Below are 72089 nucleotides of genomic sequence, written 5' to 3' on the forward strand. Positions count from 1 at the left end.
ATTCACAAGGAACGTACCATTGACCACGTTGTTATCAGCTTGAGCCTGGCGTGCGTTGATGTTGAAGGTTCTGGCGTGAGCTGCTTGCTGTTGAGGCTGTTGTTGTTGAGCTTCTTGTTTGACTACCCTGTTCGGGCACCGGTTTGCAAAGTGGTTAGGGTCACCACATGCAAAGCAGGTCCGAACATTGTTTGCCGGGGCCTGTGCAGCTTGAGGAGCTTGAGGAGCAGGTAGCAGGGCTTGGTTAACAGCAGCTTGAGCTTGCGTTTGACGAGGACCATAGCGGCAACTCGCAGTGAAATGCCCGTAAACGTTGCAGTGGGCACAGAATCGGCAGGCCACACCCACCGGGTGATGATCGGAACATGTAGCACAGAGTGGGTGGGGGCCGGTGTACGCACGCTTCGCTGGCGGCGCATTGATCACTGGCGCTGAACGCTGTGGCTGTTGCTGCTGGGCTGGTACAGACTGTAGTGGAGCAGCAGTGGTTGCGGCAGCGCAACTTTTGTTCTTCTTTCTTCTTCTCGAAGACTTGGAGGCTTGAGTGGTAGGGTTGTCGGTTGATGCGGTGGTGACTTGATGCAACGACTTGGATGGCTTATCCCAGACACCAGCCTTAACTCGCTTGTCATTAATCTCGGCAGCGAGTAGGTAGGTTTCCTCGATCGTTGCGGGTTTGGCGGCGTGAACAAAATCTGCGACACAATCCGGAAGAGCACGGATGTATTTCTTGATGGTCATGTCCGAAGTCTTGACCTGGTCGGGACATATGATACTCAATTGCTTGAAACGGGCGGTGAGACCAGCATTGTCTCCCTCCTTTTGCTTGATACTCCAGAACTCATCCTCCAACTTTTGGCGTTCGTGGGGAGGACAGAACTCGTCCATCATGATCGCTTTCAATTCTTTCCACGTCAGCTCGTATGCAGCGTCGTTCCCGCGCTTGTTCCTTTCTGCGGTCCACCAGTCCAAAGCTCGCGACTGGAAGACACCGGTAGCATTGAGAGTACGGAGGTGATCTGGGCATCCGCTTTGACGAAGGGTGACTTCTACCGAGTCAAACCAATGAAACAGAGCCGTAGGGCCATCTTCACCGGTAAACTCTTTTGGCCCACATGCCTTGAATTGTTTGAAGCTAAAAGTAGCTTTGTTGGAGTCTTTGGGCGTGAGGGTTCGGGATTCCTCAGATGACTTGCTTGCGTTCTCGAACACATCACTGACGGCTTTCGCCACGGTTTTAGAGATGATAGCAGCCAGACGTCGATCTCTTTTCTCCTGGCGGGTAAGACGCGAGTGTGATCTAGGTTGTCCAGATGACGACATGGTCTGCAATAGACATCGTCACAGGCTCAACACAACGAATTCGAGTCTCACACGTTCTTAGATCTCTAAAGCTTAGAATCACGTCGCATCTCTCGTCACGTAACACATATAATCACATAAGCACATAATCATAGAGGCACATAAGCACAGAAGCAATTAGGGCACATAAGCACAGAAGCAATTTGGGCACATAAGCAATTAAGCAAATAGAGCACTTAATTTCCTAACACGTACGCATTTTATCACAGAGGCTGTCAGAAAACAGAAACCTATAACCACAAGTCGGGTGTCGTTCGTTTTGCGTATCGGATAGCACCACATTGTATCGTCTAACTTAGTCGTATAGCGTAGCATAGTACACTGGTTTCGTTTAGATCACATCAACAGGGATTGAATCGAGATAGGATAGCAACAAGTCACGCGGATTGATAACATATGGAGTAACCAACAAATCTTTAAAACACGTAAACAGGTAAATCACGTAAAATCAACGAAGCAACACTTAAAATCGGAAAATGGATTGTCTGCGGCTACTAGACTTTGACTAACCATGGCAATTTAACTATTCACAGTTGACTTGTCGTCACTTTCGACTCTAGGGGACATGTTTCTGCCTCGATTCTTGGGCATTATGCATGCGCATTCTAGGCCATACTCGTGAGTTCAGGTCGTTGGAGTCCGTCAATTGCCTTGGCGAGATAAAATAAAGTTGGAATAACTGCCAAGGTTAGGGTTTCACCCCTAGCTCAGCAATTTCTTCCTTGTTTTAAGAAAATTTAGAGGAAAGTTTTCATCAAATTACGGGTTTCAGCCCTAATTTGGTATAATTCTCCCCTGTTTGTTGATAGAAATTCGCACAAAATAATTGGCAAAATTTGTAATTTAGGCAGGAATTTGCGGGTTTCACTCCTAATCCCGTCCAAATTACAAAATTTGGCTCGGAGTTCGGATGTAATGATAGAATAGAAGGGAACAACATAAAATAAGCACATAAACTTGGTCTCTTGGTTCCTAACTATAGTCTAGGTCTCTAAGACAGCGATCCGGACTAGATCGTGTCTAACCTAATTCCCTATAGTTATGGCTCTGATACCAATCTGTCACACCCCAACCGATGGCGGAATCATCGGGGCGCGGCACTGAGCGAAACAGATTGTTCAGAAGTCTCCATAACAACTAACATACAATTCAGTTATACAACACGTCCCATACCGTGTCCCAAATAATATCAAGTTATCATAGAAATCAACTAAACAATATGGGAACTGTTCCGACAACTCAGATTCTTAATTATTACAGACCGAATTAAATATTGTTTTAAGACTTCTAGACGGCTATCCGTAAATCTTACTGACTACAGGTGCCAGTACAAGATCTACAGATAATTATGGCCCTGGAGCAGGTACGTGGACACTGTCCTAAGGTCACAGGCTCCTAGAAGCTTATTATTGCTTCGCTTCCCTAGCAAGCTAGTAGCTTAAACACCTGTCACATACGTTAAAATAAAAGTCAATACATATAATGTAAAGGTGAGTACACAAGTTTGATATAGCATATAGAGTTCGAATAGTTTACGCATAACCAAGCACGTACACAAGGGCAAACGATGCATGTAAATTATCAACATGGGACCATCGATACCAATGACTTCGAGTTGACTGTCCGAGACAGTTCGCAATACATGATTACCACCGTAATCCATGCAAGTAATTGTCCTTAGCAACCCCCGTGGGAACGGGTGCTGAGTCCAAACTATAGTACTACGTTGCTAAAGCAGGTAGATAGCGCTCCACGTGTAAACATAATAAACAGCAATCATTTAGACAAGTAATACATGCAAGTAGGTTAGCGTTCAAATAGTTTGTGTTGTTTGTGAATTTGATAGATTACGTATGTAACACCCAAAAGTGCTGAAAGCAAAAAGGGATCGAGTATACTCACAGTGATTGGTTGTGGATTGAAGGGAGCACTGAGAATAGGTTAGCCTGAATAGTTCGATAACACAGCGATGAGTAACGCGGAAAAGTAAACAATGTACTTGGATCGAGTAGGCCATTCGATCGGACAGCAGTTCGATCGAGTGGGCTGTTCGATTGGTTTGAAAGTCCGTTCGAACATCCATTCGATCGGCCGGCTGGCTCGATCGGTTGGTTCCTTCAAGTGGATTGTTTCTTCCTTTGATGTGAAGGATGTGTTTGTGTATGATGGTTTGTACTACCTTTCAAGTTGGCCGATCGAACAGCTGTTCGATCGGTTAGCCCAACCGATCGGTTAGCATGGTATTGTTTTCAAATATGTCACTCGATCGGTTGACATGTTCGATCGGGTGACATTCCAATGTTTCGAAAAGTCTAAGTGTTTTGAAGTATAGTATCTCATGATTCGAGCAGTAATGATTACAATCGAGTGGCGTAGTCGATCGAACAGTACCTCGTCAATACTACACTTTGTGAGTTGGTGGGTCTAAGTGCTAGTCGATCGGTTAGCCTAGTCGATCGGCTGGCTTAGTCGTTCGGTTGGGCTGTTCGATCGAACAGCCTAGCCGTTCGGCCAGCTTCTCGATTCGGTTAACCTATCACTTAACACTTGTTTATTCCCGTGAATTGTTGATGTTTTAGAGGTATTTTGACTACGAGTTGAACCACAAAACTGAAGTCCCCACTTAGCCTACTGACTCGAGCAGGATTCACCCAAACCCGGTCAGAGACGGTTTGGAACCCAAGTTTAACGTTTAACCCGGAATCGGTATATCTCTCGGTAGAACCCGAATCTTGAACCATGTGTTTGTTTAGATTGATTTGTAAATCGGTTCAAGTCTCGTTTTCACCCTTTTTGAGTGTAAAAGAGTTGAAAGATAGATGAAAACCCATCTTCCAATCCTTTTCCACCGTGAAATGTTAAGATCTTTGGAAGATTTTAGGTTATTTATGTGGAAATCGGTTAGATCTAGCTTATTCATGGTTGAATGAAGTCAAGAACATGAAGTTCTTGATGAACACCAAGAACACCATGATGACATCACTCAAGAACACCTAGATCTTGGTGATTTTATGGATGAAATTCAGATTTTGAAAGATAGAAAGATGGAGAATCGATTAATGAACAAAAACGTACAAAGATTAGAGCGAAATACTTACCGGTTTGAGAGAAATCTGAGATTTAGTGAGAAGAAGAGGCTGGTCGGTCAGAGCTTTTCCAAAAGTGGAAAGTTTGACAAAGACAGCCCTATTTATAGGCTTCCAAAAGAGGAAAGGTTCAGCTGATCGAACAGCATCCCTGATCGAGCAGCTGCTCGATCGAACAGTCTGTTCGATCGGCTAGCCTGTTCGATCAGGTTGCCCTGTTCGATCGGCTAGCCTGTTCGATCAGGTTGCCCTGTTCGAACGGCTTGCCTAGTTTTGAGTGTTTCGCGACGATTTGTGATATTTCGAGTTCGATGAACGATGATTTGAGAATGATAGAATTCCTAATCAAATTACTTTTAGTTCCAACTACTATATCTAACATACAAGCATCCTTACACCACGATTTAGATTCGATTTCGATTGAGTTTGATTCACCTTCGATTCTTGATTGATTTGATTGATTCACCACACACTTTAACATAAAAGTAAACATGCACAAGTAACACATAAGGCACACACACACACGTATAAAAGTACTAAAATCCCCACACTTGAGTTCGATGATTGATTTGATTAGCTTGATTATTGATTGACTAGCTTTATTGCATTGTTACTTCCTATCATTCACAGTCGGTCGTTGATTCACAGTTCGATTATTGGTCGATTAGTTTGATTATACAACACTTACTCCAAATAATACGAAAGTCAAAATGAAACTAAAATGAAATTAATCTTTATTAATCTTTAATTCCAATAACAGTCAACACTTGACTTTGACTTTGACATTTGGAAAACACGGGGTGTTACATGTATAGATTATGCACGAAAATCACAATGAGTATTTTCTATAATACTAATGGGTTTACCTGAGCCCAATACTCGATAAATACTCCATGGGAAATGGATTGAATATGGGATAATATTTTACAACCAATTATAGGTATGAAATTAGTCATACCCAATCTATACCTGACCCATGGTAATCCTATTAAAACTGAGTTATTTGGAGGATTCATTTGCTATTTTGTAGTACATTTAAAGACGGTAAAGATACATGACAAGAAGAGAAGCAAACTAGACAAGGAAGCATAAGAGCCTCTTTTAATGGAGTTGTGACAAAATCATAAAAGAGATGGCATTGATTGAGAAACTAGCTTGCCATGTGTGTTTGTTTTAATTAGTGAGGGACCATAAAGAAATGTCTTTTAATTAGTGAGGGACCATAAAATAAACTAATATATGGGTTTTGGGAAACCTTTTAAGGGGACATCATACCCTAAAGTTCAAGATGACCTCTATTTCTCTCACTATAGATCCATCAATTAACAATTTTTTGTCAATAACAGAGGACAAATTGTGTGGACATGACTTGATAATATTACAAAAGTTTAAAAGCCATTTACAGAAATTGAAAAACAGTGTAGCAACTCAATGATCAGCATTCAGCAACAACTTGAGGTGGGTCCCCTAGCTACCTCATTTGTGTGTATATATAAATAGGTTGGATAACCATACTTTATACACATTCACAATTTCTCTCTTGGGTACACAAAATCTGTTAACCAGCTTAACCTTGCCATTTTTGCAGCCTTTCACCTTCATAAAAATACTCCACAAAGTATGAAGTTTTATCTTATGAACCTTCTGGTTTTGTTAGTTTTCCTAACATATAAAGCTCAAGGTATTTTCAATGCACCAAATATGTTCCTCATCTTTTTTTATCTTGATAACAAAACATCAGATTTCTTTGTAGATTTAATAGAAGACGACTCTCATAATTGTGATAATACAAATTAGAGTAAACCTCAATTTTCATCCCTGTGGTTTGCTGATTTTAACACTTTCAGTCCAATAACATATAAATTACATTTATCATCCATTAGTTTCCTGATTTTAATAGTTTCAGTCCATTAGTTTCCTGATTTTAATAGTTTCAGTCCACACCAGTGTCAGTGATGTGGACTCAAACTGTTAAAATCAGGAAACTAATGGACTGAAACTGTTAAAATCAGGAAACTAATGGATGATAAATCCAATGTTTAAACTATTGGACTGGAAGTGTTAAAATTAGCAAACCACAAGGATGAAAATTGAAGTTTACTCTACAAATTAATACCTGTTTTTTTTCTTATTTTATGAAGGTGTAAGGCTGGGAAAACTTGCTTTATCATCTACAAACCATCAAGACATCTTTAAGGTAGGTAACTTATTCATTACATTTTGGAAAAAAAAAACAGTTCTTGCAATTTTTTATTAGTTAGCTGATGATATATATATTTTGGTTATTTGTTACAGATTTCATTAGTAAAAGGAAGCATTGAAGATGATCAATTGCTGGCAAAGAGTGCTCAATTTTCATCAGGTGCCACAATAAAGAATAGAATATTTTCTTGAAATTCTTGTAGAGTAGCAACAAGGAAATCTCCTCTAGTCATCCTGACCACTGCTTGCCTAAGGTTCATGATGACCATATATAATATGGTCCATGACACTACTCACCTAGACACCATTTAATCCTCCACCTGCTTAACCTAAACTTTGGTTTCAAAATTGTTTAAAATGCTAAATAAACTATAATCCACCATTTTTTTATCACTTTTCTTAATTATCTTGTAAAAGATATCTTCTTAATCCAGATTATGACGAGATCGAAAGAAATAGTTATTGAAACAATGATAACTTTTGTGTAGCTTCCAAATTTCTCTAGTTAGTTTAGTGAATATAGTGACTCAAGTTTATTTTATCATCTAAAATTGTTCATTATTGGTATACACTAATACACTTCCTTTGTTATAATATTGCTTGTTTTTCAACTTTTTTTCCTTTCTAATTTTGCAGGAATAAATAGAAAGCTTATGACAAAATCGACATCTTCTAGTAATGGCGCCACGATTTCGGAGGTTGGTCTTTTAAATCATTATTATTCATAAACAAATATAGTTTAAGTATAACAATAAAACAAACAGATTTCTTGTTTTTAACATTTTGAATGTATTTCATGCACAGAATCAGAAGGATAAACATGATCTTAAACCCGAGGCTAAACACTGGAAGAAGGATGTCATCACTGATCAGCAATACCCGGAAAACATAGCCGATATGGATTATACTCCAGCTAGGAAAAAGTCTCCGATACACAACTGAGTTTGAAACAAATTATAAGAGTAAATACTCAAAGCATATGACAGTTAGTTTTGGAAAATAGATTGGAATGGCTATAAACGTTTAAAAAATATTGAAAAAATGTTAAATGTATTATAGGGTTAAGGAAGATATATGATTCTGTACACAAGGACTACATCTTAGTTAGATCACTTTGTTAGAGATGATGATTTTGATAATCATAGTTCCATGTCAGCATTGTAGGGTTTTTTTTTTTTTGTTGTATAAATAGGGTGCTACTTTCTACACCCCCTATTTACTTTTTTCACCCCCTCCTCTCACATACTTACAGGTGGGGCCTGCGTGGGACCGACAGTTTTCCTCTCACAAGGGGGGTATAATCAGGAAAGAGGGGGGTGCGTATAGAATGAGCCTATAAATATACCACAAGTTGCCATTTAGTTCAAATCATGGAGTTGAATAATACTCTGAATATACAAAAAGAATATTACAAACAATTGATTATGTAAATGAGATTTACATCACATCTTTCGTCGAAATATATTAATCAACTCGGTGATAATATGTTTATTTACGAACCAAATAACAATATTACTACACACCGCTTAGTATAACCCGGTTATAATATCCAATATAACATTGGAGGGAAATTGATTAGAAGCCATATATAACTTGGTTTTACAAGCTTTCCCTCATTCACTAATTAATATATCGTGGTTTCTATAGTGCATAACTGGACAATGTTATTCTTGACCATCCATAATGATTAATACTCCTCAAGGGGTATTTTCTGTCATATTAGCATTATAATGCCCTTTAAAAATTGTGTAATAGTTAACGCCCCTTTAATGCCCTTTCAATTATTAAGTTCCGTTGTGTTTTCTCTCCGTTGGGCGTCATACTATAAATGTCCCTATCTCTTTAGGCCTCTATAATGCACAAGGGTGGTGTTTGTGGGGGGGGGGGGGGGGGGGTTATCGATTTTGAGCGACAAAACCAGATTTCTTGCGTAACTTATATACCCAAGCAAAATAACAAATAATGTAACATATAATGTCACTAATATTAGACACGTGAGATATTTGAAAATCGGAATGGATACTATCGAAAGTTGACTCACGTTTTGAATTGAATGATGAACGGATTTTTTGATTTGTTTAACTAACTAACATGCATGGCAAAGCATGGAAGAATAGAGTGACCTAAACATTGATACTAGTTAGCATGTAGTGCATGAGATATTACCATTAGATAGTAAACACTTAAAAGTAAATTGACCTAAACATTGATACCCATTAGACGGGAAAGCAGAAGCAAGAAACGAACAAACTTGATAAAGGTCACTAGTACCGTCACAACAGAGGAGAACTTGTTGAGTTTGTGAGTCTTTTACAAAGAAACTACACAGTTCAAATTTGAAAGAAAAGTTATCATTAGTCATTATGATGTAGGGGTGACAACAATGTTTCTATGGTAAAGAGGGTGGTACCGGCCAGGTTCCTAGCTATTACCCATGTGTGTACAAGGTAAGGAAGATCCATTGTTGTCAAGAATAGAGTGAGGGGTGCTAGTATTAGAAATAATAATTTAGGTTATCCGCTCTAAAGTTAGACATGTGGTAGCTCAGTATCCATAAGATACCAATACCATGAGGTGACATATTAGATAATGCATGTGGATTATAAGGTTTTAAGATGTTTGGGGGCCATTATGCCGTGGTGAAAGTGAATGGAAATATGTCTTGTTGTCTAGCCTTCTTATATTTAGTTGCGTGATTATGCGTAGCGTCGTGCACCAATCATAGCCGGAAATAAAATTTATCAAAAAAATTAAAAGAGTAAAATATTTTTTTGTTTATAACAAATTATGATAATTTAGTGGAAAATACGAAGCGTTGAGTCAACTCGGTGAGTCGAAGCTTGGGTTGCACGTTGGTGATGCATGGGGTTGCCGTTTTATTCAAATTTGTTTCTGAAGAAAGAAAGTGGTGGGTGTATCTTGTATGTAGGGCTGACAATTCCGATCTGTTTAAGACACGATAAGATCTATTTAAGAAAAAAGTAAGTACACTATGTTATTTTTTAAATAATTAAAATTAGGAGGTTATAGTACTCTATAATTTCTCATTATTTGGTACATAAAACATGTTATAATAATATTGAGATGACGCTAAATATTTTAACACTAGCTCAACATCTAATGGTTGAGAGAAAACCCTAACTAGATGAAATTTCCATACACTTACCCTCATAAAGAAAGCCATCTATCTATCTTATTCAGTTTGCCTTATACATGACAGAACATGTCTTCAATCAGTGAATAATAAAATCTATCCATTCTGGTCTGGCGGGGTCATACGACCAACCCACGAGTCCCCATGGTCTCTTGATACAAGACCACAGTAGTTTAACCTTTACAATATCACAATCGAGATCATGCATGCTAATAAATGACAATGCCAAATGGTAACATGCCATGTGAATAACAACTCAAGAATGGGACAGCTTCGACAAGTGCCTATCAAGGTTTTAGATGCTTGGCTTGTTATAAACTTCAACATTATGATTAGGTTTATTACAAGTGTGTGTAGCTTATTTAAAAGATGATTAAAAGTATACATGTATCGCTTTTCAACGAGTTGTGAGTCACGAGTCTATGAATACAGTATTAAAAATCATGGTTAAGTAGCAAGGGCGGAACTAGCATTCAACGAGCCGTAGCACAGGCTACGACTCAACTTCATATCAATAGTGTATTTTTTGTAGGTTTTATACAGAGGATACCCCTAAACAACTACGAGATACCTCTGACAAAAAAAAAAAAAAAAAAAAAAAAAAAAAAAAAAAAAGATACTTTAGCCCAAAAGAAATAATAAACCTTTGAATGTAAGCCCAAGTCCCAACCCAACTAATATTTTAGCCCAAAACAAATAATAACCCTTTGAATATGGGGCAGGGGAGCGACAACAAATTTGTGGAAACCAAATGTCGTACAAGGCACAAACATCTGAACTCCATAACATCAGCAACGATAAAGTGTAGAAATTGATCAAAACTCAATAAAGTGTAACCTGTGTGAGACTGATAAAAAAATCAAACACACAGTCAAGTAGAACTGATCATAATTTCGATTTTCAAACAAGTAGAAGCAGCAGTGCAATCGCAGATCAGATCAAAATTCGAACCAACATCTACTAATCAAAATTCGCATATTGTTTGTGAGTATTCTTTTCTTCTTGTGCTTTGATAGTTTAATTTCTTGGTTAGTTTGTGCTTTGATATTTTGAATTTTATTAGGTTATTCAGAATTTTGGTGATGATGATACAATTCTGAAGGAAACAACTCCAGATGATGATACAATTTTATTAGGTTATTCAGAATTTTGGTGATGATGCAAGTCCGATCTAAAAATTAAAAATAAACCTAGTCCAATTTGAAACTTAAAAACTTATTGCCGATAATTCATAAAGGCTAGCCCAAATGTGAAATGTGAAATGTGAAATTTTTAATATTGATTCGTTAACCTAAATACTAATAACATTAAATTAAAAAAACTAGTTTATAAAATTTAATTCGGCCTAAGGGCCATTTTTGGCTCGCCCAAAGCACTTGAATTTTCAGGATCGGCCCCGCCCCGTACCATAGGTAAAAAAAATTCCGTTTTATAAATGTACAGTAAAAAAATTGGGTTACCCTCTGGATATTTCTTCTTTTCTTGCCACTGTTAAGTAGCCTGTGTTGTTCGTTAAGAAAGTAGATGGATGATTACTGGTTCTTTAGCTTGTACGTTATTTTGTGGAGTAAGTGGTTACTTTTTACGTAAAATACTGTTATGTAGGAATTTAAAATCACTTCTGGATTCGTCAGTTATCTAAATTTATCGTTAAAAAAATACACTTTCAGAGGTGTGTATAAATATCCGTAAAACTCTATGTATGAATTAAGTTTTGATTATTATTTTGAGAGAACAATAATAGAAAGATGTATGCTTTTGAAATGAATGGAGCAATATTAAACATAATATATACACACCCATGTCAACAATGATGTGGATAGTTGTTAGTTTAACTAGAGAATTTCATATGTTGCTCATTAGAACTTTATTAATATTATATATATATATATATATATATATATATATATATAGGGTAAGGATAGTGTAAAAAGGGCCTAAAGTGTAAGAAGTGTGAGAAGTGTATTATAACACTATATATAATACTATATAACACCATATAAACACCGTATAACAATATGTAAACCATATAATACCATATAACACTATGTAACACTATATATCATTATATAACAAATATAACACTATACATCTATCATAGACATGCTATCAGACAACCTATAGTGTTATATTTGTTATATAATGATATATAGTGTTACATGGTGTTATATGGTATTATATGGTGTTATATATTGTTATACGGTGTTTATATGGTATTATATAGTATTATATATAGTGTTATAATACACTTCTCACACTTCTTACACTTTGATCACTTTTTACAGGATCCTCTACCTATATATATATATATATATATATATATATATATATATCTAGTTAAACCTTAAAGATATCAAGATATAGTTTTTTAATAATTATGTAGGTTCGGTGTTGTTTGGGCCCTCGGTTTGAGGGTGTCGTTTTTGTTTTAATGAAGTTTACCTTTAAAAAAATAGTTTTTTAATAATTAAAATAGCATATTAAACTAGTTTTAATGTATTTAATTAGTGAATAAATTAAACTATTGTTGTGAATCTAAAAGCAGTTTATTTAAAAGCCTCTTTTTCTATAACATGTATATTTTTAGGCAAAAGATCAAATACACATAAATCTAACATACTAAACATACAAATTGAAGGAAAACCCAAAAAGACAAGGTGGCATTTTTGTAATTACCACCAACTATCAAAGTTACAACCAAAAATACCTAAAAAAACACAATTTTTTTTTACATTTTTTATTAAAAAATCGCTACATTTCGTTAGCAAAAAAAAAAAAAATTTTTTTTTTAGGTTTTTGGGGGTGGGGGGTGGGGGGGGGGGGGGGGTTAGGTTTTTTTTTAGGTTTTTTTTTGGGGGGGGGGGGGTGAGGGGAGGGGGGGTAGGTTTTTTTTAGGTTTTTGGGGGTGGGGGGGGGGGGTGGGGGGTTTAGGTTTTTTTTGGGGGTGGGGGGAGTGGTTAGGTTTTTTTAGGTATATTTGTAGAGTAACTTTGATAGTTATTGATAATTACAAAAATGCCACCTTGTCTTTTTGAGTTTTCCTTCAATTTGTATGTTTAGTATGTTAAGATTATTTGTACAAGAACTTTTTTTTTAAAAAGAAATTTGTACAAGAACTTTACCCATATTTTTATAGCACCAGAGTTGTCCAAGACGTGACATGTTGACTTTCTAAAAAATCTAACAGTGAGAATATATCGTTCTCCTTTGGAACAATTGGACTACATTACTAGTTTGGTTAATTTATAATCATTACTAGAAAACTGGCTAATAATGATCCAAATTTGCAACCGAAATCAAACTATCTAAAAACTAGCGACGGACCAAGATATAGTCGCAAAAGTTACCACCGTATTTTTTGGTCGCAAATCCCTCACGAATATTATTAACAGTCGCAAACCTGGTCTATTCATTTTAGACTGAAATTCCAGTCACAAAATGTCCAGAAGTCAAAAGAAGTCACAAATTTGATTTATCCAAGAAGGTCTTGCGACGGAAAAATCAGTCGCAATATGTGACAATTTTGCGACCAAAATTGTGGTCACAATACCCTTTTTTGTAGCAAAGGTTAATGAATCCAAATGAACAAGTTATTTTTGAACCTTAATAGACTTATCAACCTTTACATATGATACAGGTCACAACCACCTAAATCCTCGAGGATGTCATTAATTATGGAGTAAATTACAAAAATCATCCTTTATGTATGTCACTTATTGCAAACTCTGTTCTTTGTCTTCAATAATTACAGAAAACGTACTTGATGTTTGCAAACCCTTTCAAGTTATGTCCTTTAGCCCTAACTCAATTAATTTTTGTGGTTAAATCTGACCAAATGAACCACACATGAGGGCATTTTGGTCATTGTACTCTCATGTGAGGTTCATTTGTTCAGATTTAACCACAAAAATACCCTCATGTGGGGTCCATTTAGTCAGATTTAACCACAAAAATTAACTGAGTTAGGGCTAAAGGACATAACTTGCAAGGCTTTGCAAACATCGAGTACGTTTTCTGTAATTATTGAAGACAAAGGACACAGTTTGCAATAAGTGACATACATAAAGGACGATTTTTGTGATTTACTCTTAATTATGTCCAATAAACTAGTTGGTGTGAAACTGTGGATGACGACTTAAGTAATGAATAAAAACAGTCTTTTGGAAATCTCATGTTGAATTTGCCAAAAGGTGTGACAATCACCGAATGCAAGCGGGTTTTGATCAAGACCAAGCGCGACCTAAGTTGAAACATCGAGTGATATGAAGCTTGTTTGGTGAAAGCTGACAAATGTTTATCGGCCTTAAAATTGACAAGTTTAATAATTTTTTGAGTAAAATGCACGGATAGCCCTTGTGGTTTTGCAAAATAACATCGGTGCTCCCTATGGTTTGACAGTTTGTTACTCGGATATTCCCTGGAGTGGATGTCGATTAGTTTTCTCCGCTAAGTGGATGTGAAATGACAAATTTACCCTTCATCTTCTCCACTCTAATCATTTTTAGCAAATTAGATGTTAATGGGCTATGATCGTACGGGCAAGTTAAAGAATGTTTTTAATCATCTATACTATTTTAGATTACAGGGATAAAAAAATAATTTTATCATGATTTTATGATATTTAATTAAGGGAGTTTAGTGTCTTAAAATGATGTTGGAATTATTCTTCCGCCCTTCAACTTAAAGTTGGAACTCTTGATACTTTTACACATTTGTTCATCCCAAATCAGGTGAGGAAGAAAGTATTATTGTTCTAAATAATTAATCTATTCCATTGTTTTTGTCCCACATTAATAAAGAAACAAAAGTAGAGGGATCACCTACTATGTAAAGGTAAGTTAAGCCCTTAAAAGAGTTAAATAATCGTGTAACTTACATAATTGGTCATTTGGCTAAGTAAAATTTTAATTTTAGTCGTTTGACAGGAATAAGTTATATTGTTTGATCGAATGAGCCAACTCGATTTTCAATTGAGTAGAGCTCGAGTTTAAGATTTCAGCTCGATTTTATTATCAAACCGACTCTAGCCAGCTCGGTATGAAGATCAAGTCAAGTTCGAGCTAGCCTTGTCTTGACTCAGCCTTTAAGTGCTTTGTTCACCGTCGCATCGCACGAACACCTCTCTAGTTTTGAATAATTTGTCATCGATTGGTATATATTTTTTTATTTATACCTTTAGTTTTGCCTCAATGACATGATGTACCCTAAAATAAATACACGCAATATTTGATGGGAAAAATGTCAATCAACTATCTCATACATTGTGGTGTTGTCTATTTGTCGGGAGATGTCACACGAGCAAGAAAATTCTCGAACTTAGTTGACTAATGGGTCTAATCTATTAATTAATTAACTTACTAATAATAAGTTCATAAGTTGTGTGTAACATGTAACTATCATTTGTCAAGTTCAACGGTTGCAACATTTGGCTTTATATTTGGTTGTCAAAAGTTCTAACGTCTTAATAATACGTTTGTCCTAATCTAGTAGATTTTTAAATTATTAAAAATTATGGTTTGGACTATAAAAAAACTTTTGCGTTAAAGAATTAATGTCCAAATTGAAGTGATCTCTAAATATATGTTCTAAAAGCATCACTTCACCCGACATGATCACAAGACTCACAAAATATGTGTCCATTTTTTATATTTTATTAGAGATGTGGTGTGCAATGTCTACTTTATAATTCCCAAGATAACAAAATTATTTTCACGTCGTAATTAAAATTTTCCGACATTTAATTTTCAAAATGTCTTAATTGATAAATGGAAATGTTAAGGGGCCCTTTAATATCTTCTATTATTTTTCTAAGATGTCTTAATTGATAAATGGAAATGTTAAGGGGCCATTTAATATCTTCTATTATCTTTCTATTAGAGTAGCCTTTAACTACTTTTCCATTTACATAAGTGTATGCACATGATAGAAGAAACTTATGAATTAGTGACTTGTTGAATTACCAAGTGGAGGACCTGTGAGTATGTAAGTTGTGATTCATTTATAGTTTTATGAATTAATTAGTGACTTAATAAAACGTTTAGTATTATGACACACAATTAAGAAAGAGAATTGCCCAAATCAATCTTTATGTTATAAAAGTTTGTAACATTTTTAGGCACTTACAAATATCTATATCTATATTATTATAAAAAGGAGAAGTGATGTACAAGATGGTAATTTTACCATGTGTATCAATTTTAAAGCAACATGTACAAGGTGCTTAAAGCCATAAAATTTGGAATTTCCACTCAAGTTTAAGACGCCAAAGGGGGTAATGTTGGTATTTCAACACATACGCTTCTCTTCCACATTATTGCAGGTGATTGAATGCTGAAACTAAAGCATTCGTGCGTTTCCATCCCACCCAACCAAGCGTCGTTCCCTCATGTTCATATAGAACCCCAGTCAAGCGCAGATTAGGGTCTTTCTTGCTTTCGAATTGCCCTCGTTGCTTCAACAAACCCTAATTTTCAGATCTCATGGATTTCCACAGCCTTACCAGAACAGAGCTTCAATCTCTCTGCAAACTGAACAAGATCCCTGATAACATCACCAATGTCGCCATGGCTGATACTCTCCAATCTCTCGATGTCGTAAGTTGTTTTGTTTTTGTTTTAATTTGATTTGTTGATTTTTAATTCCTCATTGCAGCTGATTGTTGATTTGTCTTTTTTATTGTAACTGGTTTCATTCATTTAGAAATTGCTCATTTGAAAGTTAGAACACAAGCATGTTTTGTAGTTAAACCTCACATTCAGTTCATCGCATCTAAGCTAAAACCCTTTGTTAAATGTGGTTTAAACAGGATTATGTCCCAACGGTATTTGATAATTTCAGTGCCAATGTGGTTGTCAATGGCGACACGGTTAATCTAGGTTTGTGGGACACTGCTGTAGGTCCCTCTCGGAGGATGAGGTTCAACCTTAACCTTGTTATACTAACCCACTAGCAAGTGCGGAATCCAAGCTAGTGAGCAAACCGGGATGAAACAAGCACAAACACAAACACACAAAGATTCACCGATTAACACCACTTGTATTAATGCGAATGAAAGGTTCCGGTTACAAGCACAATGTTCACAAATGTGTTTTGCAAACTCTCAAAGTGTGTGTGTGTGTGTGTTTCGGACAGAATGCTCTTAAGTGTCTCTCTATCCTTCTGTGTGCATCTGACTCTGACTATCTAACACACTGCATGGGTATATATATACCCAGCACAGGTTGCCTTGTCCGAAGGATCCGATAGATGGTCGAAGGATCATCTATCGATCACAAAGCCTTCGAAGGATTCACAGAGACCTCGAAGGATGATCTTTCGAGGTCCATCAATCGAAGCATATCTTTCGAGGAGATCGAAGGATCCACATCATCCTTCGATCTCTTATCCTTCGAGACAGACAACCATATACAAACATCTTCTAACTGTTTGGCCAAGTCAAACCAGGAGGACGGTTGACTTGGTCAACTTACAGGACTAACAAGGACATCGTTTACATCGTGACTGAATACAGACAAAGTACAGACACAAGTGCACCAACAAACTCCCCCTTGGCTGTAGCTTTGTCTCGATCTACAATGTTTGCAAATTTGTCTCGATCTTGATCATCTTCGATCTTCATGTCTTCAAGACTCTGATGTCCTTTCAAGTCTTCAATGCCGGAGGATCTTCAAGGTCTTCACGTCTTGAAAGCAGAGAGTGTATCAACAAACTACCCGTATCATGTAGGAAGTGTGTCGACAAACTCCCCCTTAACATAAGCTCCCCCTTGAGTTATGCTCGTGAAATACTTGATCTTTATGAAGTGAGATCCTTGTGGTGTTGATGATGGCTAGCGGCAACTCGATCATTTTCATCTTTTGAGTGCCTTCACGTCGTGTCTTCATTCCGAAGCTTGTCATCGACTATTGTCACGACCCCCGACCCACCCTGGACGGAATCGGGTGCCGTGAGCAGTCCCGTGGTACCGGTGGTTATTTTAAAAAAAAAAAAAAAACATTGCAGCGGAAATTTCATCAGGACCGTGAGTTAGGAAAAATATCAGAGTTTAGAAAACACCGGATTTTATTTAAATAGATGGAATAAATTCAATGTTTTACAAAGGTAGCTTTTAATAAAAACAATATTTCTTAAGTTGATTTAATTAATAGAATAAGCCACTTCTTGATGCCTTCGGTGCCGGATCCAATTCTTACTCCAACATACTCTGATTACCTGAAACACGTTTTAAAAAGGTTTTGTCAGCGGGAAATACTGAGTGAGTTCATTCAGGCTTTATAAAACGATCCTTAGTTATAAATTACAGTATAAGAGCGATTACTATGGCAGTATCTTAATTAATATCTGGTCTTGCCACCCGTGTGACGATGGTCATACCACTATTGGGTCCAGTCACCCAATTAGTGACGTTTTGTCACTGCTAGGTCTTATTAGCCTAACCCATGTTAGGGCTTATTGCCTAACCGTGAGAAATTAGTAATGTGCACAATACCCCACTAACCAGCGGTCAAGATAACCACGACTTAATCCCTGTAATTATAACACTTTGAAAATAATTTGGAGTATTGTAAAACAGTTGGCTCACAAACTGTGAGAAAAGAGTTTATAAAAGAGGAATGACTCACATTATAATCATGCAGTTTTATACGGCCAAAGCTTAGTCTACAGATAAGCCTTGATATATTGCAGATTTATACAGGTAGAGCTTAGCCTATTGATTTATCCTTGTAACCTAGTGCACACAACTAGGTAGGTAACTTAATAGCAGTTACGTCAATTCACGAGATTAAACCTTCACAGCGATTAATCAGTGCAATACTCGATAATTCAATCGGATTCACAACGAATAACAGAGCATAGTCCGAATTCGAACAGCACTCTAATATTCAAGTCGAAATCACGACGAATAATCAAAGTACAAGCTCAATTGAGCAGCACCTAGACTATCGTTGGATAGTTATAATCGATCGGACGTTGAATCGTAATAGCGATCGAGTTATTACCCTGATTGCGGCAGCGTTTCGAGATTAGTGTGTGTTTGTGTAGTATTTTGGCTATAACTCAGCGTGTACAACGAATTTCTTCGTCGTTTTTGTGCCAGAAATCAAGTCCCAGACTCCTCTATTTATACCTGAAATTTGACACCGTCGCGTAGCGCGAGGGGTATCACTATAGGCGTCGCGCTACGCGAGTGGTAACCTATGTTACGCGAAATTTGTCCCTGTAGCGTAGCGCGAGGGGTACCCCCATGGGCGTCGCGCTACGCGAGTGGTAACCTATTTTCTATAGGTAGCTTCGTGTCTAAGTAGCTTAGCTGAGTTGATAAAATTGTAAAATTCAAAACGGTCGGCAAGTTATTTAGATAATCGTAACTAGGGTTTTGCCCCCCCTGAGTTTTAGGGGCCCTGATCCTGATTCTGATTGTTCTGGAAATTTTAGGGTTAGTGTAGATTTACTTGGGTTTCTTAATTAGGGTTTCCTTAATAGCTAATTACCATCCTAATTATGGATTTTAGTGTCAGTTGTTACATCCTCCCCACCTTAAGAAAAATCTCGTCCTCGAGATTTACTGGAATAGATGAGGGTACTTTCTCTTCATTTCCGATTCCAGTTCCCAAGTGTATTCTGGTCCTCTCTTGGATTCCCATTTGACTTTTACCAACACTAGTCGTTTGTGTTTGAAAAATTTGACTTTTCTATCTTCGATAGCCAATGGTTTCTCTATGAATTTTAATTTTTTTTTCATTTACCGCTATATCTTGAAGAGGTATTACCAGGGATTTGTCTGATAGACATTTCTTGAGATTGGATACATGAAATACATCATGTACTCCAGCCAATTTCTTCTGGTAGTTGTAACTGATAAGCTACTGGTCCTATTCGTTGAATCACAGGGAATGGTCCAACGTATCTCGGACTTAGCTTTCTTTTCTTACCGAATCATACTATACCTTTCCAAGGAGAAACTTTTTTTTTTTTTTTAAAGTACCTTATCTCCTACATGAAATTCTAAAGGTTTACGACGATTATCTGCATAGCTCTTCTGATGATCTTGAGCTGTTTTCAGTCTTTTCTTGATTTGAGTTATTTCGTCAGGGGTTTCTTGTAAAATTTTAGGATCTGATAATTAACTTTCCCCTATTTCTGCTTAACAAACTGGAGTTTTGCACTTGTGTCTGTACAGTGCTTCAAATGGGACAGTTTTGATACTTGAATGATAATTATTGTTATAGGAGAATTTAATTAATGGCAAATGGTTATCCCAATTACCACCAAAATCAATTACACATGCTCGGAGCATGTCTTCTAGAGTTTGTATTGTTCTTTTACTCTGTCCGTCTGTTTATGGATGATATGCAGTATTTAGTCGAGTTCCCATTGCTTTCTGAAAACTTTTCCAGAAATGAGAAGTAAATCGACTATCTCTATCCGATACTATGGAGAGTGGGACTCCATGTAGGGATACTGTTTCATCTACGTATAACTTGGTTAACCTTTCCATGCTAAGGGTTTCTTTCATAGTTTAGAAGATAAGCTGATTTGGGTAAATCAATCCATGATTACTCAAATCGCATTATTACCTTTTCTGGTTTTGGGTAACTTAGTAACAAAATCTATTGTTAAGAGTTCCTATTTCCATATAGGCATTTCTAATTGTTGGAGTAATCCTGAAGGTTTCTAGTGCTCTGCCTTAACTTGTGAACAAGTGAGACACTTAGATACATGTCTGGCTATGTCCATTTTTTTTTCCTATCCCCCAAAAGTTATTTCTTAAATCTTGGTATATCTAATTGTTACCTGGGTACATGGTATACCTAGATCTATCTAGAATCTTATTTCTTAATTTTCCCTGCTTAGTATCCAATTGTTTTCTCAGGGAATCTCCAAATTCTATCACTTTCTTGTTTTAATTCTTTGGCTTGTCCTTTCATTCCTTCAGCATCGTCTTCGATTGTAAGCATCACAATATACTTCAAAATCAGTAGTTTCTTCTGGTAATGCTAAAAGTGAAACACTTGTTAACCTTTGATTTACTATCTTAAGAGCTTCTTCTTGTCTAGGTCCCCACTCAAACTTAACTTTTTTACAGGTTAGCTTAGTTAAGGGTTTAGTTATCTTAGAAAAATCTTTAATAATTTGTCTATAGTATCCAGCTAAATTTAGAAAACTTCGAACTTTTATGGCTGTTTGCGGAACCCTCTATTTAGTAATTGTTTCTAGTTTAGAAGGATTCACATGGATACCTTTGTGATTTTTCACATGACCTAAGAATTGTACTTCCTGTAGCCAGAATTCATACTTCGAGATTTTGGCGTACAATTTCTCTTTTCTTAACAAGGTTAAGAGTGCATGCAAATGCTCACAATATTCTTTTTGACTGTTGGAATAAATAAGTATGATAACTTAATTTATATACATTAAATGGTTATTATTATGATTGGATATTGGTTAGTGCTGCCTTGTTTAAGCATAGGTGACCAGTCCATGCCTAACTAAGGCTAGGCTACTCAATATCTGCTCTTGATAATAACCAGAGTATTTAAAATACTGATATATTATTACAAATAATGAAACTAACATAAACTTAAATGGGAGTATATCAGAATAGGAGGTGAATTTGTGTATCATTATCTGAGTATATGTTTGCTTATATAGAATAAATTAATAAGGCAAATTTAATATAAATAATTTTAAATAAATGAATAATTAGATCCGAGATTAGCGCAATCTTCAGATTTTGTGGACATATAATTTAATAAGTTTCATGTGTTTTCTTGTGTGTTAGCACAACTTTATTTGCATAAATCGTATATGGTAATTTTTTAGAATTTCTTTTACTCTTAATGATGTCCCAACTTAATGGGTTTCCATTGTTTTGTCAAACGAGCTACGGGACAATTGATTAATCGGAATAATGTTTGATATCGGAAAAGAGATTCCTGATAAAGAAATCTAGACACAGATACTAGTGATTTATTTCAAATTGTCAATCCTTATGGTTTTTGGATTTCCTTATAGATATACCTATCTATATAATCACATATTTCACATGTTGAAATAAACATACCATTTATCAGGTCAACGTATTCACAAAGTCATATTTCCAAAAACCCAATCAAATATCTAATCATAATACTATTTAGGGAAATCTTGTCACTTGTTTGACATATTATATACCTGCTTACCCGGTTCACGCCGGAGAGGTATTCTCAGTATATCCGGGCAAACTGGAGAGTCTGCTACACCATACCCAGTCTTGCCGGAGAAAATTTTCTATTTCCCATAAATAGTATCTTTTCAATGTTTTAAAAGTACTTCTTTTATTAGGACTTTTATCCAGAATCAAGGAAATTTATATTTCCATAACATATCTTATTCTAGACCAAATAATATCAGTAAGCAAGAATAAATAGCAATTAAGTGCTATTGCCTGCTAACCGTCATACCAGTATCCATTATACTTATATAAGTAATTTACCTTAAAGTTTATTTTAAGGCAAAATTCTTAAGTTCAAGTCTAAATACCATCCGGAGTGCTATCAGATAATTTTAAGTTTCTAATTCTCCGTTTCACTAAGGTATTATCATAACACCTAATTGTGTAAACCAGTGACTTAGCTTATACTAAGGCATCTTTTCTTATGTTCAAGTCTAACTGCTATCAGCTGTGCTACCATTTAATAGAAATCTCCTAACTCTTTTTATTTAAGCTTAAGTATTATTATCACAACACTTATAGGCTTAAAGCAGTGGCTTTAGCTCTGATACCACCTTCTGTCACGACCCCCGACCCACCCTGGACGGAATCGGGTGCCGTGAGCAGTCCCGTGGTACCGGTGGTTATTTTTTTAAAAAAAAAAAAAAACATTGCAGCGGAAATTTCATCAGGACCGTGAGTTAGGAAAAATATCAGAGTTTAGAAAACACCGGATTTTATTTAAATAGATGGAATAAATTCCATGTTTTACAAAGGTAGCTTTTAATAAAAACAATATTTCTTAAGTTGATTTAATTAATAGAATAAGCCACTTCTTGATGCCTTCGGTGCCGGATCCAATTCTTACTCCAACATACTCTGATTACCTGAAACGCGTTTTAAAAAGGTTTTGTCAGCGGGAAATACTGAGTGAGTTCATTCAGGTTTTATAAAACGATCCTTAGTTATAAATTACAGCATAAGAGCGATTACTATGGCAGTATCTTAATTAATATCTGGTCTTGCCACCCGTGTGACGATGGTCATACCACTATTGGGTCCAGTCACCCAATTAGTGACGTTTTGTCACTGCTAGGTCTTATTAGCCTAACCCATGTTAGGGCTTATTGCCTAACCGTGAGAAATTAGTAATGTGCACAATACCCCACTAACCAGCGGTCAAGATAACCACGACTTAATCCCTGTAATTATAACACTTTGAAAATAATTTGGAGTATTGTAAAACAGTTGGCTCACAAACTGTGAGAAAAGAGTTTATAAAAGAGGAATGACTCACATTATAATCATGCAGTTTTATACGGCCAAAGTTTAGTCTACAGATAAGCCTTGATATATTGCAGATTTAGACAGGTAGAGCTTAGCCTATTGATTTATCCTTGTAACCTAGTGCACACAACTAGGTAGGTAACTTAATAGCAGTTACGTCAATTCACGAGATTAAACCTTCACAGCGATTAATCAGTGCAATACTCGATAATTCAATCGGATTCACAACGAATAACAGAGCATAGTCCGAATTCGAACAGCACTCTAATATTCAAGTCGAAATCACGACGAATAATCAAAGTACAAGCTCAATTGAGCAGCACCTGGACTATCGTTGGATAGTTATAATCGATCGGACGTTGAATCGTAATAGCGATCGAGTTATTACCCTGATTGCGGCAGCGTTTCGAGATTAGTGTGTGTTTGTGTAGTATTTTGGCTATAACTCAGCGTGTACAACGAATTTCTTCGTCGTTTTTGTGCCAGAAATCAAGTCCCAGACTCCTCTATTTATACCTGAAATTTGACACCGTCGCGTAGCGCGAGGGGTATCACTATAGGCGTCGCGCTACGCGAGTGGTAACCTATGTTACGCGAAATTTGTCCCTGTAGCGTAGCGCGAGGGGTACCCCCTTGGGCGTCGCGCTACGCGAGTGGTAACCTATTTTCTATAGGTAGCTTCGTGTCTAAGTAGCTTAGCTGAGTTGATAAAATTGTAAAATTCAAAACGGTCGGCAAGTTATTTAGATAATCGTAACTAGGGTTTTGCCCCCCCTGAGTTTTAGGGGCCCTGATCCTGATTCTGATTGTTCTGGAAATTTTAGGGTTAGTGCAGATTTACTTGGGTTTCTTAATTAGGGTTTCCTTAATAGCTAATTACCATCCTAATTATGGATTTTAGTGTCAGTTGTTACAACTATGTTCTCCCAGCCTTTAGAATCTGCACATGCAAGAAATCTAAACGCGTAATGAGAACAACTGCTTGGAATATAGTTAGCATAAACAAATGACACACGTATGACCATGTCACAATCAAACACCGTCCGACAGTTTGAAAGTTTTACAAATTTATCAATTTTAGTTTTCAACTTTCAAAGCTTGCAAATTTCGACCGTTTATGAAGATTTAGTCGATTCGGTTTTCGTTCAGGTTTCAGGTAACGAAGACTCGAGCTCCAACATCGTACGATCGAAATAAAATAGAAATAAAATCTTTTGGCATTTTTGAATATTTCAAATGTAAAGACTGAAAACAGTAAATAAATATATACAGACATTCTTTTTGCGAGTTTCGAGGGTAAGAGAATCATATCAGTGTACGGTCATGCCAAACGCTCCTGTTGTTCAATTAGTTAACATTAAGATAAGCATCCTATAACAATTATCGGTATTGTTGTCCACTTAAGCTCAACTTATCAGATGTAATCATGGCGAGGGGATACGTTAAGGTATGATTTATACTTACCGACCGGTGTTCATCCACATCACGACACATTCCCGTATCAAGGTATGCACGAGAATTCATCTTACCGGTGAGTATACCGATTATCATCTGTTTGACCGTATATGATGTGAGATTCTCACTTATTTTGATTTGAAAACAAGCCCTATGTGATAAAATCACTTATTGATGAGGAACTTGATTTTCATATGCATGAGGGCACAGGAGCAAGTCCGTGAACAGGTCAGTACTTTCGTACAGCAGAGAGACGAACTTGACTCCCGGATAAATGTGATATTTTATCACTTATTTGATATGGACATGTGATTGTTTATCACTTATTGAGGTCGAATGCAGTATGTAATATGTACACGTATGTATAGTATCATGGAAGATCTAGACTTGCGTCCCCGTTATTTTTCGGTAAAAGATACAACCATGATACCCAGATGATAAGCAGCATAAAGACCGAATATCTCAGAACCTCGGCAATCTATCAAACGAAATTTCGGTACTAAGACCATATGCCAATGAATGGTTCCCACCTGGTCTTCAGTCTATTTAAGATTTATATCACCCTGCACACTTTAAAATGATTGTGAGCCTACCGATACATCTTATATAGAGCTGCTTACCGTTTTTCATTTAAGGTTTAAAGAGGTTTGGATAGACCACTGATGTACTATCATTTTCTCTTTTGCTCACCAGGAAACTCATTTTTGCTTTTCTATTGTTTTTGTGTTTTTGAAATTTTTCGATGTTTTTGGATTTTCAGATTTTTGGATTTACTCCCCCTAAAATCAATAAACTAAGAGAAATTTAAAACACAAAGATATTTACAAAAATGATTTTCCGATGTTGGTTTTACTCTTGCTTGACCTTAATGCCGTTTACCAATAATAAAAAGTCAAATCTAGATTTGTCAAATGCTTTGGTAAATAAGTCGGCACGTTGGTCATCGGTGTGGACCTTAACAACATCGATTAGCCTTTTCTCAAAGCAATCACGTATGAAGTGATATTTGATTTCGATGTGTTTGGTCTTTGAGTGCTGCACAGGATTTCTAGTGATATCTAAAGCAGCAGAATTATCAACGTAAATAGGAGTAGTTAGGAATTCAAAACCGTAGTCCCGCAATTGTTGTTGGATCCAAAGAACTTGGGAGCAACAACTTGAGGCAGCAATGTATTCAGCTTCGCATGTTGATGTAGCGACGCATGTCTGCTTCTTGCACTGCCATGTGACTAGGCGATTTCCTAAAAACTGACATCCAGCCGTTGTGGATTTGCCGTCGATTTTGCATCCGCCAAAATCAGAATCACTGAATGCAACCAGTTCAAAGTTATTATCCCTAGGGTACCACAGACCGGTGTCAGGGTAAGCCTTCAAATAACGAAAAATCCTTTTAACAGCTGCAAGATGTGAGGCCTTTGGATTGACTTGATATCTGGCAAGCAGGCACGTTGGGTACATTATGTCTGGCCTTGATGCTGTGAGGTACATAAGAGATCCGATCATTGCGCGGTAGTTTGAAGGACTAACAGCTTCACCCTTCAAGTCTGGAGTAATTCCGTGATTTGTTGGCAATGGGGTACCAATGGGCGTTGCATCAGACATCTGGAACCGGCTCAAGATGTCACCAACATATTTAGTCTGATGGATGAATATCCCAGACTCAATTTGTCTCACTTGTACGCCCAAAAAGAAAGTCATTTCCCCCATAGCACTCATCTCGAATTTATCCTGCATAATGCGCTCGAAATTCCTACACAAGACATCATTAGTAGAACCAAAGATAATATCATCAACGTATACCTGTACCAGTAGAAGATCTCCATCTTGTTCTTTGATGAAGAGAGTACAGTCGATAAGACCTCTACGAAAACCGTTCTCCAGCAGATAGTGTGATAAGGTTGCATACCAAGCTCGCGGTGCTTGATGAAGACCATATAGAGCTTTGTTGAGCAACCAAACCCGATCGGGATGGATAGGATCTTCGAAACCTGGAGGCTGTTCGACGTATACCTCTTCTTCAACCACACCATGTAAGAATGCACTTTTCACGTCCATCTGATAAACCTTGAATCCTTTGAAGGACGCATAGGCTAGAAAGATTCGAATTGCTTCGAGACGTGCAACAGGTGCATACACTTCGTTGTAGTCGATTCCTTCTATCTGACGAAAACCTTGAACGACTAAACGTGCTTTGTTTCGGATAACAACTCCGCGGTCATCCTTTTTGCATTTGAAAACCCAACGGGTGCCAATCTTCTTGTATCCAGCAGGTTTCTCTACGAGTTTCCAGACACCCAGCTTCTGGAATTGTTGCAGTTCTTCCTGCATTGCTTCAACCCAAGAATTATCTTTCAAGGCTTCTTTCCAAGTTCTTGGCTCTTCCTGTGAAACATAACACGCGAAGGACCAATCGTTTTGTTGCCCGGATTCTCGAATAGCCGCATACAAACCTGCATTGTTGTTGTTTCGCAACATGTTTCTTGTTTGAATGCCACTTTGCACATTTCCAATGATGTTTTGTTGAGGATGGGTATTATGAATCCTTGTTTCAGGATTTTCTCGAACTGGAATATTTATACCCAGGTTGTTAAGATTAAGATCAACAACCAAATCAAGGCCCGGAATTGACGAAGAGGATGATGCAGTAGCCTCAGCTGTTCTATGGGTATCCACTGGAGGAGTACCTTCTGAAGTACCATGTACTGCTGTTGTTGGAGCTTCTTGATCTGCATCTAGAAATTCATCATCCTCTGAAGATTTGTTCAATTCGGCAGCATCGTGAAAATCCTCATTGTCGAGAGTATTGTTGTTCACCGAAGATGGTTCTTGATTGACAAGAATTGGACGAACCACTGGTGAAACTGTTGCATTGTCACTCTCGAAAAACATCCTTGCCGCAGCACTTTCTTCAACGGCTTCAACATTGATCGAATTGAAAAAGTCATCGTACTCAAACATCCAAGGTTGACCAGGACATTTGACTGGCAAAGTATGCCTTTGTACTCTGACCTCAGACCATTCCTCGACCCTTTTAGTCTCTAGATTCCAGACTCGTAAGTTAGGGGTGGCATACCCAAGAAAGTATCCATCAATTGCTTTTGCCCCAAACTTTCCATTAGGATCGATGATTGTGCATGGAGCTCCAAACGGCTCAAGATACGACAAATCTGGTTTCCGTTTTTGAAGAAGCTCAAAGTAGGTCTTATTGTGCCTTTTGACTGTAAGGACTCGGTTCAATGTGTAACATGCAGAGGCCACAGCTTCATTCCAGAATGGAATGGGCAACTGTGACTCTACCAACATTGTCCTAGCAGTCTCGATCAATGTGCGGTTCTTACGTTCAGCGACGCCATTTTGTTGAGGAGTATAAGCTACACTAAACTCATGAAGAATACCCTTTGAAGTGCAAAACTCCGTCATGGCATGATTTTTAAATTCAGTACCATTGTCGCTACGTATCCGCCTAACCTTCAACTTATACAAATTCTCAATCTGAATGATCAAGTTTTTGATAATACCGAAGGTTTCACTCTTGTGTGCCATGAACGCCACCCAAGAAAATCTTGAATAATCATCAGTTATCACGAGGCAGTATTGATCACCCCGAATACTCTTGTGCTTGACAGGACCGAACAAATCCATGTGCAAACGTTCAAGAGGAACTGCTACCGTGTTGATCTTCTTAGTAGGGTGCTTCTTCTTCGTTTGTTTTCCCTTCTGGCACGAAACACAGACGTCTTGAAGATGGAAATTTTTGAGGGGAACACCATTCACCAATTCATTTGAAACCAAATGATTCATTTTGCGTAAGTGAATGTGACCCATTCGTCTGTGCCAAGAGATAGTGTCTTTTTCTGTGGCTTTGGAAACGAAACAAGTTGCTTGTGCAGACGTAGTAATAGCTTGGCTCATATCAAGGACGTACAAATCATTTATCCTTGGAGCTGACAAGAGAATCCATTCTTTTGGAATTTTGAAGCCGGGCTTCAGCACATAACATCCATTAGCATCAAAGTGTACTGAGAACTGCTTGTCACAGATTTGAGAAACACTAAGAAGATTGTGATCAAGTTGTTGCACAAAGTTGATCTTGTCAAAACTGACAATCCCGTTGGATATCATTCCTTCACCCGTAATATATCCACCTTTATCTCCAGCAAAAGCAACATACCCTCCTCTAATAGATTTGACGTCGTAGAGAAGCTTCATGTCGCCTGTCATGTGCCTGGATGCCCCACTATCAACAATCCAATGACTACTGATAGTTCCTCCTGGAACACCCTGCACATGAACTCAAACTGATTAGTTGGAGATGGGGACCCAAGCCATTGTGGTCTTGGGTCTTCCATTTTCATCAATGACAATAACTTCTTGTCTTTGATGGTTGGTGAATTGTGATGTTCCCCCTGATTCAGTAACCGTTTTAGGTTTCCATGTCTGTTTTGTTTTACCAGTGTCTTTCTTTAAAATTATAACTTCATGATTGTCTGAAGTTTTTGAATTTTCTGGTTTGACAGAAACAGATGATTTGTTAACCACATCGGTTTTAATTGCCTTTTCAATTTTCTTGACCTGTTGGCGTTTTTGTTTCTTTTCCCTTTCTTTTACAAGGCGGGGATCTTGCTTTACAGAAACAGATTGCTTACGGCCAGTTTGGTCACGGGGAACATCAACTTTTTCTTTTTGCTTATGAAGATATGGACAATTTCTAATTATATGTCCAATTGTTCCACACTCGAAACATGATCTTCGTTCAACAAACCCCGAAGTATCATGTGATCGTTTGGCCGATGATGTTGAACTTTGTGAACCCGAGGTACTAGGCTTTGAACTGTTTTGTTCATTCCTTTTCAGAACTGTAGCTTTCTTGACAAAATCTAAGTTAGATTTATTTTCAAACGTTTCAATTTTGTCCGTTCCCGTCGATTTCACAAAGTTTACATTCTTGTTTTTCTTCTGATTCGGCTTCTTTTGCGTTTGAGCCGGTGATTTTGCTTTTGGCTTGGTGTGATTTTGTTGTTTCTGCACTGTTGGTAATTTCTTGTTGCCATATTGTTTTCGAATTTCATCCTTTGGAATAGGAGGACACTGTGTAACTGTAACACGTGGTCCTGTCTTTCCCAAAAACTTACTAGTCGAATTCTCAAAGACTTTACTGATTAAGGATTGATTAACATTCTTAATAGGAAAATCTTTGTCTGAATAAATTTTATCATCACCAACAAGAGTGTACAGCAAATTCACACGCTCCGACTCGTTTTCAGACGAGGACTCGATTGCAACAGTCTTAGCGGGTTTTGCAGGAGGATCACATAGAATATGATTCTCGAGAGGTATGTTCTCATTTTTGACTACCGCATCAGACTTTGCTGAATCAGTATCATCAGATTCATCATCAGAAGAATCAGCATCCTCAATCACAACTAGAGGATCCTGATTCTGTTCAGCAGTTACAAATGTATCTGTTGACACATCTGAATCTGAGGATACTTCTTTCTGGTATCCGAGTCCTGCTGCAAACTCTTTCACATCTAGAGGCACAGATGGTTCAAAGAACACCCTGTCCTCCTCATCCGGCATGGCATCATAATTATGTCTCACTGGTGGTGGACAATTCTTATAGCCTATGCACGTGACGTCCCTTTTCTCCTTTTGGACATCAATGATGTGATCCAACACATAGCTAGAACTCAAATAGCTATCTAGCTTGAGTTGGATTGCCTCACTTTCCGTTTTTACACAAGCCATTTCTTTTTGCATTGTCTCAAGACGAGATATATACAAATTAATGTCGGTTTGTTTTCTGGAAACCATTTTAGTTAGTTCGGTTTTATCTTTCTTTAATTTTTCGATTACCGACTTAAATTCCTTTTCATGGTTTTCGTAAAACATGTTGGCTTCTGTGCATTTGGAAAGGTCCACAGTCAATTTCTGATTGTGGATAAAAGTCACATCATACTTTTCTTGCAAAGCTTCATGCTTACTTTGCAAGTCACACAGATTCTCATTCACTGTAGTATGTTTGTCTTGCAAGTCAAACAAACTAGCTTGTAAAGAATCATGTTTGCCTTGCAACTCAGACATACTTTTCTCTAAATCAGCACATCTAGCATGCAACTTATCACATTCATCACAATTTATAACAGTGGGTTCATCGACACATACCTGACTTGATGAACCGTCGACATTAGCCATAAAGGCTGAATGGAGAGAAGACGAAGCATAAGCAGCTTGATCCACCAGAATAGATCTTCTTTGAGTTTCTGCTGCAGCTTCCTCCAAAAGTTCATCAATATCTGCATCAACTGAAGCACTAGATGTCTCACCCACATGATCATCGCCTGAACTGGATGACTCTTCATCTGAACTCCTGCTATAACCCGAAGAGTCTTCATCCTCAGAAGATTCACCACCATTGGCGGAAGATTCTCCACCACTGGTGTGAATTACATCCTTCACAACTTGAGCAAAACATGCTGTTCCATCGGGAGCATCACCACCCAACTGGATTGACCAGTCACAACCTTCATCCACCTGAACCGTAAGTGCCCGGTTGGTTTGGTTGTTGACAGGCACCAATGTACGCTCATTGTTTCTGTTCTGCTGGTTGCCTTGATTTCTGAAGGGGTTTTGGTTCCCGTGCTGTGCTGGCTTTGTACATTCCCTTTTAAAGTGACCCCGTTCACCACAGTTGAAGCACTTTACAGCCTGTTTATCGAACCGATACTTGGTGTCTCTCTTACTCTCCAAGCTGGTTCTGCCAGTACTTTCCATCCAATCCTTTGCTCTTCTCACAGCACTAGCAAAGGCCCACTTGATATCCATCAAGTCCATCTCTTCTTTATCAATCTGCCGATAATCTTCTTGTGTCAGATTAATGTTGCCAATCTGACCTTCTATTAATCCACAGTACGCGCTCACTACAGTGTTAAGCAGGTCCATGTGTTCCTTAGCTACTTCTACACTGACTTTAGAGAAGCTTGAAGTGTCGAGCTGTACTGTACTTGGCTTTGATTGCTGACCAGCAGATGATGTTCCTCCATAACACGCACGTTGTTGTTGAGCAGGAGGAGGAGGAGGTGGTTGTATTGGATTTCCATACATGTCTGTGGTGGGAGGTGGCTTAACAGGAACTTGCACCGGATTGCCATACATATCCGTGCTTGTGACAAACGCCGTTTGAAGTGGAGCATGTGGACCGGTTCTTGCAGACGAAGTACTGGAAGTTCCATAATACATTTCTGGATTTTGTGGCAATGGAACTCTCTTCGCCTTTAATGTTTCCTCCTGATCCTTGTTTTCCAAAAGCTGCACGAAGTCGTTGATATTTGTAGTTCTCAACACTCCGTTATACTTCAGGATTTCCAAGAAACTACTCCATTGGGGAGGCAAAGCATCAGCAAACTTCTTCACCACTTCTGCTTGAGTTGTTGCTACACCAAAATTATTCAATTCAGTAAGCAAATGATAAAACCGGCTTGTCATGTCTCCCAAAGACTCCTTATCCATGCAAGTGAAACAGTCGAATTCTTTCTTGAGCAGATCATGACGTAACTGACGTGTTGCTTCATTCCCTACTCCTCTGGTTTTCAACCCGTCCCACAACTTCTTAGTTGTCTTGAAACTGACAAACTGGTGGTAGATATCCTTGCTCAACGCCTGAGTGAGAATGGCGTATGCTTTCTTTTCTAGATCATACGTTTTCTTTTGATCTTCAGGAAGATCGGCAAACGTAGCAGTATCTGAAGCAGCAACTTCTATAGCTTGATCGAAATCTGTGGTGAAACGTATCCACAGTTCGGTGTTTTGACCAAGAACATATGTACGGAATCTATCAACCCAGCCCGGATATTCGTTTAAATGCATCAACTTCGGAGGTCGATTCAAACTTCCGGTTTCGCTTTCGCTCAATAAGATACTTTGGATACTCGGAGTTTGATTCGATACTAATGCCCATTGACTTGAAGATATGGCATTTGCTTGTGAAGATGTTGATACCGGAGACTCGGCCCATGACGGTGATAGACTTGTGCACGTGTACTTTCCACTATCGGGAGCCGGTGTACCCCACCATGAGGGAGTGGAACCTGAACTTGTATATTTTCCACTGTCTGGGGCCGGATTCCACCAATTCGGATTCATGATTGATAAGAAAAATAAATCCCAAATGAATATTCCGAAAGATCACACACAGCCGAAAGATCCTGGTACGAAAGATCTGAAACACAGAAACTTGTTAACTATAAACAAACCACAAACGAAAGATCAACACTTGTTCGAATGATCAACAGTGTTCGAAAGATCACTGTTGACTTTCGAGCAATGGTTTCGAAAGATTCACACTTGAAAGATCCTTATCTTTCGAGATAAATCCTTATCTTTCGAACAACTATCCTTCGAATAGATTCCTGGAATGAAAGATAATGCTTAGACTTCGAAAGACTACTCGAAAGATGCTTATCTTTCGAGCTGTCTTTAATCGAAAGATGGTCTTTCGATGTCGAAGGATATCTTTCGAATGCTTCTGACTCACTGACACTGATGTGACAGGTTGGTGAAAAGGTGATGGGTAGGTAAGGTCAACTTTCGGCAAAAGGGATGGTCAGATTGTACTTTCTCTACCAACTCAGATTTTCAAATAAGATATGCCCAAAAAGGAAAACCTTATCCAGAAACCGATCACCGGAATTTGGCCGGAAATCACCAAGATACTTAGCAACAAGTTTTAAGTTACCCAACCCGCTTTTTAACACACCCGGTTGGTTTAGAACACGTTTTTAAGCCAAGAAATCCAAGAAAATCACTAAAAACGGGAGCTAAACCAAGTGTCCAAACACACCAAGAACTTGAACAAACCCGGTTTTAAACAAGGTAAAGAGCCTTAGCTCTGATACCACTTGTAGGTCCCTCTCGGAGGATGAGGTTCAACCTTAACCTTGTTATACTAACCCACTAGCAAGTGCGGAATCCAAGCTAGTGAGCAAACCGGGATGAAACAAGCACAAACACAAACACACAAAGATTCACCGATTAACACCACTTGTATTAATGCGAATGAAAGGTTCCGGTTACAAGCACAATGTTCACAAATGTGTTTTGCAAACTCTCAAAGTGTGTGTGTGTGTTTCGGACAGAATGCTCTCAAGTGTCTCTCTATCCTTCTGTGTGCATCTGACTCTGACTATCTAACACACTGCATGGGTATATATATACCCAGCACAGGTTGCCTTGTCCGAAGGATCCGATAGATGGTCGAAGGATCATCTATCGATCACAAAGCCTTCGAAGGATTCACAGAGACCTCGAAGGATGATCTTTCGAGGTCCATCAATCGAAGCATATCTTTCGAGGAGATCGAAGGATCCACATCATCCTTCGATCTCTTATCCTTCGAGACAGACAACCATATACAAACATCTTCTAACTGTTTGGCCAAGTCAAACCAGGAGGACGGTTGACTTGGTCAACTTACAGGACTAACAAGGACATCGTTTACATCGTGACTGAATACAGACAAAGTACAGACACAAGTGCACCAACAACTGCAGGTAACCTTATGAAAATCTGTATTATTCAACTTCATAATATCTGTTTGATTCACACATTGATCATTTGTTGTAGCAAACAGGACAGGAGGATTATAACAGATTAAGACCGTTGAGTTATCGTGGGGCCAATGTTTTCATTTTGGCGTTCTCTCTCATTAGCAAAGCCAGCTATGAAAACGTCTCCAAGAAGGTGAAAGTCCTCTTTTTTATATGTCTTTCTGTAACTCCTAAAATAACTGATAATTTGGACTTAAAAGTTATTGCGTATTTTTGTTATTTATGTTATCAGTGGATTCCAGAATTGAAGCATTACGCCCCTGGTGTCCCAATCGTTCTTGTTGGGATGAAACTCGGTGAGTCATTTTTTCAGCCATAAACTTTTCAATCGTATAATAGGGGCAGGGTTGTAAACGAGCCAAGTTACTTGAGGTCGGCTCGCTAAAAGCTCAAATTGAGCTGAGCTTAAACGGGCCCGAACCCAGGCTCGAGTCTGAATTGAAGCTTGTTTAATAAACGAGCTCGGGCCGGACCTTATATATTGAGCTTGATTAGACTCCCGAGCATAAATGAGCCTATTCATTTTGTAGATATAAAAGTTTTGTATTTAGTGTAATGAATTTATGTTACATAGTTAATATTATTATGTAAAATTTTGTTACCTGTTGAGTTGCATCTCTTCTTGATGGTGGTTTAAGCCAAGCAGAGTAAGAAAATGCAATAATCTCATGTTTGGCGTGCATTATTTGGGTACAACCAGTGACGTGTGATGCATATTGATCACTTTTATAACACTTGATTTGTTCATCAGCTGCGTAATATAGTAGCGTGCTGGTGTTCAACTGATTTGTAGCATAGGTGATTGATCATAATGTATTGTTTTTTTCTTTTGCATACAAAGTTCGTCCTTAGCTCCAACACCACATTCCTAAACTAGATTTTGTCTTAGATAGCCAGCCGGTTTGTGACTTGACCCGTTGTTGAAATATAACTCATTTTGATTTGACCATTTACACCCTAACACATTAGTTTACAGGTAATATTTTTAGTCATAAATGTTAGTCTTACAACCCGAATCACCATTACCGGTTCACAACAAGCCGCCTGAACCGATAACGAATCCGAAACCCGAAAAGAAACAAGAACAACCTGCGAAGCCCAAAAAAGGTTCTCAAATGAAGCGGGTATCAAGTGCTGGGTTTCGAACCGATTCAATTTTACAACGAAAAACTGGTTCTTTGAAGGAATTTTTCACTTTGGGGATGAAATTAGGCCAAGGGCAATTTGGTACAACTTTTCTTTGTACGAAAAAGTCAACGGGCCAACATTACGCTTGCAAATCGATTGCAAAATGAAAACTGTTGACTGACGAAGATGTTGAAGATGTGAGAAGAGAAATTCAAATAATGCATCATTTGGCGGGTCACCCTAATGTTATAGCGATAAAAGGGGCTTATGAGGATGCAATCGCGGTTCATGTTGTCATGGAGTTATGTGCGGGTGGCGAGCTTTTCGATAGGATTATTCAAATTGGACATTATACGGAGAAAAAGGCATCGGAGCTTAGGAGAACGATTGTTGGTGTTATGGAAACTTGTCATTCTTTAGGGGTTATGCATAGGGATTTGAAGCCTGAGAATTTCTTGCTTGTGGATAAGAAAGAAGATGCACTTTTGAAAGCTATCGATTTTGGATTATCGGTTTTCTTTACGCCAGGTATGGTTTAAGTTATTTTTGCTGGAATTGATTTAATATGTGATTATTTAGACTCGAAGAATTAGATGATAAGTTACTTATAGCTGCAGATAGTTAATTATGCATTTATAATAATCATTTATCCAAATATGTTAATTTTGACCCTACACAGTTAGAAACTCATGACCATATTATCAAGTTCTCCCGATCACTATAATTAGTGTTGTTGATAATCATTTTTGTAACATTATCTGATTATCTTGACTCTGAAGTATAAGAAACTTACTTATTTAGTAAGTTACACTGTGTGATAACAAAATGATTGATGAACTTTTACTTTGGGCAACTTTCGACCTATTTGACCCGTTTCCTTTATAGTTGACCCTCTTTACCCAGTTTATGCATTTTTAATAAATTGGTAATGGGTTAAATACGGTTACAAAATAGTGCGATAATAATCTAAAACTTTCAAAATAAGAAGGTTCACGAAACCGCAAGCATAAAAAATGCCTAATTTTGATTTGACCTTTGAGGGATAAAGCCATAACCCAAATCGACCCACTTAATTTCGACGTTTAGTTGACATGTTTAATATATTAAGTATGGTTACAATAACTGTTAGTAGCACGATAATTCAATATTTTCATTAAAGCAAATTAGGAGTTCCTAAGCACTTGAATTTGCTTTTCATGATTTTTAAACCATGCGGTCATGTTTCTTTTGCAGCTCTTTCTTCCTTTCATTTCTACTCTTTAATAAATATGAGAATGTAGTTATCCATTTGTTTTCTTCTACCAAAGCAAAATTTAATCAGATTAACTTAAAAATATCGACTCATCTTTTTGATCTTTTTACAGGCCATCCTTGGGTTCAAGTTGACGGTGTAGCCCCTGCCAAGCCTCTTGATTCCGCAGTTCTAAGTCGAATGAAACAATTTTCACCCATGAACAAGCTAAAGAAAATGGCTCCCAGGGTAAGTTTGACTTTCTAAGGTCAAACCGACTAACTTTCAACATTAAAATTGACAATGTGTGTAACGGTGTTAAACAAATCCTGATTACTTTCAGCTTTATAATTAATTACTATAATTTATGAAAATGATTGTATTCGATATCTAACTAAAAACCTTATCATTTATGAATTTGAACATATCTTTGGTTGGCCTAAAAGGTCAAAGGGTGTCACAAAAAAATTGACTTGAGTTTTTTTTTTTAATGTTTAGGTTATTGCAGAGAGCTTATTTGAAGAAGAAATAGCGTGGCTAAAACTAATGTTTCAAATGATCGATGCAGACAACAGTGGTCAAATTACTTTCGAGGAACTTAAGGCAGGATTAAAAAGAGTCAGTGCTAACCTTAAGGAATCAGAAATTTATGATCTCATGCAAGAAGTAAGCCCTAACTAAAAACACTTATTTTTTGGTTTAATTTATCTTACAGGTTTAATATTGTTGAAGATTTTATAATCTGAATAAAGTTTATATTTTGAAGTTGAAAAGTAGTTTGTTTGATGTTAGAAATTTAATATGCGGTCTTTTTCAACACAGGCGGATGTAGATAATAACGTGGGGTATGGTGGGGCTTGGGTTGGGGGCATGAGTTGACACCTGACCATTGAGAGCCCGCCATGTCACGTTGCTAGCCCGCCCTACGCCCGGCTTCAAACCCACGCCAAAGGCCACGCCCAAACCCAAGCCCCCGGGGTGGTGGCTTGGGCGTTTTCCCCGAACCCAAGCCCCATACCCCATGGCCTAATAGTGGAACAATTGATTATGGGGAATTTGTTGCTGCAACATTGCATCTGAATAATATTGAGAAAGAGGATCATTTGTTTGGGGCGTTTTCGTACTTTGATAAAGACGGAAGTGGTCATATAAACGCTCATGAACTTCAACAAGCGTGTGATGAATTTGGCATTAACGCTCCCCTCGAAGAATTAATTCAAGATGTTGACCAAGATAATGCAAGTATTTCTACTTTAATCATATCTTTTTGTTATGATTTGCCGTGTATTTCATAGAGGTGGTACTTTCGAGTTTTTTACTTTTGAATGGGGTGATTTGTGGTCCGTTTTGATGATTATCCGTTTTGTGGTTCATAATAGACATCATAATTGATTCTGATATCAGTCCGGACACCCGCCGCAACGCGCGGGCTTCCCCACTAGTATATATCATATGTATGATTTTTTTTATTCTATGTATTTGTAAAAACATTAATTCCTTTTAAGTTTTTTACTTATGTGAAAAGTGTACATAAACTTAACACATTTCCTAAGCCCATCTAAGAAATAACATGCATGCATGTCAAGGTAGTATTTAGGGTGTTCATTGAATAAGGTTTTAGGTTATTCAGATCTGACATTTTTGAAACTAAATTCGAATTGAACCAATACATATCAACACAAGACGGAAACGAATTTGAAAGCTCAAATTATGGAAAAAAACAAATAAATAATATATATGTAGAAATAGGTAAAAAATATGTATTTTTTAATAAAAATAATAGAAATTATATAATTCGAATAATGAGGTTGGTTTGGTTCGAAATTCATAGATTCGAACTCGATTCAAAGAGCGAATTCAAAATTTGTTTGGATAACACCCTTTGAATATTCAAAACCCGAATTCAATTTTGGTTCAAATCAAATTTCAGGTTTTTCGAGTTCGATTCAAATAATGAACACCTTGTTGGTATTTGTTGTTTTGTTTTAGATTTTTTCTTTACTTTCCCTTAGTTCTATTTTTTAAATGAAACAAAATATTTAGTAAATGGTAAAAAAAAAGTTGAAAAAAAGAAAAAAAAAGCACAACAATTCAATAGTCATACCGTGGGGTATGGTGGGGCGGGGGTTTGGGGCATGGGTTGACATGTGGACTTCGAGGGGCACCATTGGTCAGTTGCATGTTGGGTCGGTATGGCGGGGCGTGGCTAGCCCGCGTGGGTTGGCTACGTGTTATAATATATTTTTTTTCAATTATTATAAAAATACACACAAAATTAAAAAAAAAAAGTCTAAAATTATTATTAAAATCCTAGCCACCCATAGCCTATCCAACCCAGCCAATGAGAGCCAGCCATGGAAGACCGCTAGGCCCGCCCAACGTCCGGGCTGAAACCCCAGCCCAAGGGGTCACTCCGAAACCCAAACCCACCCGGGGTGGTGACTTGGGCATTTGTACCTAACCCCCGCCCCATACCCATAGTGTTAATAAGGTTGTAATAGAAGTGAGTATTTCTTGCTTTCAATATTATCGCACTAATCGGCACCTAAAGCTAAGCAAAGAAAATGCTGCATGATAAGTGGATAACTGTGTAGGTTTTTAACTTTTTATGACTTAATACAGAAAATGTAATGATTTTAAGTACCAAAACGATAAAAGTAAAACAAACAGGAATAAGCTGAAACATTTAGAGTAAGGGGGTCCTGCTTTGAAGATGCAGAAACAAATGCCATGAAACACTCCATTAACCGGGCAACCCTTCGGATCCTACTTCTATATGATTATACTATTGGCTTTATATTTAGTGGTCAACGCATAAATGGTGATATATCTAGTGAACTAAATAGGAGTTGCATTTTGACATTTTTTTCTTATATCTATATCTAGTGAAGTAAATAGAAGTTGCATTTTGACATTTCTTTTTCTTACTTGTTTTATGGTGGCGTTTGGTTAGTGTAGAATTGTGTCTTCCATTAGGAGATATTGTCAACTTAAATAGAAATGCAAAAGTTCCACTATATAGTTAATGAGAATTGACCTACGATAAGCTCAAGACGTCATTAGCAATTGTCAGTCCCACCTTTGAATATTCCATATGACAGTCCATTTTTCAGTTATTTTTCCTTCATTAGTCCTTAGTTAAAAAAAACTTAACAGAGTTGAGTTTTTTTTTTTTTTCTGAATTACAAGCTGACGTTTTAGAGCTTTTGATTAGAACGAGAATATGAGTCGAATGATGTAAAACTTACCTTGAAATTGTGCTCCAAGTGATGAAAACGGTGCTTCAATTCGGATGTTTAAACTTCCAATTAACAAAAATCAAGTCGTTTGGAGCTCCGTTTCGAGGTATGTTTTACATCAATAGACTCGTATTCTCATTCTGATTAAAAGCCCTAATATGTCAGTTTGTAATTTGATTTTTTAAATGAGGACCGGTGGAGGAAAAATAGGTGAAAGATGAGACTGGCATAAGGAATATTCAAAAGTGAGACTAACAATGGTCAATGACATTAGTTGAGATTATTACAGTCCAATTCCCCTATAATTAATTACTACAACCAATAATATGAAATGAATAGATGAAATTTGAACCCTAGTTAAGAGGGTTTTCGATCTAACATGCATGCACCGATACCATCACAAAAGTTTCAAAATGCTTATAATCGTTTTGTATGTATGTTGCCAAGTAACTAAGTGAATGAAGATCGATTCTTTAAGCGTTACTTTGAAATAAAATGTGCTTAGATGATTCAATATCTACTTCTCAGTTAGGATACGAAGTCGAACAAAGATCGATCCTTGTAAGATTTGTATAATGTCAGAGCTGACCTATGACAAATCGAGCGACCGCTTAGGTCATACCCAAATTTTTTTATATATAAATTAAAAAAAGCCCATCAAAATTAAAACCCAACCCAATATTTTCTATCTAAGATTAAGCTTTTATAAACTAACCTAATACTCAATACATGTTTAGTTTTGGCTCATTCAAACTCATTTTTCATTTAATTAATCCTATTATTTAGTTATCAAAAGTAAAATATATAAGTTAATAATGTCTATATTTTGTTGAATGATTATGTTTAATACCAACCATTAGGAATTCACAATAGAGCAGCATGTAAACGGCTAATAAGCTGCGTTGTAACTCCTATATCATAAATTTTAGTCGCTATGTTAAAACTCGGATTAATTAATAATATATGTCAATTATTCAATCGCTAGATTTAATAATTAAAAAACAACAACAATAATAGTAGTAGATATTTTAAGACACTAAATGTCTAATTAAAATGAAATTACTAATAGCCTTCACAAAATACATCATTAACTTCACATCAAAATAAATTAAACTTCTCATCAAAATAAATAAGAAAAGAGTTTAATATTATAAGTCACTAAAAATCTGATTAAAAGAAACTGCTAATATCCATCCTTCACAAAATACGTCACTAACTTCATACAAGATTTTCTGTTCTACAAGTTTTCTACATATTTGCTTCATAAAAGATTTTCTGTTCTACAAGTTTGCTACATATTTGGCACTAAACACTGATGTAATGTCCGTCGCTATTTGGTAAAATCCATCACAATTTCTCCATATATAGTTCAAAACTCGGAATATCTGTCGCTATTCAGTTCAAGATTTCATTGCAAATCCATCTTTATTTGGCCCTAAACACCGATGCAACATTCGTCTTTGGTATAAAAATCCGTCCAAAATTCATCACTATATGGTTAGAATATAAGTTGTAGATGTTATCACAAATGGTCCATAACTCGTCGCAAATATGTTGCAAAATCTGTGGCTAATTAACGATCACAAAATCTGTTGGAAAACGTAGCTAATAGTCCAAAATTTCTCTGAACCCAATAGTTAATTATCTCTGAAATGACACGATGCTTAAACAAAATGTTTTCTTACAAGTTAGAATCAATGTATAAAAAAGTTTCTAAGAGATATTAAAACAAAAACTTCGTGTAACTTAAAATCAATGAATCAATGTATAAAAAAAAAGTTTTAAAAGATCAACAAAAACTTCGTGTAACTTAAAACTTCGGGAGCGTTGGTGTGAAATGAGAGACGTTATTATGTAATTTTTTATTTTGTTTTTGAGATTCTCAGCTTCTTATTAGCCCCTTGTTTGGTTTTTATTTCTTAATAAAAATACCGCCATTTGAAAATAAAAAATATATAATAACGAATCTTTTCTCCCTTCCAGTTCCAACATTTAATGAGAGGTAAATGATCATCAGCAACATTTATGAAGAAACTATATATATTCTTTACTAAATATAAAATTATACAGACATTTTACGTGACATTACGTGACACCATAGAAAAAGTATTATGGTTTCGCCACTCTCATGTCAACGAGAGTGGTTAGGTGCAATTTGCAATAATTTCTGACCATATTATTACGTTTAACACATGTATATAAATTTTGATCGATGGCTTACAAATCGTAATAAATACGATAGGTCAAACACGAACATTATGTTCCAATACCTTAATTCATCCTGTAGGAGAACAATCATATGTTTTAAGAAAATAAAAACCATACCTTTTTGTATGGACCCTTTTGTCCCCTACTTCCACATTTACCTTTTTCATTCCAAACCCTCAACTCATTTAATAATTAAACAATGGAACACAAAACTTACAACACATTAAAGAAATAGTAGTAGACATAGTATAGAGATGCAATGGTTGGTTAGCAACAAGAAGATGGGTCCCTTTGTTTGTCTGTATAAATAAGTTGAGATGATGCCCATCTTTATTGCAAACCATTCTCACTTTATCTCCTTTATTGAATACCAGTCAATAGGTTAAATTGTCTCATACAACATGAAGCTTTATCTAATGTTTCTTGTGTTTCTTCTCTCAATCTTGCAGAGTTATGATGCTGAAGGTATATATATATATATATATATATATATATGATTATATGCTCACGTGAGCTAGAAACACAATCGGGCCAGGTCAGGTTGGGCTCGGGCTCACCTCATTTAATGAAAGATATAAAAACAAAAAATAACATTTTTAGCTTACACATGCATAATTCATAAGCTCCATAATTTGTAATTTATATATATTAAACTTTGTGATGTAGTTCATATATATTAAATTTGGCTTTAATTTAATCGAGTCATCTATGGAGAGAACAAACGAGCGAGCGAGCTTACCTTGGCTCGGGGTCATCTAGTTTACAAACGAGTCAATTTCGAGCGAGTTTTTATATCGAGTCACAAAAATCTGGAACATCCCTCATGTTCACTTGTGAAAGAAACCAATTTTTCTAAAGTCATTTTGCATTGCTAAGTCTATTTTGGGTCTAACAATTTAAATGAAAATTATAAGAGCGCATAATTACGTTTTTAAAATGAATCAATTTAAAAGATTAGCTCTCTAGAAGTATTTTTATGTATATCTTTCTTCTTGTTTATATTATGAAGGTATAAGGATGGGAAAGGTGCTCACTTTATCAGCTAGTAGCAATCAAGATATCCTCAAGGTCTTTGTCTTAATCATGCTTTTAATATGTCAAAACATTTGCAACTTTTGCAGTGGTTAGTTATTATAGCTCGTGATCTTTTGCTGATTTTTTTACAGATTTCATCAATTAAAAGAAGCAACAATGATCATGAATTGATAGCAAAAACTGATGAAGATAAGTCAGGTACCATGTTTAAGAGAAGAATATTAATATATCTTTTATACTGATAACCAAGAAATATCATCATAGCCACCGGTTGTGCCATAGATTAACGAACACTACTCCATGCCAAAACATCAGCGGTTTAGACACTGATAAGAACACTACCTCGCGTCAACACTTTTTAGAACATTTATCTCTTGTTATCTTCTCTATCCGGCCTAACATGAATATGTCATACCAATGACAGGATACAAATATTGTAATAGATCCTTTTTATAACCTAAAGCGGATTCTAAAATCAGGGTGCGCTCGTAAAAAAAATATTATTGCTTAAAAACCTAACATGTGGAAATACGATGACACATTTTATACAATTTCTAAAAACACAAAATCACACAACGCCAACAAAAAAAACTCAAGAAATTGAGATACAAGGCTCCAAGTTTAAGCTAATTTAATTTTTTTTTTAATAGTCGAGCCACCTCTAGTAATAGATTTTCTTATACAATCTCACTTTTTTTTATATATATTTGTTTGCAGGATTAAACAGAAAACTTATGACAAAAACTGAATCTTCGACTACCACCTATGTATCTAAGGTTGGTTTATTTTCTAAAATCATGGTTGCTTAGAAGCAAAAATGGTTTTAAATTCAAAAATAAAATATTCTTTTAGTAAAACTAATTAATTTTCTTCATGTACAGAACCACAAGAATGAAGAAAACAGAAATGACCCGAAATTGGAGATCAAATCTGCTCACGGACCGATAGCATACAAAGATAATTTCATGGTTAATTCGTTGCCGGAAAATTTCCAACACGAAAAGGATGTTTCCAACGAGCCCAACCCGAGTGACATAGACATCGTCGATTATACTCCTGCCAGGAACAAGTCTCCAATACACAACTGAGAACTAAACATATATAAAGAAAAAGTAAAAAATAGTGAAAGCATATACTTATATAATATAAGTATATATAGTAAGAGAAATTAAAAGATGTGTAATGAAAATAGGAATCATAAATCCCTAGTTGAGCTTTATGGGGTTTTATCATGCTACATGCATGGAGTACTATATGCAAGTTAATTATAACGAAAGAATATATGCATGTTAAGTTATTTCCTCTTGTCTCATTCCGGATGTATCATGAAAATTGGATGGATGTAGTAAACAATGTGATTATGTTGTTAGGAATATTTAATTCCCTAATTAGTTATATATACGATTAAAAGAATTTATTATAAGCATATTAATTGCGAATAATCTAATTTTTATATCAATATGTGCATATTTATTCCCCTGGTTTATAATTAATCAAATAAATGAGATTAGAAACATATTAGGTTTGAAATAAGAAAGGAAAGAATAGAAGTATAATTTTTAAAAATATATATATAGGGGAAAGTTCAAATGAAAATCACTAGTTATTGTGAAAACTCGAAAACTAATTAAAAAAGCCAAAAAAAAACATATCAAAATTTATTTATTTATTTTTTTTTGCATACCAATTTTCGCAGGTTTATGAATATAAAAAAAATTTGTAGTGCACATGTGTAATACTACACATGTGTACTACAATTTTTTTTTTTAAAAAGTTTTTTTTATATATAAAAACCTGCGATTTTTAGAAAAAAAAATTTTGGTGTGTTTTTTAGACTTTTTTTAGTTAGTTTTCGAGATTTCACAATAAAGGTGGTTTTCATTTGAATCATCCTCTATATATATATAGGGGGCTGCTAGAATGAGAACCACCCCGAGTTGTAAGAACCGCGAGAACTACACCCCACGGAGCGCCGTTCGCATTGATTTTTTTTTTACAAGTAGATGTGTGTATTATAAACACAGCCGTAAAAAATCATGGCAAACGGCGTTCCGTGGGGTGTAGTTTTTTACACCACAAGTTTGGTGTTTTTTAATTTTTTTTTCTTTTTTCTTTTTTTTTCACCAAACTTGTGATGTAAAAAACTACACCCCACGGAGCGCCGTTCGCCATGATTTTTTACGGCTGTGTTTATAATATACACATCTACTTGTAAAAAAAAAAATCATGGCGAACGGCGCTCTGTGGGGTGTAGTTCTCGCGGTTCTTACAACTCGAGGTGGTTCTCATTCTAGCGGCTCCCTATATATATATATATATATATATATATATATAGGTAGAGGATCCTGTAAAAAATGCTCAAAGTGTGAGAATTGTGAGAAGTGCATTATAACACTATATATAATACTATATAACACCATATAAACACCGTATAACAATATGTAACACCATATAATACCATATAACACTTTGTAACACTATATATCATTATATAACAAATATAACACTATAGGGTGTCTGATAGCATGTCTATGATAGATGTATAGTGTTATATTTGTTATATAATGATATATAATGATACATAGTGTTATATGGTATTATATGGTGTTACATATTGTTATACGGTGTTTATATGGTGTTATATAGTATTATATATAGTGTTATAATACACTTCTCACACTTCTCACACTTTAGGCCCTTTTTACACTATCCTTACCCTATATATATATATATATATATATATATATATATACTTAATTACATTTTCCGTCTTTGTTATTGGTTGAGATTATGGACAAGTTGCTGTAATACATTTATGATTAAAAAAAGGTTTGAATAGTTTATGAGATCTGTCTTCTAATTAAGATAAATGATTAAAAATTAAACACGTTTTTTTGTTCATTATAAACTTGAATTTATAAATTACCAAACTCCATTGCATCTAATACCGATCAAACCTAAATATAAAGTCCTAAGTGGTGAGGTTTATACCCAATTATGCGTATTTAGATGGATTTTAGACGGCATAGAATGGAGAGTATGTGTCATTGTTTCAAAAAATAAAAATTTTTATAATCAAATCTAAACCAAAAACCTGATAAAAAATATCTTAGAATTTTTTCTTTTGAATTAAATTCATGTAAATTATCATGTTATGAATTTGCATTGAGATAGATGATAAATAATAACATTATCCATCTACTTACTACTCAAGGCAAGGCTGGCTCACCTTTTTTCTGGGGCTCAAGATAAGTTCTAAAAATTGGCCCCGGCCCTTTCATATGAAAAAAATAAACTTTGTAAATTTATAACTAACAACACAAGTCAACAAGAAATCAAATTACAAAAATAATAAACACAATAACGTTGAAAACCCTGTTCGGAAAATCAGCTGGTTGGTCGGAGGGTCAAAGGACCCATGGGAGTTGGGACCCCTTAGTTCCGCCCATGTTTGTACTCGATCCGTAAACGACCCATTGTGTGTGGTTCAATAGAAATATTGTATGAGGACATGATCAAAGTTCTTGCATTCCTACAAGTTTTGATTATTTATAAGCGTAACGTTATTTACTATATTCAATAAGCACATTTTCTCATTTGAAAATGTTGATACAAACATTACAGTTTCATGATGTTTGCTACTAACAACTAAGTCATAATCCAATGTAATTTATAAAAATAAATAGTTTATGGTAAACAAAAAGCTGGAATAGCTCAGTTGGTTAGAGCGTGTGGCTGTTAACCACAAGGTCGGAGGTTCAAGCCCTCCTTCTAGCGTTTTTCGTAGTCTTCAGAATAACTTATGTTATTAATTTAAGTGGATATTACTTACTTTTTGTTAAGATAAAATAAAAGATGGTCAACGTTAAAACCTGAATCTCTTAACAACTATTTAATACAGTAGTTTTTAACTAGAGTTAATTACACAAATGGGTCCCGTGATTTATACCTAATTTCGCCTTTAGGTACTAACTTTATTTTTTAACAGATTTAGGTTCTATGGTTTCAATTTTGTAACACCTTTGGGTACTAACACCAAAATTAGTTAATCAATGACTAAAATACCCTTGCATTTTTTTAAGTTTATCAATGTAACACATTTGAGTACTAACACCTAATTTTATTTAAGTTTAAATCAATTTTACAAAATCTATTTTTTTTATTTTCATCTTTTTATTATATCTCTTAATTAACATAAAGTCTATTTATTTTTTTTTATTTTCATATTTTTATTAAATTTCTTATTTAACATAAAATCTACTTGTTACACCAGTATTTTTTAAATAGATTTTTTAAATAAAATCTACTAGCTATATAGTTTTATATAAATTAAATTTCTTACTAGTTTTAAATAATGTAAACCTTGCTCGTTTTCAATGTTGGATATATATGATTGATAATAATAATAAATATCTTTCATGTAAAAAAAATTAAGCCATTTTTAACTTGTTTTTTTGTTCATTTACATTTTACGATTTTAGAAAGATATTTAATTTACATAAAATCTATTAGTTGCACCAGTAAAATCTACTAGCTATATAGTTTTATGTAAATTAAATATCTTTTTTACAAAAAAACGTGTTAAAAAAGGCTTAAATTTTTTTAGTTTTATCTAAAATACCTAGCTATATAGTTTTATGTAAATTAAATATCTTTCTAAAATAGTAAAATGTAAATGAAAAAAAAAAACGAGTTAAAAACAGGCTTAAATTTTTTTACATGAAAGATATTTATTATTATCAATCATTTCAATCCAAAATTGAAAACGAGTAAGGTTTACATTATTTAAAACAAGTAAGAAATTTAATTTACATAAAACTATATAGCTAGTAGATTTTATTTAAAATATGTATTAAAAAAATACTGGTGTAACAAATAGATTTTTATGTTAAACAAGAAATTTAATAAAAATATGAAAATAAAAAAATAAATAGAGTTTATGTTAATTAAGAGATATAATAAAAAGATGAAAATAAAAAAATAAATAGATTTTGTAAAATGGATTTTAAACTTAAATAAAATTAGGTGTTAGTACCCAAATGTGTTACATTGATAAACTTAAAAAAAATGCAAGGGTATTTTAGTCATTAATTAACTAATTTTGGTGTTAGTACCCAAAGGTGTTACAAAATTGAAACCATATAACCTAAACCTGTTAAATAATAAAGTTAGTACCCAAAGGCGAAATTAGGTATAAACCACAGGACCCATTTGTGTAATTAACTCTTTTAACTAAATCAGTTAAAAATAATATAATACCTATTATGATTCCTTTCTTCCCCATTTTACCTAACGAAATGATTTAATCCTGTTAACTTCATTAACCTTATTTTTTGATGGTTTTTGGTTTAAAAAAGAAAAAAAGATAATTAATTTAATCTCTTAACAACCGGTTAACATATTAACATATAACCCCTTTAATGCCTCTTAACACAAAGAGAGAGTGTGTGCAACATCAGTTAACATGTCATGTCATCGTTAATACCCCAAATGTCAAAATACACCCCATGGCCTAATCTTGTACCATTATACATAGAATGCCACATGTCACTATCAGAATTACTCTCCTACGTTTATCATGTACCATTATACATAGTTGAGAATGCCGGTTTCCCATCAGAGTTTGAACAGAGTGGTCACGAAGCCGTTTATGGACCCAGATGTTGCATTTGCCGAATCTTGTTCTCTTAGTTTAAAAATGCGACGCTGAGGCGTGACTCACATTAGAAAATCACATCAGAGGCTAAAAGGCGCGCCTCATAACTTACAGTGGTTCACGAATAGTAGACAATATAAAGTGTATATCTTCAACTGTATCCTTTTACATAATACAATTACATATGAATAAAGAATACACAAAAATAATGTTCACTCAATCTCTATATAATGTGTGTGAAACTACTTGAGACAAAAAAAAAAAAAAAAAAAAAACTAATACCTATAACAGCAGCTGTTTCATATCCAGAATCAGAACATCCTTAACTTCTCCAAAAACGGCTTCCAAAATCCGACATCAATGTACGATACCACTAAACCATAGCCATTTTCCCTCGTTTACTTTCTCTTTAATTTCGTTTCTAACAACTCGAACCAACAACAAACCAGCAACGGATAACGATAATATCAGCATAAAGAACACACTATTCCATCCTCGTGTAGATATATATCCGGCCAAAAGCGGGCCCAGCGCTGCACCAACCGAACCAGTACCATCTATGATCGCACTCACGGTAGCTAACGCTCGAGAATTACCCTTAATCGAGCTTTGTGTACCGAGATCGGCTGCAACAGCCGTTGTAATAAGCGCGTATGGCCCGTTTACAAGTAACCCAGAAAGGAACATTAGGAAAACGTTGCTGAACATCGAAATGCTTCCGTATAAGCGGTAAACAACAAGAGCGGGAATTGATAGTATTAAAAATACGATTGAGGTGACTGCACGAGCGTCGATTAGATCGGATATGTATCCCGCTAAAATCCCACCAACAACACCTCCGATATCGAATATTGTCGAAAGTATTCCGGCAGTTTTATGAGATAGATGCACTCCCGCCACAGCTTCATACACAAATAAGAAGTTCATAAGTGTATATTCGTCTATTTATCCACAAATACGACAATTTTTTAGTTGCCCGTTTCGGGGTTATTTAACATCAACAAATGTAAAACGATGCCTGGGATTAGGGCTGTAAACGGACCAAACTTTTAGCAAACAGTTCGTGAACCATTCGGCAGGAAGTTCGTTTATTAGACAAACGAACATGAACAAGAAATTTTTTTTGTTTAGTTAAATGAACGAACATGAACAGAGGTCATGTTCGTCCACTTATGTTCGTGAACGTTCGGTAACGTGTTCGTTTATGTTCAATTGTGTTCGATAGTTCATTAGTGTTTTTAATTTAAATATTTTATTTAAATACTTCAAAATTCCGACAAATAAAATATTTAAGAAGTGTCAGTGTAATATATATTCTGTTCATGAACGCTTCTTTGTGTTCGTTTGTTTCTGTTTGTGTTCATGAACGTTCGTTTTCGTTGGTTGCCTAAAATTAACAAACGAATACGAACATAAAATCTCGTTCAGAACAATAGTTCGTGAACAATAGATTTAAAGCATACCTGTGTGCCTTATGTAAAAGGGTAACCAATACAAGAAAGTGTACGCAACGAGCTTCGAAAAGAACAGGCAAAACGCAAACGGAGCAACACCGGGCAACTTCCACGCCTCTAAAAACCCGATCGCGGATGACACAGATTCAGACCCTCCTTCACCGTCACCCTCTTCGGATTCTACTTTCCGCAACTCAACCAAAGCCGTCCCCTCGGTACTCGTTCCCATTACGCCCTCTTCTTCTTCATCATCATCATGAGGCAACTCAAGCCCGATAGTCTCCGGATTCACAACAAGAAACAAGAAAACAATAACCGACATAACAACAATAAGAACCCCGGGCAACAAAAACGCCCAACCCCACCCGAAACCCAAAACCGACGAAGCAACAACCGACCCAACGATATTCCCGACAGAAGTATGCGAATTCCACACACCCATTATCAACCCTCGTTTCGCTTTCCCGAACCAATTCCCCATCACAGCGACCACACACGGCCACCCGACCGACTGAAACACGCCACAACAAATCTGCACAACGACAAAATACCCGAACAAATGCACATCAAACCAATACCCCAACCCAAACATAACAGTAAAGACACCACTACCAATCATGCCAACAGTTAAAAAGAGCCTAAGATCAATCCGATCGCCAACGTGTCCGGAAAAGTACATACCGATGGCGTAAGCGGATAAGAATGCGAGATCGAGCTCGCCGAGGCGGTGGGTGCCACTGGCAGAGTTGAAAGGGGGCCATCCGGGTTGTGGGTTTGATGGATCTGGGTCTGGGTCGGGTCCAAGAATGGATTTGACGATGCTGGGGGGTTTACGGGAGGCGTGGAAGGCGGCGTAGGCGATGAAGGTGATGATGAGGGTGGAGAATTGGTGGAAACAAGAGAACGGACCGACTAATGTGATGGGTTTTTGTGGGAGATTGAGGGATGGGAAGAGGGTGAAGGATGGGGGTGGGGTTAGGGTTAGGGTTTTGGGATCTTTCATGAAATTGGGTTTGAATGTGTGAAGATGAAGAGAGAGGGGGGGGGGGGGGGGGGGGGGGGTGTTGTGGTTTTAAGTTTCTGGTTTAAGGGAGGGAAATGGGGAAAGGATGAGTGTGATTCTTGAATCTTGATCTTGCAGGGTTGTTAGGTTTCTTAGGATATAAGGTTTGACTTTTCTTATTGACAAATCTTGACTTTGTTTCAATTTGTGTAATTGTATGTAGGTAGACATTCTATTATTGAATTCCGAGACGTTATGGTATGAAGATGGTACCGAGGTATCACTTAACTAGGGACGAGATCGGTAGTACTACTGAAAATACCGATATCGAAGAATCTTATGTTATGACTTTAAGGAGAAATGGATACCGATTACCGCACCGAATCTATCGAATCGGTACCGGATTTTTGGTATCTCGCCGTTTTGGTCCAACTAGACACCAAATATTTGAAAATGATTTTCAGGTTGATAAACTACAAATATAAAGTTTGGAATACCAATATAACCGTACCAAATACTGAATGGCCCTGTAATAGATACCGATAATTTGGGGGCATTGATTGTATATTGACATGGCTATTTTTAGTAACCCTTAAAGTCATTAGAAGATGCCAGTAGGCCACTGGAATTTTTAGGAACGGGTTATTAACCGGCAGACCGGTTAACAAAAAAAACTGAAAAATTCAAGAAAAGGCAACAAATAAAAAACCGGATATTTACCGAAACAGTTAAAGTGATTAACCGGACCAGTTAAAGCATAACCGGTTAAAGTAAAAAGATGAAGTTAACCACCATAACCGGTTATGGAAACTAACCGGTTTGTGCACCTCAAGTATATATAACGACGAAAAATTCGGTGAAACATCCTTAAATACATATGCTAGCATGGACTTTTTAGGTTTTTACTAGACATGATGTTACTAGCTATATCTCATCATTGGTGTTTATGTGGTGGTGAGTGCCTGAGTGGTGGCCAATGGAGGTGTGTCTTGATGGTGGTGGTGAGTGGTGGCTAACAAACAAACTTGCTCACTTAGTCACTTGCATATTTGGTTTAGATGAATGCGTGTTGGGTCTCTTGATCCATATAGTATTAGGCCCACTAGCTTTTTGCCCAAACAACAGGCTTCCACAAGTGGTGCACAAACCCGAACCCGGACCCGGACCCGAAAAAAAACCTGGAACCGGATATTATAAAACCCGGGTTTTTTATACCCGAACCCGAACCCGACCCTACCTGTAGGGTAGGGACCGGGTATGCATATTTGATCTAAACCCCGAACCCGGAACCGGTTTTTTTTTATACCCGGTTTATACCCGAAACCCGGTTTTATAAATACCCGAACCCGGAACCGGGTTTTATAAATACCCGGAACCGGTTTTAAAAAAACCCGATTTTGATGTAATCTTGTTTAATTATGTATGCATTAAGACTTCTAGTTCTTATGATTTAACAAAATTATGTATGCACTTTGATGTAATCTTGTTTAATTATTAGGTTTCTAATGATATTTGCCACTGCTACTTAATTATTTAGTATATTTCATTACAAGTGGAAACAAATATGTCAATATATGTTGGTCCTTCTATTTTCTTTGTTTGTTTAATATCATTATTAGTTTTTGTATTTAATAAATTGTGCCTCTGTTTATAAAGTTCAAGAATAACCACATGAAAACCTATAAATTGTGCCTCTGTTTATCAATAGATTTGATGTCTATGTGTGAGAGTTATGTTTGATACATTTTATAAGCATAGTTCCGGTCGGGTTTTTTTAATACCCGGTGCGGGTTTTTTCCCAACCCGATGCATACCCGAACCCTACCCGATTAATACCCGAACCCGGAAATAGGGTATTATAATACCCGGGTTTTATAAAACCCAACCCGAACCTTACCCGAACCCGGGTATATAGGGTATACATTTTTGGTAGAAAACCCGGACCCGGACCCAACCCGGTTTTTAAAAAAACCCGATTTTGTAAAACCCGATCCTACCCGAACCCAATCCTACCCGAAACCCAGTTTTTAAAAAAAAACCCGATTTGTGCACCACCACTTCCACTCGTGCATTGACCACCATTGTTTGGTTTCAACATCAATATGTTTTATGAAATTGGGCTTAACCAGTTTATATCATTGTAAGAGGTTCATAAATCCAAGTCAACGGAAGTCAAAACCAATTACGGTTTCATATCGGTTTCCCAAGTGTAAAAGTATTGGTTCGGTTCCAAAGTAGTTCAAATAGCAATTTCCGACACAATAAAAAACATGATACGGAAATAATCGGTTTGGGTTGTTATATCTAAACTCCTTTGATAGACATCTTGTATTCTGGTTAACAAGTATAATCTATGTAATTAAACATGTCAACCCACCAACATGTTTATCTATTTAATGAAACATGTCAACCTGCCCTATCAAATAACCCGTTTAACATATTTTATACAAACCTCCATCCTAATCAACACGTTTACAACTTGTCAATTTAAGAGTTAAATACTTGGTTGGTCCCTGTGGTTTTCAAAAATTGCAGACTTGGTCCTAGTGGTTTACTAATTACACGCGTGGTCTCAGTGGTTTCAAATTTTAAACTCGGGTGGTCCTTGACATTAACATTTGTTAAATTTTCCAGTTAAATCTTTGTGAAATGACTAAATTGTCCCTGACAATAAAAAACTTAAAAAACAAAAAAACACCCCTCATCTTCTTCTCCCAAGTTCTCTCTCTAACCCACCACCTCCACCTTCGGCACCACCACACCTGCCACCACCATTAGCAGACAAAGAACACGACAACGTCCCCAAATCCGTACACCACTGCAACACCCCCAAATCTGTACGCCACTGCAACACCCCCAAATCTGTACGCCATTGCAACACCCCCAAATCCGCCGGTGACACAAGTTTCACCAAATACTCACAAATCACAACCCTAATTCAACAATTTCCAAAAATTATAAGCAAAAATGAAGAATAGAGCATATCCGAACAACCAGACCACCACATCCTAAAACCAACCGCCGCCGTCACCCGATGGCTTCACCACCATCCCATCACCCCTGAACCACCACCGTCATGACATCCCTGGAAAAACCCTAAACCGTCGCCGCTATTTGCCACAACCACCTCCACTGCTAACTGATCAGACTGTATTCGTGTATGGTTGCTCTGATGATGGTGGTGGTGTATGGTTGCAGGTGAGGAGGTGTTGTATAGTGGTGGTGGTGTATGATGGTTATGGTGATTCTTGGTGTTTGTTTTCTTTATAGAGAGATAGAGAGAAACTCAGAGTATGTCTGAGTTTGTAAAAACTGGTGGTGTATGGTGGTGGTGGGTTGGAGAGAGAACCTGGGGGAGAAATAATGATGGTGATGAAGATGATGCAGATTATAAAGAGAGTTAATAAGCAAGGGTATTTTGGTCATTTAACATGGACTTAACTGAGAAATTTAACTGATGTTAGGGCTGGGGACCAACCGAGTTCATTTTTGACAAGTTTTGGGACCACACGTGTAATTAGTAAACAACTATGACCAAATCTGCTATTTTTGAAAACCACGGGGACCAACCAAGCATTTAACTCTCAATTTAATTACTACTTAGCAACCCATTTAACACGAGTCGTGTTCACGTTACATGGTTGTAGTTATGTACAGTTCAGGACGGATGTTTTTGGCACAAATGAAATTACGAGCCGTCTTCATATTTGAACCATTCAATACACCAATCCAAAACCCATGAACCGAAAACGGTTTGACACCCCTAATATTAAATTGACATTCCCTTATCTGTTTTTTCTCGTTACAATCTTCATTTTACTCAAACATAAAAAACATCTCTAGTTACCTACCTGTTGGGATATACTCATTCGATTGGAATAACGTTAACTGTGACGTGATGATGATGATCACGTGTCCCTCATTGGACCCCAAAATCCCTAACTTTGTCTTGTTCATATGTGGCCCCATTCGGCAATTCCTATGCTTCTTATCCTCAGCTTGATTACTTGTTACCTCAACTAGCATTTATTTAACTCCAGTGGAATCTGATTATTCGGCACAACAGGAATCATACAAAGATTTCAGTCCAAACAAAAGTAATTTCCAAGTAGTGGGTCGCACTTTTGTCGGCCAGTAATCACACTTCACAATATAACTAAGGTCTTGTTTTAAAAGAAGTTAAGGTTTTCTTTGAGGCATTTCGTCGAATGGCTGGTAAGCTACCTGGAATTGAATGTGCTCGGAGAAGGAGGTTCCCCGGGAGTAGCGGATGGTATGATTCTTCGGTTATCATCAATTCGGCTTTCGGGTCAACTCGGAGTTGGAGATTTTACGACACTCATTGCTCATCCAGTTCGTTTTCGGTAAAGAACTAGTGGATAGTTAGATACTCGCATGTATTATGTTACAAACACATGCATACAAGTAATCTTTGTTGTGTGTGATCTGATCTGATTTGTTATTCTATTTGTGTCATGTTTGAAAGCCGCAAAGAAGCATGGTAAACCAAACAGAGCAAGATGAGATGCTTGGTTGTGTGGCTAGAAAAGCAAAAGAACGATTGGATGGGAGGCTTAGAAGCTACTGGAAATCAGAAATCAACAGGTATTATTAACAAGTTAATAAATGTTGACCCGCGATATTGACAAAACAGACATTGACTTTTAGGCTTTGACGAAATAGACTCATCCAAAATAGCCAATCAGGAAATGACAAATAAGATTAGTTTTGTGAGGTGGCTAGGGCGTAGCTGGCACAAAAACTCTTGGTTTAGTGACAGATGGGTCCACATAATAGTCATCCAGATTGATACATGTGTAAAGCGGGGCTAAATTTAGCTGGTGGCTTGGATTTAACCTCGCTTTATATCCAGCGGCTGAATTTAGCCTTCGCTTTCCATCTGCCGGCTAAATTTAGCCCTCGCTTTCCATCCTCCGGCTAAATTTAGCCCTCGTTTATCTGTCAGCGACTGAACTTAACCCCCACTTTCCATGCGCTGACTGAAATTTATCCCACTCTTTTTATCAGTCGGCTGAATTTAGCCTACGTTTTACACGTGTATTATTTGGTTTGTATTTTTGTTAACTTCATTTCACTTTTTATGGTTTTTGTGTCGGCTAAGTTCTAGTCGTCTTAGTTGGCGCATCTCCTATTTGTAATCTTCTAATTAGTTGGTTTGGACATGTCTATTTTGACAATTACTGAAAATCAACGTCTATTTTATAACTTTTTCCGTTCAACATGTCTATTTTCGTGATTTCCCCTAATTTCAATGGTCAAGGCACATGTTAGCACGAAAACATGTCATGTGCTAACATGTGCATGTGACATCGACATTGTTTTTTAATAAAGATGACATATTTGGTTACCATTTTCCATATTGTGATATGGGTTTCCATCTTTGTCACTGATTTTCTATCCGAAAGTAGCCAAGAAAGATCTAATGGTACAAGTCTTGTAGAAGAAACCAGGAGAAAACCGAGGACTTCCGTAGCGACGGGGGATTTGCAACAAGGGGCTTTTGGTTTAAAAAAAAGTGGATCAAAGATGTTTAATTGGGGGAAAGCAGGATTAAATCGTAAATCATCGGATCAAGAAGAGTGTGTTGTTTGTTTGGAGAAATTTAAAGTCGGCGAGAAGCTAGATCGTCTGCCTTGTGCTCATCGTTTTCATTCCATGTGTTTGTTACCCTGGTTAGAGGACCATGCACACTGCCCTTGTTGTAGAATGAGCGTTTTGGGCTCGACTTAACTTGTTTGTGTTAATTACGAAGGTTGTAGCCTTGTAGGTTAATCTAATAGTTAGTAATAATCTTGTAATGTTTGTAACATAAATCTATTTCATGTTAATGTTGATATAAAATAATTAAATGCAATCTAAAAGAAAAACAATAATCTAATGGTATCATGATGAAAATATAGAAAAGAATGAATTGTTAAATTTGTATATATGTATTGCCACATAAAGCAATGCATATGTTGAAATCTAGTTATGTACTTTACCAGTTAAAATAGTTGGTACTTTAGGAAATCATGAAACCATCAATTTCTCTGTGTGATAATGATAACAATTCACAAATGTAGTCATGACTAATGACTTGCAAAATTATAAAATCGTATTAACTTTTACTCGGTAGATAGAAAAAACATTTTTAGATATACGTTATAGGAATGGGTTCAAATACAAATACTTAAGTTTGTAAGAACTATAAGAACCAATACATAATTGACAAGTGTCCATCAATAAAAAATTAGTTTAGGGGTAATTTAGACTTTTTGACCATATTTATTTATAACTAATTAAAAATAATTACAAAAAATATAATCAGCACAACACTATATAATTAGCACAACATCATTAATCGTTCTTCATTATCAGCACATCGTCCTCGAATCGTTCTCCATTATCAACATAAACGACATTAGCACAACATCTTCAATCGTTCTCCATTATCAGCACACCAGATGTGCTGATTATATCTACTTTTGGTGTTTGTTTGTATTATTTTGTAATTAACACATAATCAGCACCTTATTAGCACAAATATAAAACACCTTTTGTTAACTTTTTTTAAAAAACACTTTTATAAATACAAAAAGGTATAGCAATATGGTACTCATATTAAAGATAAAAAAATACTTGATTTTATGGTATATATTTTTAAAAAAAATAATGAAGTATATAAAAGTTATTTTAGTTTAAAAAACCTTGGTGGAATTTGTATTTAATAGAAAATGGTCAAATGACTAGCAATTTTACAAAATTACCCCTAATTTGTTAGTAGTAATTTTTAATTATAAGAGTTTTATTTATAATCAATATCAACCATTGATTTAAATTAACAATGGTTCAGATCTGTTCTTACGGTTCTTATAATTAGCACTGTTTGTACAGGATCTCAACCCATACGTTATAATCTAATAGTCAAATATATGAATCTTGTTTGAAAATCTAATAATCATATATATGAATCTTGTTTGAACTTTGAATATCATCTAATAAGTTGATATGAAAAATGAATCTTGTTTGAACTTTGAATATCATCTAATAAGTTGAAATACCAATGGAGGATGGAGATTGATAGAATTCCTACGGCGGGAGCCTTAAAGAAAAGGAATATAGATATCGGAGACTCCCTGTGCCCTTTGTGTTACGATGACGAAGAAACCGCCGAACACCTGTTCATAGCTTGTTTCGTTGCTTCGAATGTGTGGTTCGGAATTAGCTCGTGGTGCAAAATTCCTATTATTTTCGCCTTTTCGCGTAAAGACCTTCTATCCTTTCACAAAGATCTTGGCATATCGGAGAAAAAGAAGGATGCTATTCATGGTATAATAATGATCGCGTGCTGGAGTCTATGGCGTTCAAGAAACAACAAAAAGTTTTCTAACATTCATGTTAGAGTGGAAAATATAGTTAGTGAAATTAAGGCTTTGAGTTTTCTTTGGTGTTCCACTAGATCGAAACACAAAGGGATAGATTGGAAGGAGTGGTGCAATTTTGTAAATATGTAATCTTGTAGTTTGTTGTGGGTGTCGGCCCGTCTTGGGTCGGCTTTCTTGTTAATGAAATTTACCTTTCAAAAAAAAAGTTGAAATACCAATGGGGTGATGGTCCATTAGCAAAAACAAAGCCTTTAAAACACCTAGGTTGGGAAGAGGAAGGTCTTGGGTTCAAGTCCCACAAACGACAGGGAATTAAAGAAATTAGCCGTTCAAAAAAAATCTAAAAGTTGAGATGAAAAGTGAATTGGCTATAACACTACTCACGTTCACAACTCATTTTTTTTTTAGTAAAAAGGTAATTTCTCTCTTCTACTCATATAACCCAACCCAATCCAACCCAACCCAACCCAACTCAACCCATTAGCAACCTAGGGTAAAGTTCTTGTACAAATAATCTTAACATACTAAACATACAAATTGAAGGAAAACTCAAAAAGACAAGGTGGCATTTTTGTAATTATCAATAACTATCAAAGTTACTCTACAAATATACCTAAAAAAACCTAACCACTCCCCCCACCCCCAAAAAAAACCTAAACCCCCCACCCCCCAAAAACCTAAAAAAACCTAACCCCCCCCACCCACCCCCAAAAACCTAACCCCCCCCCCCACCCCCAAAAACCTAAAAAAAACCTAACCCCCCCCCCCCACCCAAGCTAAAATGCTAAAAACAAAACCCCTCAAAAAACCTAAAAAATCTAAAAAAATAAAAAAAAAACACACACAAATTATTTTATTTTATTTTTTTAACATTTTTTATTAAAAAATCGCTACTTTTAGTAGCAGCCAAAAAAAATTTTTTTTTTTTGTTTTTTTTTTTGCTAACGAAATGTAGCGATTTTTTAATAAAAAATGTTAAAAAAAAATTTGTGTTTTTTTAGGTATTTTTGGTTGTAACTTTGATAGTTGGTGGTAATTACAAAAATGCCACCTTGTCTTTTTGGGTTTTCCTTCAATTTGTATGTTTAGTATGTTAAGATTATTTGTATTTGATCTTTTGCCTAGCAACCTAATCTAAACCATTTGTGTTAATAAATATGATTTGTGGTTTTAATTGAATTGGTTTCTACTTTCTACTAGGATTTCATTCGAAAAGCAGCCATTATAGAGTTTGGTTTCTTTCTTTCCACTGTAATTCAATTCAATTTCAACCATTCAAGATTTTTCATCTCCTAAAAAGCCTGCACCTTTACTATCTTCCTTTGTTTGATTCTTCATGTTTCACTAAATTTTGAATTGGGTTCTTGTCCCACATAAAATGTTTTTGCTGCTGCCCACCAACTGTTTGTAGAAATGCTTGACCCACACCCTCATAAATTTTCAAACTTTGGTGTTTCAGTTTCAATTGGTTTTTGATTTGCCAAGTTCCCATCTACTATATGACTTAGCTTTATCTTCATGAAAATGGAATTTTAAAGTGGAACCTTTTTGATTTTGTTATGGGGTGACGTATTTGTGTGTTGGGTGTTTTTGAGGGTGGGCAACTTTGGGTTGCTACTCTCCCCCGTCTTGTAAATGGTCTTTCCTTTTGCTCCCTGTGTTTGTTTTTTCTTTTACCCCTAACTCCCCTCGAGTTGGCAGTTTTTTGTGTTATTTTTCTGTTTGCGTTTGACTCTGCGCATGGCTCCCCCGCGTAGAGGTAGAAACGTCAAGACTATTGGACTGGTGTCAACGTGTGATAGTGGGTTAAGGGCTTGCCCCCTTAAGCATTTCCACGAATGTAAGGATGGTAAACCGGGGTCTAGTGGGTTTTTTCGCCTTCTTGAACACATGCAAAGCACCCACCTTAAGACTGAAAATAGGAAGATTTACGTGAAGGAGGCTATCACTAAGAATTTGGACCTTTTTCTGGATGTGGGGGAAGTCCTAAGGGCAGGAGGCAAATGGTTATGTGGGGAGTGCATGGTTATGCATGCCCTTAGTAGGGGGTGCAAGCATGGTGATGAGATGGTGTCTTTTGCTCTAAACTCGGGGGACGTGGACGATTTCATTATTGGGATTAGGAAGCCATGTCAAGTGGTAGCCGACACTTTTACACTCTCTCCGGAAGGGGTGGTAACCGATGTTACCCTTCTCGAGCGTGTTTTTTCACTTCGTTTTCAAACCGTTAAATGCATTCCCCCCAGTTGTCGACTGGCGTTCGCTCAGGTCTTAACGGGTGCCCTACGTAAAGTGATGACATCTCCAGGCTCGGTTGAAAACTGGGTTCAGTTGCTTTTGTTGCCGTGTTGTACACTGAGGGTTGTCAGGCCTTCTTCCAGACAAGAGCGGAGATCAGGTAATAGAAAATCCCTGCAGTGCAGCAGCATCTTGCAGGCGCTTGCATTGTGGAAAGATGGGTCTGGTTTCACAGATTTGGTCTCTTCTCTCTTGAATAGTGGGGGGGATGTTGGGGTTCCTAGGAGGGATTCCGGAAGGGGCGAAGACAATAAAAAGGATCCCAATATCAAGCAATGCCTGCGGAAGGTCAGGGATGGGCATTTTACGGCGGCGGTCAAAGTTTTATGTTCCAGTGGAGTTGCCCCCTTTGGAGAATCGACCATGAAAGCTCTTATTGATAAACACCCTGTGGTGCCACCCCCATTATTGCCTTCCAACCCCATGGTCCAGCCCACTGTTATTGCGGCAGAGGATTGTGTACTTAAATGTATCCAATCCTTCCCTAGAGGGACATCTTGTGGCAGAGATGGGATGCGGGCCCAACACTTGTTGGACGCTATTGGTTGTGAGGGTTCGGTAAGTTCCTCGGGCCTGCTCACAGCCATTACTGGAGTTGTCAACCTATGGCTTGAGGGGCTTTGCCCTAAGGTGTTGGCCGAGTTTGTGGCCTCAGCCCCCCTCACCCCCTTATTGAAACCTGATAATGGTATTAGGCCTATCGCCGTGGGGGGCATCTGGCGTAGGTTGGTATCTAAGGTGGCTATGAAGAAAGTTGGGAAGGACATGGCCCAGTATTTGGGGGATTTTCAATTCGGGGTTGGTATACCAAATGGGGCGGAGGCGGTGCTTCATAGTGCGAACAGGTTCCTGAACTCTTTTCATGAAGATGGGTCCATGGCCTTGCTCACGGTAGACTTCACCAATGCTTTCAACATGGTTGACCGCTCAACGTTCCTCCAACAGGTCCACCAACGTTGTCCATCTATCTATCGGTGGGTCCAGTTCCTGTACGCCCAACCCGCTAGGTTGTATGTTGGCAGCGATTGTATTAAGGCTACCACTGGAGTGCAACAAGGAGATCCCTTGGGGCCCCTTCTCTTTGCCCTAGCCTTACACCCACTTATTCTTCGTGTCCAGGAGCACTGTAACCTCCCCTTTCATGCTTGGTATTTGGATGATGGCACGATTATTGGTAATGCAATGGAAGTTGCTAAGGCATTGGACATCATCAACACGGAGGGACCATCCCTAGGGCTCCATCTCAATATTAAGAAAACGGAAGTGTACTGGCCATCGTGTGACGGTCTCAAGGTTCAGGACGGAATTTTCCCGAGAGGGATAAGTAGACCTGAGAGGGGGGTTAAGCTCCTTGGGGGGGCGGTTAGCCGAGATTCTGCTTTTATCGGGGAATTAGCAGGGCGGCGGGCATTGAAAGCGGTTGACCTTATGAAACTCTTGCCCTGCCTTCAGGACCCCCAGTGCGAGCTTCTTCTTTTAAGGTCATGCATGGGGGTAGCTAAGTTACTATTTGGGTTGCGGACCTGCCAACCCCACTTGATGGCGAATGCAGTATCCTGTTTTGATGATGGTCTTCGAGAGGCTATCGAAGACATTGTTGTTTGCGGGGGGTCCTACTTCGGTGACCTTCAGTGGCGTTTGGCATCTTTGCCGATGCGTCTGGGGGGTTTGGGCCTCCTTTCAGCGCGGGATGTTGGAGTTTATGCTTTTGTGGCGTCTAGAGCTCAGTCGTGTGTATTGCAAGACCATATCCTTCGGAACAGCGGGGTTGTTAAGCTTGACGTAGACTACCAACAGGCCCTTGAGTACTTAAGTATCTCTCTTCCAGACTTTGATATTGGCGGTTTCTATAATATGGACACCGCCCCCCCAAAGCCACAAAAAACTTTGGCGAATGCCCTATTTGACAAAATCGCTCGGAGTCTGGGAGAAACATTCGATTTGTCTCCCCGCCAGAAGGCGGTGATTGAGTGCTTGAAAGGCCCCCATGCGCAAGATTTTTTGACTGTTATCCCGATCGAGGGGCTGGGGCAATGCATGTCGGCTGTTGAGTATAGGGCTATCCTCAAATACCGGCTGATGATCCCTATGTATTCAGAAGACGAAACCTGCCCAATTTGCCGTAAAGCCTGCATGGATAAATACGGGGAGCATGCTATTCATTGTAAGGAGCTCCCTGGTTTCAAATATCGGCACGACTGGGTGAGAGATGTCTTGGGGGACATCTTGAGGAGAGCGGGGATTTCTGCCAAGAAGGAGGCCCCTGTGAATTTCCTTACAGATCCCATGGAAGGGAGATCTACATTAAGACCAGCGGATCTGCTCGTTTTTGGCTGGGCGGGAGGGAAACATGCTTGTATGGATCTCACAGGAGTCTCCCCCTTAGCTGGTTTAAGGGAAAGCGGGTTTGTAGCAGGACAGGCTATAAGGAAAGCGGAATCTAGAAAGGTGGATAAACACGCTAAAGCATGTGCTGATAACCAACATGCATTTGTCCCCTTCGCCTTCGACACCTTTGGCTCCCTAGCTCCAGAAGCTATCCGTTTGTTGACTAGGGTCCAAAAGGTTGTCCACAGCAGTTGCTCATCAACAGGGGGGCAGGGGTTTGTCTTTAATAGGCTAGGGTTTGCTATTCAGAAGGGGGTAGCGGCGCAGCTTGTTGCTCGCTTGCCTGCGATATTGATGTAACTCGGCCAGTTGTTTATATATAAATAAAAGTATGTTACTTTAAAAAAAAAAAATTAATTAAATAGATACACTAAGTTACAATCATACCATTGGATGTAAAACTATATAATCTATACTATATAATAAAAGAAACCACTTTAGGGACACATGTCGCTTTATGAGGTGGTCTCAATTAAAATTTATATTATATTAATTAATAAAATTAAAAACTATATATTAACATTTTTATTATTTATAAAGATAAAGATAGTTTTAATTGTTTATATAAAAGTTTATAATTTTTATATAAAAGTTTATTTACTATCAATTAATTTATCGAATAACCTTTATCTTTATTTATCATAGAAGCATATAAATAAAATGAATGAATAAATTAATTGAATAAATCTCATAAAACATATATTAATAAATGTACCGAAGAGTTTTAAAAAGTAAGCTTTTGTTATGACAAAAAAAAAGTATATAACACTTAATTATTATTATCTAATCTATCTATATCTATATCTATTCTATACATATAATAAAAGAGACACTTGTCATCATATTAAGCTATGTCTTATAGATAATTATAATTTTAATTTAATCTCTTCTAATTAATTATAGATAATAATTCTACTAAATATTATTTAGTTTAATTATTACTTTTATATTTATCTATTTACTTCAAATTCAAAGTTAGTTATCTAATTTGATATTAGAGTAAATTACAATTTTAGCCCATGTGGTTATATCACTTTTACCCTTTTAGCCCAATTTTTTTTTTTAACATATGAGCCCTCAATGTCTTTTTTTCTAACCCTTTTGGACCCCAACATCTTTTTTTCTAACCCTTTTGGTAGGGGCCAAAAGGGTTAGAAAAAAAGACGTTGTGGGCTCAAATATTAAAAGATTCATTTTTTGGCTAAAAGGGTAAAAGTGATATCACCACAGGGGCTAAAATCGTAATTTACTCTTGATATTAACTATGTATTTGAACGTTTTGTTTAGTTTGGTATCAAATAGATTTTACGAAACTTAAAATAAAATTAACTAATATTATTTATCATTTCTACATATACAAGTTTTAAATAAATGGTTAAATTTATTGAGACTTCGTTACATTTACAAGTTTTAAATAAATGGTTAAATTTATTGAGACTTTGTTAACAAATTTTACTACAATATAATAATCTATTTATATCAGTATAAATATATATTTATACTATACTATATAATAAAACATTAATGTGTAACACCTATCATTTATTGTAAGCATTTATAAATCAATTTATCGGAATTGGTACCAACATTTTATCACTCAAATAGATGTTGATTTGCTTCTTGAATAACATATCTTCTTTTCAAGAACCATCTTCACAATCACCATATCAATCGCGTATCGAGTATTATCCATTAGTATATTGAAAGATATGACTTTTTTATTATTGGTATATAAAATTAGATTTATTAAATCCGTGTAACACACGTGGTTTTTTATAGATATACCTTTTTTATTATTTACTATACAAAATTACATTTATTCGACCCGTGTAATAGATGAGGTTTTTTAAGATATAACTTTTTATTATTTGATATATAAAATTAGATTTATTCAATTCGTAAAAATTAAATTTATTCAATTCGTACAATACACGGGGTTTTTTAAGGATATATATTTTTTATTATTTAGTAATGAAAATTACATTTATTCAACCCGTACAATACAATTTTATTACATTTATTTGGTAAACAATATTACATTTATTCAATCCGTGTAATATAGATACTTAAAAGTAGATAAACATGCATATTATTTATTGTTCATGTTATTATTGTTAACTATGAGGAATTATATTAAATAACTTATTAATCAAACCAAAAATTTAAAATAGTATTAACCTAATTTAAAAATACATAGGGTTTTTAAAGATATAACTTTTTTATTGTTTGCGATATAAAATTAGATTTATTTAACCCGTACAATACACGAAGTTTTTTTTATAATATAACTTTTTTATTATTTAGTATTTAAATTTACATTTCTTCCACCCGTGAATACACTGGGTTTTTTTAAAAAAACATATTTTTTTTATTATTTGGTATATAAAATTACATTTATTCAAACCAAGATATAACTTTTTTTATTATTTAATATATAAAATTATATTACTCAACACATGTAATAAAAAACGTTTTTAAAAATATATTGTTTTTTTATTTAGTATATAAAATTACATTTTTTCAATCCCGTGTAATACACGGGGTTCTAACCTAGTTAAAATTAAAAGGTCAATATTTATTTTATACTAAAAAAATATTCTTTAATGAATTTCGTTTTTAATAAAATTTACATCGGGATGTTCATTAAAAATTAAGAAATACACTGTATATTTTTTTAAGTTTAAATAATACAAGTTATTTGAGTACTTGAATTATTGAGGGAATTTGTAGTTAAGAAAAAAAAAATGTATAATGAGAACCACTAATTTAGAGACATGTGAATTGGTTGCAACCTTGCTTCCACGACTAGGTCGAAGAATTAAAAGGCACTTTTTTGGGTTTTTTTTACTTAGTTTTGGTTGACAGACTCTTCTAAAAGTTAAGAGCCGCCACACCTCAAGGTGGGTATGAAACGGGCCCGGTTTTTTTGGATAGGGTTCGTGCACTCTTCTTTAGCACGTGGGGTCAAGGCGAACATCGGCACAAAGACTCCATTTCTAGCAAATGGACCGACATCAACAACAAGTGTCATGCGTTCCAAGAAGTCTTCTAACGTAACTACGATAATCGGCCGAGCGGTGAAGGTGACGTGGGGGTTTTAACGAAGAGTTTGGAGGAGTTTGAGAGGACAAAATGCCCTTTCACGTACTACAAGTGTTGGGAGCTACTACGAAAAAGTCCAAAGTGGGCGGTAGTTAATCCAATGACGTCTAGTAGTAGACGTCGGGCTAAAAGGTCAAAAACATCACCCTCCGTTGACCCGTCAACTCCGACATCGGATGCCCGCAATGTTGATTTAAATGAGGCGGTGGACGTTGACGAGGGCATTCAAGAAGAGTTGGTCCGACCCACCGGTAGAAGAAAGGGAACCGGGAAAAAAACGGTTGAGTCGTCTTCCGATCTCGAGTTAAAGGAAGACTTCGAGGAGATGAACCGTCGTCTCCAAGACATTCGCGATCTCGGCCACCAACGTTATGAGATCATGAAGGAACGAGTGGCCGAAACCAAAAAATTTAACGAGATGTAAGAGGCGAGGCAAATGGAAAAGGACATTGAGTTTTTGTCCAAGCCTATCGACCACCTACAAGGCGATGCGTTGATCCTTGCGCAAATGCGTCGCCAAAAAATTAGAGAAAAATATGGACTCTAGATCATGTTATTTTTTTTAGTTTATTTTTTCTGTTTTTTTTATTTTCTGTTTTTTTTTATTTTCAGTTTTTTTATTTTTCTGTTTTTTTTTATTTTCTGTTTTTTTTTTCAGTTTTTTTTTATTTTTATTTCAAGTAATGTAATTTTATTTTTAAATTAATGAAGTTTTTTATGTTTTAAATTAAAAAAAAATAATTGTGAAATGATTGTGAAATGATTGAATGGGGGTTATTGGCATAATGCCCCACTACGCCACTTTTGCTATAATGCCCCATTACTGACTAGGACGCCACGTGTCGTATAATGCCCCATGGTGGGGGCATTATAACCCTCTACCACTACACATGGTCTTAGTAATTTCAAGGCTCTCTAGATGTCATTATCACTTTTCAAGTTTCCAAACTTCAATTCCAATTACAAGCTAAAACAACTTCTCCGTTCTCTTTCTATGTCTTCTTTTCATTTTTTTCATCCTCTTTTCTAGTTCTAATGCTCTTTTGTAGTTCTAGAGAACACTGATTCCGACATGCTTCATAGGTTTTGAGGATGAGAGTAACAAACAAGATTTGTTTAAAACATACAGTGGCGGATAAAGTAATTTTTTTTCACGGTGGTGAAATATTTTTTAGCTCGTTTGTCTATTGCTGTATTATATTCTTTTTGGACCGGTTCATGTCGGGTTAGATCGGATCATGTAAAAAAGTTAATATTGAAATACTATTTATGATAAACTTAATAATTACTTGTTGTAACTATTAAAAGTTTTGGTCCGGTTGAAATAATAATTATAATAAATTTAATAATTATTTGTAGTAACCATTATTAACCACGAAAAAAATTCCTATTAGCTAGGGCTGTAAACGAGCCGAGTCGAGCCGAGCTAGACCTAGTTCGAACTCGGTTCGAGCTGGATCGGCTCGAGCTCGAACTTCAAATCGAGATGTGATTTGAGGCTCGAGCTCGACTCGATTAGAATTCGAGCTAGCTCGGCTCGGCTCGGCTCGATCTAGCTCGAACTAACAAAAAACCGCAAAATTTACTATTTAAAAATGAATTTCTTCATAGACTAAGGGCCATAATTGCCATTTAATTTAACCATATGGCTAAATATGCAAGTATAAATAGTTTATTCACTTTGTAAATTGTCTTTACATTCTTTTATAGGGAAAATAATCCCTTAGTTTTTGTTTTCTAAGGCTCTAAGCAATGTGGTACAAAAAAATGAAGGATGTAAACCTTATCGAGCCAGCTCACGAGCCGAGCCAGACCAAGCTCGAGCTCGGCTCGTTTACAAACCGAGTCGAGCCGAGCTGGCTCGTTAACAACCGAGCCAATTTCGAGCCGAGCTTTCTTCGAGCTTTTTTCGAGCGAGCTGCGAGCCACGAGTTTTTTGAACACCCCTACTATTAGCCTACATACTTATCTACGAAATTAGATGTGGAAGGTGAGGTCCAGTTATAGCCCACCAAGGCAAGCTAGATTTAATATTGAAGTTGCCCTAAACTTAAATCAGTCATGTACGCCCACCTTCTTTCTTCAACAAGCAGTTGCCGGAGCTTTACTCCGTTGCTGCTAAATATCACCCTTTGCCTCTCTACTCCACCATCTTCTTCCATTCATTATTTTGTTCTTGACTAGGGGTAACACAATATTATTTCAAGGGTAGCGGAATACAAAAACGTCAAGATAAGTATATATTTTGCACTACAGCCGAAAAGTTAAGGGGTAGCGGGCGTTACCCCTACCAAAGAGGTAGGTCCGCCCCTGATAACCATAACCGACGCGCTACTTTCGTAGCCTTATTTAAAAACTGTATTGATAATATTCTTTTTACATGTGATATGTGTTTAATAAGGCAAACCTATAAGGGTGGGGTAGGTTGCGAGGACCACTTGAAATTTGACTTATTAATTAGATTTTTATTTTTTTATTTATTAAATGTCCAGATAGTCTCTGTGGTTTGTTCTTTTTAAGGAAATGATATTTTTGTCATTTCACACCATCTTAACTGAAAAACTAACTGATGTTAGGCACAGGGACTATCCGGGAACGAAAATTGAAAAAGTGGGACTATAGCTGTAATTTTAGAAAGTTAAGGACTAAAGGTGAAAAATGGACAAACCACATGGACTATCCGGGCATTTAACTCTTTATTATTTATTAAACTTCATTATATACATGAAAATTACTTTCTGACATCTTAAACAACTGATCAAAATTGGTTGTTGAAATCTACATCATATTATGGTGTACGGTGTGGAAGTGGGTAAACCCACTTTACCGATTGGCAAACCACCGCCAATATGTTTGCCGAACATATATTGCCGAAAATGGGGACAAAATCGGTGAAGGTATACCGATTCGGGGAGAGGGAGGAGAGGGGAGAGAGTGGGGTTGTGTGGTGGGGTCCATGCCATCTCAACCAATCACACATTTTTCCTTTTTTTTTTAAATAGTTTACCACTTCACCAAGTGTCTAACCATTGCCAACATTTTGAGCATAGTTTACCACTTTGACATGGCACACTCTCATTGGTTGATTTTTTAGTTTGCCACTCAAAGTGTTTAACCACTCCCTACACCCTTAACGCATAACAAGTATGCACTAATAATGTAGTGTCATACTCTCACCATAAGATAAGGCCCATAATCAAATGATCATGAAAAAATCAAGAGATTTCATTTTCACATTCCAGCATGTATATTAAAGGTGCACAAAACCTGGTTTGGGTTGAGAACCGATTTTAGGGTTGAAAACTCTAACCCACTCAAACTGCTTTGAATTGGGTTCAAGACCGGTTTGGCCCAAAAAAACAGTTGGATCGGGTTCAAAACATGTTGGGCCCCAAACTGGTTCAGGGTGAAACCAGTTCGACACATAAAAAACACAAACTTGTACCAAACTGCCGGGTCAGGGCCAGGCCCAGGCCCAAATAAGTTTGGCTCAAATCGGTTTTTCTGGGCTACCTTATCAAGCTCTGAACCAGTTCATCAATGTTTTGCAATTGATGGCCACTTATCTCCACAAAAGATAAAAATTTATCTTGTATGCCTTTTTTGAATCTTCATTTAAATTTCGTTTATCACCATATGAAACCCAAGATAGAAGTATCGACTCGATTATCAATTTTAAAACTTCGGCTTCTATTTCAACTTGATCTCGATTCTCCTCACACATATAACTTCATCGCTTTGGTTTGTTATCACTTGAGACCTACAAAATATTAAAAATCTAACAAATAGTATATTTTATACTAATACCGGTATAACTAGCATGCAATATCACTTGTGAATGAGTAAAGTTATAAGAGGCTTCTTACAGCCTTCATTCACTTTGCATATGGTTTGTTTATGGATTTTAAATAGTTACTAGGTGGACACCCGTCCGATGGACGTATTGTTGTTAGTATTATAAGTATAATGATAAAAGTTTTTGTCTACGTTTATATGTAAAATATGATATGAAATTATTTAATGAATTCACATTCGCATTATACTTAAGAATACATTAAACTTGTCGACTGATTAAGTTTAGACACAAGAGAATCATAACGAACCCACAAAACATGTTTAATTTCACTGAATGATTTAATTTCACTAACACAGAAAACGCAGTAATTAAAAATATATTATCTAATACATCATTTAGTTCCAAATCCCCTAATAGTAAACCCCGTATACAAACACGGGTAGTTAAAATTCCATTCGGAAAAAAATTGATCAAAACAGCTCGTATGAATTTCGATCCAAGGTGAGCTCATTCATTGATAGCTCCGACACCACTAATTTAAATATTAAATTAATTGACTTTGAGGTCCAAATTATATAAACACCTAACTACCAACTACCATTGCCACACCTCTTCTTTATATATCACCATCATAACTCTTGCATACCATTTATCAACCACACAACCTCATTTTTTGGGTGCACAACTAGTTCCATTTGACGAAAATAAGTATCGTAAAACAAGTATAACTTATAAACGAAGTTGATAAGAAATGGCCACTGGTCACGGGTGTTTTCAAGGTGTGTTTGAAGTATGCATTAATTTTGACGATAAGAGCGTCTCTAGAAGACCCTACCATCGTAACTGCAATTGTCCTCTTCATAAATTGACGTGTGAGTATAGTTCTCGTACATCTCATATAACTAGCGTTTCATATCCGGTAACACATCAAGGCTCCCTACCTACGACTATGTCAAGAAATTATACGCCGCCTATGGCAACTACGGGGAAAAGAACCAAAGCGACAAGTCATGAGAGATCAGATGATTTTGGTGTTGGTCATTGTCCATGATTATAACAGAAGTAAATTGTTATTATTATTATTATTATTATTGTTGTTATATATTGCCACTGCTCAAATTCTTTATTGAACTCATAATTGTTTAATTATCAACTAATTGTGTGGTATTAGTTGTAATTATAATTTTGCTAATACTAGAGACCATAACATGGATTGTTGTATTCATATTATTATTATGACAATCAATTATGAACAATTTTATTAGTTTGATATTTTTAACACATTATAACATTGTGGACCCAAAAATTATTTTATTCGGGTCATTCTTCGAATGGTTATTGGATTTTAATAATCCCAAGTTTCACCAGTTAGCCGATAATAATCCCAACTTTAAAAATTCCCTTCAATAATCTCAACTTGTAAAAGTTTGACCGTCATTGATCCTTTTCAAACATATAAGAATTTGGTCTCCTCGATAGATTCAATTACACCTAGAGACTCCTTAATTGATTTACGTGCACCTATGTTAGAAAAGGATCAATGGCGGCCAAACTTTTACAAGTTGGAATTATTGGAGGGAATTTTTAAAGTTGGGATTATTATCGGCCAACTGGTGAAACTTAGGATTATTAAAATCCAATAACCCTTCTTCGAATGTGTGGTGAATCAGGACCACTCTTCGTATATTACACATCAAAATGAAAATCAGATATTGGTAACTGTAATAATTCTCATCAAAATCCATAATTAGGATGATAATTAGTCAATAAGAAAACCCTAATTGAGACACCCAAGTAATTCTACACTAACCCTAAAATTTTC

General features: G+C 36.5%; 4 protein-coding genes, 1 non-coding gene and 1 pseudogene across 8 annotated transcripts; 5 read left to right on the forward strand and 1 right to left on the reverse strand.

Annotated features, from left to right (window-relative positions):
* Positions 1 to 5966: 5966 nt before the first annotated feature.
* LOC110896321 lies at positions 5967 to 7789 on the forward strand. The gene is made up of 5 exons (XM_022143740.2): positions 5967 to 6129; positions 6590 to 6645; positions 6744 to 6810; positions 7287 to 7348; positions 7455 to 7789. Exons 1-5 carry the CDS (start codon positions 6069 to 6071, stop codon positions 7590 to 7592), a joined length of 384 nt encoding a protein of 127 aa, XP_021999432.1. The 5' UTR covers positions 5967 to 6068; the 3' UTR covers positions 7593 to 7789.
* Positions 7790 to 35198: 27409 nt separating this feature from the next.
* Positions 35199 to 38029, forward strand: LOC110893909 (annotated as a pseudogene).
* Positions 38030 to 42137: 4108 nt separating this feature from the next.
* On the forward strand, positions 42138 to 44297 carry LOC110893910. The gene is made up of 5 exons (XM_022141065.2): positions 42138 to 42615; positions 43160 to 43218; positions 43317 to 43383; positions 43903 to 43961; positions 44067 to 44297. The coding sequence occupies exons 1-5, from the start codon at positions 42552 to 42554 to the stop codon at positions 44271 to 44273; spliced, it is 456 nt and encodes a 151-aa protein (XP_021996757.1). The 5' UTR covers positions 42138 to 42551; the 3' UTR covers positions 44274 to 44297.
* Positions 44298 to 46888: 2591 nt separating this feature from the next.
* TRNAN-GUU lies at positions 46889 to 46962 on the forward strand. Its single transcript has one exon. It is a non-coding gene; the product is annotated as a tRNA-Asn (tRNA).
* Positions 46963 to 48966: 2004 nt separating this feature from the next.
* LOC110893908 (putative glycerol-3-phosphate transporter 5) lies at positions 48967 to 51354 on the reverse strand. Its single transcript, XM_022141064.2, has 2 exons — positions 50305 to 51354; positions 48967 to 49743 (listed from the first exon to the last, which is right to left on the reverse strand). Exons 1-2 carry the CDS (start codon positions 51296 to 51298, stop codon positions 49199 to 49201), a joined length of 1539 nt encoding a protein of 512 aa, XP_021996756.1. The 5' UTR covers positions 51299 to 51354; the 3' UTR covers positions 48967 to 49198.
* Positions 51355 to 55283: 3929 nt separating this feature from the next.
* Positions 55284 to 57202, forward strand: LOC110893906 (probable E3 ubiquitin-protein ligase RHY1A). 4 transcript variants are annotated; one of them, XM_022141060.2, is made up of 3 exons: positions 55284 to 55662; positions 55785 to 55903; positions 56725 to 57202. In XM_022141060.2, exons 1-3 carry the CDS (start codon positions 55507 to 55509, stop codon positions 57047 to 57049), a joined length of 600 nt encoding a protein of 199 aa, XP_021996752.1. In that variant the 5' UTR covers positions 55284 to 55506; the 3' UTR covers positions 57050 to 57202. The 4 variants fall into 4 exon arrangements, with proteins under 4 accessions (XP_021996752.1, XP_021996753.1, XP_021996755.1 ...); XM_022141061.2 differs by having other exon boundaries at positions 56728 to 57202; XM_022141063.2 differs by having other exon boundaries at positions 55285 to 55662; positions 56763 to 57173.
* Positions 57203 to 72089: the final 14887 nt, after the last annotated feature.

This window comes from Helianthus annuus, chromosome 12, assembly GCF_002127325.2.
Source record: "Helianthus annuus cultivar XRQ/B chromosome 12, HanXRQr2.0-SUNRISE, whole genome shotgun sequence".
Taxonomy (NCBI): domain Eukaryota; kingdom Viridiplantae; phylum Streptophyta; class Magnoliopsida; order Asterales; family Asteraceae; genus Helianthus; species Helianthus annuus.

Bases quoted from the DNA above. Each gene is read 5' to 3' on its own strand.
- LOC110896321 (XM_022143740.2), top strand. From the start codon at position 6,069: ATGAAGTTTTATCTTATGAACCTTCTGGTTTTGTTAGTTTTCCTAACA. The intron at 6,130-6,589 runs GTATTTTCAATG...TATTTTATGAAG, and splicing joins CCTAACATATAAAGCTCAAG to GTGTAAGGCTGGGAAAACTT. The intron at 6,811-7,286 runs GTGCCACAATAA...CTAATTTTGCAG, and splicing joins GAGTGCTCAATTTTCATCAG to GAATAAATAGAAAGCTTATG.
- LOC110893908 (XM_022141064.2), bottom strand. From the start codon at position 51,298: ATGAAAGATCCCAAAACCCTAACCCTAACCCCACCCCCATCCTTCACC. The intron at 49,744-50,304 runs GTATGCTTTAAA...TTGTGTATGAAG, and splicing joins CTTTTACATAAGGCACACAG to CTGTGGCGGGAGTGCATCTA.
- LOC110893906 (XM_022141060.2), top strand. From the start codon at position 55,507: ATGGCTGGTAAGCTACCTGGAATTGAATGTGCTCGGAGAAGGAGGTTC. The intron at 55,663-55,784 runs GTAAAGAACTAG...CATGTTTGAAAG, and splicing joins GCTCATCCAGTTCGTTTTCG to CCGCAAAGAAGCATGGTAAA. The intron at 55,904-56,724 runs GTATTATTAACA...TCTATCCGAAAG, and splicing joins TGGAAATCAGAAATCAACAG to TAGCCAAGAAAGATCTAATG.
- LOC110893910 (XM_022141065.2), top strand. From the start codon at position 42,552: ATGAAGCTTTATCTAATGTTTCTTGTGTTTCTTCTCTCAATCTTGCAG. The intron at 42,616-43,159 runs GTATATATATAT...TATATTATGAAG, and splicing joins GCAGAGTTATGATGCTGAAG to GTATAAGGATGGGAAAGGTG. The intron at 43,219-43,316 runs GTCTTTGTCTTA...ATTTTTTTACAG, and splicing joins GCAATCAAGATATCCTCAAG to ATTTCATCAATTAAAAGAAG.